Source organism: Castanea sativa, chromosome 10 (genome assembly GCF_040712315.1).
Source record: "Castanea sativa cultivar Marrone di Chiusa Pesio chromosome 10, ASM4071231v1".
In the NCBI taxonomy this organism is placed as follows: Eukaryota; Viridiplantae; Streptophyta; class Magnoliopsida; order Fagales; family Fagaceae; genus Castanea; species Castanea sativa.
This window is the reverse complement of record NC_134022.1, coordinates 29,836,259-29,908,347: the sequence shown is the minus strand read 5'-3', so window position 1 is coordinate 29,908,347 and position 72,089 is coordinate 29,836,259. Positions and strand designations below refer to the sequence as shown.

At 34.1% G+C, this 72,089-nt stretch overlaps 5 protein-coding genes and 1 non-coding gene across 6 annotated transcripts; 1 reads left to right on the top strand and 5 right to left on the bottom strand.

The window, feature by feature from the left end:
- Positions 1-7,396: 7,396 nt before the first annotated feature.
- On the bottom strand, positions 7,397-9,508 carry LOC142614005 (BTB/POZ domain-containing protein At5g41330). Its single transcript, XM_075786531.1, has one exon. The coding sequence runs from the start codon at positions 9,071-9,073 to the stop codon at positions 7,688-7,690; it is 1,386 nt and encodes a 461-aa protein (XP_075642646.1). The 5' UTR covers positions 9,074-9,508; the 3' UTR covers positions 7,397-7,687.
- A 4,114-nt stretch (positions 9,509-13,622) lies between these two features.
- Positions 13,623-17,615, bottom strand: LOC142613885 (uncharacterized). Its single transcript, XM_075786403.1, has 2 exons — positions 17,229-17,615; positions 13,623-15,281 (listed from the first exon to the last, which is right to left on the bottom strand). The coding sequence occupies exons 1-2, from the start codon at positions 17,337-17,339 to the stop codon at positions 14,016-14,018; spliced, it is 1,377 nt and encodes a 458-aa protein (XP_075642518.1). The 5' UTR covers positions 17,340-17,615; the 3' UTR covers positions 13,623-14,015.
- A 9,724-nt stretch (positions 17,616-27,339) lies between these two features.
- Positions 27,340-36,086, bottom strand: LOC142613832 (puromycin-sensitive aminopeptidase). Its single transcript, XM_075786343.1, has 32 exons — positions 35,813-36,086; positions 35,147-35,227; positions 34,905-34,949; positions 34,612-34,749; positions 34,443-34,518; positions 34,130-34,206; positions 33,678-33,791; positions 33,518-33,592; positions 33,270-33,377; positions 32,943-33,155; positions 32,777-32,838; positions 32,604-32,631; positions 32,425-32,511; positions 32,302-32,327; positions 31,988-32,051; positions 31,812-31,892; positions 31,541-31,588; positions 31,396-31,414; positions 31,226-31,230; positions 31,115-31,126; positions 30,927-30,983; positions 30,697-30,806; positions 30,539-30,619; positions 30,254-30,437; positions 29,824-29,972; positions 29,585-29,723; positions 29,347-29,493; positions 29,154-29,235; positions 28,889-29,064; positions 28,062-28,289; positions 27,893-27,964; positions 27,340-27,693 (listed from the first exon to the last, which is right to left on the bottom strand). The coding sequence occupies exons 1-32, from the start codon at positions 35,888-35,890 to the stop codon at positions 27,613-27,615; spliced, it is 2,943 nt and encodes a 980-aa protein (XP_075642458.1). The 5' UTR covers positions 35,891-36,086; the 3' UTR covers positions 27,340-27,612.
- Positions 36,087-42,906: 6,820 nt separating this feature from the next.
- Positions 42,907-47,600, top strand: LOC142612647 (uncharacterized). The gene is made up of 3 exons (XM_075784768.1): positions 42,907-43,116; positions 43,432-43,595; positions 44,416-47,600. Exon 3 carries the CDS (start codon positions 44,464-44,466, stop codon positions 47,482-47,484), a length of 3,021 nt encoding a protein of 1,006 aa, XP_075640883.1. The 5' UTR covers positions 42,907-43,116; positions 43,432-43,595; positions 44,416-44,463; the 3' UTR covers positions 47,485-47,600.
- A 5,449-nt stretch (positions 47,601-53,049) lies between these two features.
- TRNAT-UGU (transfer RNA threonine (anticodon UGU)) lies at positions 53,050-53,121 on the bottom strand. The gene has a single exon. It is a non-coding gene; the product is annotated as a tRNA-Thr (tRNA).
- A 5,141-nt stretch (positions 53,122-58,262) lies between these two features.
- Positions 58,263-62,009, bottom strand: LOC142613740 (ubiquitin-conjugating enzyme E2-23 kDa-like). Its single transcript, XM_075786221.1, has 6 exons — positions 61,841-62,009; positions 61,661-61,740; positions 60,945-61,059; positions 60,783-60,835; positions 60,498-60,626; positions 58,263-58,724 (listed from the first exon to the last, which is right to left on the bottom strand). Exons 1-6 carry the CDS (start codon positions 61,882-61,884, stop codon positions 58,594-58,596), a joined length of 552 nt encoding a protein of 183 aa, XP_075642336.1. The 5' UTR covers positions 61,885-62,009; the 3' UTR covers positions 58,263-58,593.
- Between the last annotated feature and the right edge of the window lie 10,080 nt (positions 62,010-72,089).

Below are 72,089 nucleotides of genomic sequence, written 5' to 3'. Positions count from 1 at the left end.
AATAAAATATAGGCTGGTTATCAGTGCTTTTGGTCAATTGATTATTTAAAGAAAATTTTAATACCAAGTTTATGAGAAATATAAAAAATTATTAAAAAAATTAATTATTTTTTTATTATAAATTTTTTTAAAAAATATTTTCTAAACTAATATCTTTAAGTTATCCGTTAACTTTTTCCCTTAATAACATATTGAGTTAAGGAGAAGAAGTCATGTTGGGCAAGGGCGGACCCAAGGGGGGGCCTAAGGAGCCCAAGCCCCCCTGCCTAAAGTTAAAAAGATAAAAAAAATTTATTGTTTATATTTTTTATTTTATTTCTAGAGCCGCATTTTCTTCTTCCAAAAACTTAGATTCCCTCCCGTTTAATTAGTCTAGTCTAACTAGCAACTATCAAACTCAAAAACTTAACATAAATAAAACTTTAAAATAAAAAATAAAAAATCTTAGTTAGCCCAATATTAGAATACTAGTATTAGATGTTCTAAATGATAAATATTTAGTATTTTTTAGAAAACCAAATACTAAAAAAACTACTATACAAGAGATTTCAAATGCTATTTCTTTTTTTACAATATATAGCTGATACTTAATAAACAATATTATTTTGTCTTTGTTGATAAATGATTATATCTTAATGTATTAAAAAATAATAATTTTGTGTATTTATCTTGGTTAATGTTTTGTTAATACTATATGAATACCTATTAAAATTTTTTTTTCTTTATGCTTGGGCCCCTAGCTTGAAATTCTAGGTCTAATTCTAGGTCCACTCTTGTGATGGGCCAAAACAAAAGTCAACACATCACATGCATTGAATTGAAATTCTACGTAGTCGACCCAATTTCTCTAAACTTTTCGTATACCTATATACAGCTATTAATTAATCTGGTAGAAAGACCTTAAAATAATTAGATTTTAATACCCACTTCACTCTACAATACTACAACATTTTTAAGGCAGGATTACATGTATTAATGATGCGTTTAATGACCCTTCACCGACATTTTTAGCAAGCGATTGAGTTGGTGCATGCAATATTGATATTAGTAATTGGACGACTCTATGGACAGAATCAAAGCTTTGAGTTAAGGAGGGCGGCTTTACAGTTGGCTGTGTGCAGCGGTTTTAAGTTTTACTATTGGTAATTGTTGTTGTTGAGTTATTTTTTGGGCTTGTATATTTTGTTTTAGATTTTAGATCTATAAATTTTTTTATAGTCACTAATATGAGGAAATTACTAGCGCTACAAACTTTTTATTATTATAAATTATTGATGTAATAAGTGGTTACAAGTAAGTAAAAAAATGATGTGAATGGTAGGTCTATGTGGGAATCCATATGAATTTGCTACCAAAACAGTTGGTAAAAATATTGTAAAGAAGTTTGTGAGTATAACATTACTCTTAAAAGAATCAATGATATTGTTTTAAGGAAAAAATGTAATTTTATAGAACAAAATTACTAAAATTAGTACACACATATATATAATAATATTTTTTTTTAAATTTAGGGGGAGCCATTTCCCCCCTAGTCCAAAGCTAGCTAATGGCTCAAATTGTTTTATTAATCTTCCATGCTTAATTTTACCTCAAAAAGAAAAAAAAAAAAAGTCTTCGCTATTAATTATTCGGTGCATTCTTCTCAAAAAAATTTAAAAAAAATTCGGTGCATTTGTGGAGCCACCTTTATCTAGTTAAGCTTAAGGATGTTACATCAATCTAACTCTTACCTTGTTTTATTTGAGTTGATTTTTTTATGTGGACATTTTCTCATGAAAAATTTACATTAAAAATCATTAATGCGTGGGAAGAAAAAAAGAGCTGCCAAGTAATATGTTTGTTATATATTCCACCAAATTTGGAGGCAATAAAACAAATTGATATTGGTGTCATGTTGTGAGAGGAATTTCCCATATATTTGTCGCTGAAAAATTTATGACTCATCAATACCAAGCTCAATTTTTTTGACCTTTTAGTGCGATGGTTTTAATGCCATGATGTTCCCATCTCAATTAATAGTTGGAGTCTAAATCTTTTATCCTATTTTTCATACTCCACTATATACTCCACAAATAAAAATATGTCACACGTCATTCTATTTTATTAAATGTTAAATTTATGTCTTCTATTATTTTGGTTGGGGGTCTAGTAGATGGAGTCAAATAGGTTTACATACTTGGGTCATGTTAATGGATACCTTTAGAGCAATTGTTAATAAATTATTAGGTCTAGTTAACAGATGTTCAATTGGGCATTTGTTATAGACTATTTTAAGAAAGTTTTGATACCATATTAATGGAAAATATAAAAAATTATTAAAAAAGTAATTACTTTTTTCTTTTTTCATAAAAATTTTCTAGAAATATTTTCTAAACGAATATCCTTAGGCATTTGTTAACTCTTTGCACTGTCAAACTGGAATTGAACAATGTTTACCTAAGCTGTTGCATTTTACCAGAAGAAACTCAAGAAACTAAAACACTTTCGTTAAAAATAGTAATAATAAAAAGCCTGAATTCAAGCCAGCGATAAATTTGACTACGAAATTAGCAATGACAAAAATATGGATGGGACTTTGAGACACCATGGTATACAGGGTAGACTCAAATAAGTTGCCAACTGTTTTGAAAGACAGTTTGCCATTGAATTGGTACAATGTAATAAAAACGTAGTGTGTAGATTATGAAATGGAAGGGGAATGGAATGAGTTTTTGTTTTAAATAGAAGGGTAAAATACAGAAATTTCATTTGAGATTGGACTAGTGCCAAGAACTACCAAGACTCTTAAAGAAAATCTAATTTGTTCTCTAAATACAAACGACACTTTACACCGATTAGAAGCTACCCTTCCCCTCCAACTCCCCTGCTTTATTCTCCATCTTTGGTTGCCATCCATCTACCATTTGCTGTACAATATTCCTTAAAGCATATAATTGTCATAATACAGTCACCGGTAGACAGTGGCGGAGCCAGAATTTTAGTCTAGAGGGAGCATAATTAAAAGAAGATATTAAAAGTGAAATTAATCTAAAAAATATTAATCAACAATAATAACAAAATAAATAAACAATTGTAAGCAAATATGAATATATTTCATATTATTAAAATAAATAAACAAAAATAACCAATTCATAACTACTAAAAACTTTACAAACTGATGGAGTAAAAATGTGATTAGTATTACTTAAAAAATATAATGAATAAATGTTTGAAATTATTTTTTGTAATCGGTAACATGCTAATTTGTGAGATATTAGTAGTAAAATTTGTAGCATCTCTAGCATCATTCGAGGATAAAATGCTGTAAAAAGTATCATAAATAGTGAAAATAGTGTAAATAATAATAAAAAATAAAAAATAGTGATATAGGTGCAAGTTTCACATAGGACAATACAAAAGCATGGTTTGGTGTCTAAGAATTTTTTTTTCCTTTCTTTTTCCTGTATCAGAGTCACTTTCAACCAAGTAGCAGTCATTTTTTTCTTTTTCTTTTTTTCCTCCATGTCAGTTTGTAATTGCTTTACACTACTGATGTTAGAAAATTTTGGGAGGAGTCAGGGGGCAGGTGCCCCCCCTCGCCCCCCTTTGGCTCCGCCAGTGCTGGTAGACCTCTATCTATATTGTCAAGACTAACTATTGAACATATGTAAAGGAGCCAATTTTATCTGATGAGATTCAATTATAACACACTGTTGAGACCAATTTATAACACATTTGATGTCAATTTTGCTATTTATCCTGCTAGATGGAGAGGTTGGAGGTCATTATTCAAAGAGCTACACGATTAGTAACTTGACCACCCTTTTGGGGGGGGGGGGGGGGGGGGAACATAAATAATGTTAAGTTCCATTTGTGATTAAAGAGCAAAATTGATATCTTTTGAAAAGTGGGTTCCAGTTAATTTAGCTGGTAAAGTCTCTGATAGTTGTATAAGAGATCTAGGGTTCAATCCTCATCTACAACAAAAATTGATTGATGTTTTGATCTGATAATAAAGAGCTATTAGCGGACACATAAGTTGAAACTCTCTCTAAAAAAAAAAAAAAAAAAGATAACTTCTGAAAAATTTAGGAAGCACCTGTCAAGAATGGTTTTTGTATTTTACTCTAATTAGAATTATTCTACATAAAAAGTTTAAAAAACTTCTGGCAGGTATATAAAGTAATGCAAACTTTATAAATTACTTTACTTTATATACCTAAGATTATCATACATCAAAGCTAGTAATACAAACACCATCAAATATAGTTTTTCAATCTACAAATTTATAAATTTGTTGCATTAACATGCGTGTGGTGTTTGTATGTATGGGTCACGTGATATGTGATACATGCACGTGTGACATATGTGATCAAAATCTGACAATGATTTATATTTTATTAAAATAAGATAAAATATATTGGATCATAATAAGTGGAAGTTATTTTTTTAAAACAAAAAGAAGTAAAACTTTATACTTGCTATTTGCAGTTGATCGATGATTTTGTTGTAAGGTGAATAAGATGTAACTTGGAAGCAAAATCTTTCAAGTGGGGTCAATTATCACTTCAAAAAACATGTTTTATACACACCATGAAGTTGCACTAGTATATGATCATAATTTCCTCAACATAGTGTTCAAAGGGAAACAACGATGGGCTCAAAGAAACTTGCCTCAGATTCTAGTTAACATCAATGTTTTCGGTTTACCTACCATATGGTTGCTTATCATTTTCATTTGTGTAATTGGCACGGTTGCAGGTATATATTGGCGATTCAATTGGTCAATGCTATGTCATATGCGGCATTGCATTCATCCACAAGTGAGTAATTAAGTGGAAAATATTTTATGGACAGCAATCAACGAAAGCGAGGTCTTCGTTTATAGATGCAGAAGAATTGCTCAAGACCAACCAAAAGTAGTTGGGATTTAAGAGATTGTCGGCTAGGATTTTCTTTCTTATTTAAATCCATCTCATACACAAACACAGTAGTACGATGTTTGTGCTTCAAGAACTGTTGCTCAATACGATAAACTTTTTCATCAAACCAATTTAAAAAAATCTCCTCCAACTCACTATAGTTTATTTGAGATTCACTTATTTTGTTAAAATTGAAAATTTTATATTGAAAATATTGTAGATAAAAGTAAAAATGAACTGAAACAGTATGGTGAAACTCATAAATAGTACACCATCCGTCTCAGTTTGTTTGTCCTCTATTCTATTTTGGGATGTCCCAAAATATTGTTCTGTTTCTAAAAATAAAATTAATTAATTTACTAATATTCATATTATACCTCTATATTTTTTTCAAAACTATTTGAAAAGAAAACTAACAAATATTTAAAAAATCAATCTAATTAGGGCACATTTTTAGTTGTTTCATTAAAAATAACTTTTTTTGTTTAAAAGCTGATAAATTTATTTAAGGACAGTTTTGTAAATTTATACATTTTTATAAGGCAGACAAGATAATAAAATAATGTTTCCTTAAAAAGTTAGACTTTTCAAACAGGACAAATAAAGTGGAATAGAGAAAGTATCAAAAAGTGCAATAAAACCCATGAATAGTAACAAAAATAAACTGAATAATAAAATAAGTTGACTTTTTAATTTGGAACCAACACACATGATAATTTATAAACTAAAATTACAACCTTGTAATAAAAATAAAATACACATTTGTTATTTGATGGATAATCAAATAGTTTGAGCTTTTGTTTATTTATTTATGTATTATTTTATATATTTTTATAGTAGTTGGGCTCTTTGAAATGATGATGACCTTGATTTGAACACCAAGATTGACCCATGAACTAGTCGCGCTCCGAGATTAATATTTTTATAGTAGTTTTTTTTTACTATTTTTTTGTTTAATTACATACAAAATTTCTACCTGGATCTCAATTTTTACCAATTCTTAAAGCAAGAGTAAGTGGTATTTAAGTTGAAGCCAGTTGGGAAATTCACACATCAGAATTGTTGATTGCTGTCTTGCTGATGAAGCACCATTGGCAAATGTTTTAATTTTGTGAAAGTTAGTACCAAGCAAAATTATCAATAATAATAATAAGTAACAATAATTCTCTAGTTGTAATGAATTTAGTGCAGATAAAGCAGTATAAAAATTATAACTGGAATATGCAAGGCCTTGAAAACATTGAAACTAGTATAGGACTGGATCCCTAGGCAACCATTCTCTTTCATACATAGAATGGCTCAAACTTTTAACCTGTCTGGTACTTCCTAGTATCCTAAAAAGTTGCACTGCAGGTTGCAACTTCAGTCTATATTTACCACTGGTGTATAGCATAATCCAAAAGCCAAATAATTTGTTGTCAGAAACTCTATGAATCGTTGATGCTGGCTGGGACCCCAGTGCAGCTTTCCAACTTTAGACTTATGTTTTCCTCTCAAAAAAAAAAAAAAAAAAAACTTTAGACTTGTGTTTGGACTTTGGATCTACAAAAAAAGGTGTTCAATATGTGTCAGGGACTCAGGCATGGTGACACAATCTTCCATTTAAACACTTAGATGCACGGAATATGATGCTTCAGTGTGTGTCCATCTGCAAAGACCAGAAATATCTCCAATAAGGAAGGAACTTGTAGAAGTGGGTGAGGCCATAGAGAAACGGTTGGAGTAATCAATGTGTTGTGTGGATTGGATACTCTGAAATAAAACATGCTTCTCAATAAAATAAAAAAGAGGTTAAAAATGGTAAGGATGTGTGGTATGTACATTCTATCAATGGATTATTTAGCAAGATAGAATCAGTTGCTGTAGACATTATCAGCAAATTAAAAGACAAAACTACGATTCTTTTCAATCACAAGCAATTATATTTGGTGCTGTGTTCAATATTGTTCTCTAGACATTGGAGGGGTATCCTTCAAAGTAGCTGTGCCCACTCCTTTAAAGACTCCCAGTTGATCCTTCAAACAAGTATTAAAGTTTATGATCATAAATTCTGTAGATACACTATTTTAATCTAGTATTGAAACTAATAGTCTCTAAAACTTGACCAGCAAAGAAACAAATCAATGGGAAATTCCTATGTATTTGAACATATACTAAGGAGTGGCAACAGCATGTTAAGGAGTATGTATTTTTGTACATATTGAGAACTATTAAGCAAGGAAACATCTGAGAAGAACAAAGATTGCATATCTAATAAATAGAAGAGATGTGTGTCCATAACTAGGGAATTACTTCATCCGGCTTTTAGTAGCATCAGAAGCTCAATCACTTCAGCTTTCAGTAGCATCAGACGCCCAAATACATACAGCAACATGAGATCGGTTCAGAAAATGCAGCCATCACAACAAATAACAATGAGGAAAAGAGCCCATATCAGCAAAGCTTTGCAGAACATAATATATCAGGTTCATCTCCATTAATTAAAAACCATACACTAGCCAGGAAAGAGTGGACAACTGACCCCATCTATCAGAACCAGTTGCTGAATACCCTTTTAATTTCATTGATCATAACAAAAAAGTATACTCCAAATTATGAAGGTAAAACAAAACATGAAGACAATGAATAGCTTATCTCATATCAATATCAAAGAACTAACCCTTTATAAACAATTTTTAGTCCCTACACTCAACAGAGCACTCAATCACTTACATATAAATCAAACTAGGAACTAATTTACAAAAAAGAATAATGATTTTAACAATCTCCAATCCACCAATTTGAGATCAAAATTCCCTGGCTGAACTCTGCCAAACCTCAACATATTGCTGATCCTTCCTAGTCACAAACATCTTATTCCCTCCAAAACCCATATTTGTTATCTTGGAACCTCCCGTATCCTTCATTCTCCCCATCAAGTTCTTCCTAAACACCCTATCATCCAACCCATCTTTACTCTTCTTTGAAGACTCCATTGCTACCTCACTCCACAGCTCCAAATCCCCTCCCTTACTACAAAACACTTGATTCCCATGACTCTCAATCTTGCACCCAACACCTTCCTTCCTCCCATTCACCGCTTTCCTCTTATCCCCAAGACAGAGCCATGGATCGTCAGCACCCATTTTCCGCAAATCCGCAAAGGAAACCTCGCTGGAATTCACACCAACCTTGAAAATCCCTGACAAGTTATCGGAAACCGTTACATCCGAAAAGCAATCAACTTTCTCCTTCAGCTCCCAAACCACACTCCCAGACCTTATATCCCAAAACTTGACATTACCCAATACACCTTGAATCCCACTGTGAGACCCAGATGCCATTAACAAGCTATAACTCGAAACCCAGCTCAATTTCGATGCCGGTATCGCCGAATCAATCTGGGCACCGTATATTTCATTATGACCAATCTCCATCACCGAATTCAATGTCTGCAAATCATAAACCAATATCGAATTCGAGTTTCGCCGACCCGATTCGAAGCTGGCGAATAAGAACTCCGGCGAGGACCCGATTGCTTGGACAGTGGAGCTAGACTTCGTCACGTTCTCCCAATTCAAGCTCTCTTTCACTGACCCATTTTCGAGGTCGAGAATCTGGAGCCCCGAGAAATCGGTGGCACCGGCGGCAGCCACCGACGGCGAAATCGATAGCAAAAAGTCCACCGCCGGGAATTGAGTCAAAATCGTTGACTTTCTCCTCAGGGACCAATCAAAGGAGGTGATCTTGCTTCCGTGCGCCACGTGTACGGACCCGAACGGCGTGGTGGAGATCGCCGACGGTGAATCGCGGCCGTTGAGGGGCAGAATCAGCGATTTCTCGAGGTTATAGGCGTCGAATTGTGAAGGGTTGGAGAGAGAATTGAGGATTAGGGTTTCGACGCCGTAGAATTGGGATTCGGAGATTAGGTCTTGGAGGTCGAAAGCTTTGGCCTTTGATGGAAGATTACCGGTTCTGAGGAGAGAGAGGATGATGGAGAACAACTCGGGGTCGCGATCGATGAAAGGCACCGAGTCAGACTCGGAAACCCTAGAGAACAAGGATTTGGAACCAGCTAGGGTTAGGGTTTGTTTTGTGGTTTGGAAGATTTGGCCACCCACATTAACGGTCACGATGTTTGAATCGCCGCCTTTGGCTTGCCGAAACCCGTTTGGTACAGCCAAAGGTGGCATCTTTCTCTCTTTTTTTTTTTCTTTTTTTTTTTTTTGTCTACAAATATTCCCAAACTGCCCTTGGGAAATGGAATTCCTGGATTTCTGAGAAAGACTATGGAAACTGGAATAGTTGCTGGGATGTTTGAAGAAGTATGTGGGGATTTTAATAAGTATTAAGAGGAGAAAGAAGGGTTTGGTTCTATAAGGTGAAAAAGAGAATTTGGGGAAGAAGGAACTTGTAAATTGGTCAACAATAGGAAATATAAATAGATTATTGAGAGTGTGTTGAAGTTAATTTTGATTTTTGAGAAAATATAGCCATCCAAGTTGGACCCTATATTTAGCACGTTGCGGAAGCACAGCCTGAACTGATGTAGTTGGCAGGCAGCTGAGGCTGAGGCTGAGGCTGAGGCTGAGCGTGTTGGTCATCATTTTTTATTTTTCTGGTAACTTTGTTCACAATTCTCACAACTTGAATGTGTTGATATGTTTGACTACACAATAACTTTTTTACCACTATTTTCAAAACTCTTGATAGGTTATAATTGATTTATAATTAATAACTCGTCTCTAAAAAGCGCTTGCACATGTGCTCAAAAGTTTTTTTATTTTTTTTTAAGTAAAAGTTGATAATTTATATCTATTATAATTTAAAAATTTTTTAAAAAATTTTCAAACAAATAAAAAGTATAAACTTTAAAGATGTTACTGATTCTAAGAGATAAATGAACACAAATCCTAAATTTTAAGATTTTTTTTAATTTGAAATGAAATTTGTTATTTGATATTTATGATCTTATTTTTAAATTTTTAAATAAAGTTACATTTTATTAATGAAGATATTTTTAAACTATATAAAAGTTCAGTTGAAAAATTGGAATTCTCTTAATAATAATAATAATAATGTGATTAGTGGTTAAAGAGTAATGTTATTTTAATCACAATTTAACAACTTGACAAGTCGTGTCTTAACATTCTTAGAAATTTATTGTTTACCTTTACAGCACTAGGAACATAATTGTGAAATGAAAATTGTAACGTTCATAATATTTTTACAACAAATTTTAGGTATCAGATTGTTAATAGTACTAATTTGAACTCATTATTTAAATTACTTTTTTGTCTATTAATAACAGCCAATAATAACCTATCATCTAGAATTTGTCGTGAAAAATGTCGTAAACATATATTTCACGTGTGAAATTGTGTTAGTAAGGTGACCCAAATATCATGGAATTATAGCGACAAATATAGTTGGCTACAAGACAATTTTTCAATTGTTTCTATTTTGCCCACGTGAAAGAGCAAGATACTATTTTTTTTATGAGAATTTTCCCATCATAAATCAAAAACAAAACCAAAAAAAATTTAAATGAAACCCATCACAACTAAAAACAAAGGTCTTATAAAAAAAAAGTGTTGAGATTTTGTTGTGCCCATAGAAAAAATATTTTATTCTACATCAAGGCATCTAGCAACTTGGCTTTGCAACAAATCTAAAGACATAAATATATATATATATATATATATATATATATATATATATATATGTATATATATATATATATATATATATATTTTACAACTGCAATCAAAGAGGTATTGTGGGTGGGTGGGGGGCAGGAGGGGGTAAGGGCCGGCTCAAGGTATTGTGGGGTCTAAGGCTACAACTTTAAGTGAGGTCTATTCTTATACTTCGAATATTAATATAATATTTATTTAACTTTTAGTTTTTTTTTAAATCTATTTTTTTAGAAAAAAAAAAAATCACAAACTCATCGTATTACTCAATGACTATACAACTAAAATAAACACTATTTATTGAATGAAGTAACCAAATACTAAAAAATTATGATTGAAAAGTTTAATAAAGTTATAAATAGAATTTGAGTATAAATTTATTTACTCGTGTAAGATTAATGAGTTTTTTTAATATATATGTGTGAAAGCTTAAATGATTGATCCATCTAATGAAAATATTTTTCTTTAACTGGTTTTTCTTTGATAAAAAACTATTTTTTATTTATTGGTGAATATTTAGGACTTAATTAATACTTCTATTGGTACAAGAATATCTTTATTGGTAAAAATTTAGGGGCATTTTTTCATTGGAGGCCTTAAACAGTTACCTATTTGGCTCACCCATTGAGCCAGCACTAAGAATTGTGTCAAGTGGACCCGACCTGAGGAAAGGGAGGGTCCAACCTCTCATCAGTTCTAGCTCAATATGTTGATAAGAGCCCAGGTATTGAAATTGAAGAAATCAACCACCCGAGGAGCCTGAAGAGTGAACTCCTTGGAAGGCTTTAGATAAGCTACCTGGACTAGAAGAAAAAATACCAAAGAAGGAGGTAGATACATACAAGTAAAGAAGAAGAGAAATATCCAAGTAAAGCACCCATTACCTCCGCATTCAATACAATGTTCCAACTCAGTTGGTCGCATTAATGATAGAATAACCCCTGAACAGTACCCTACAGCTTGCAGCACATTCTACCACCTCCAACAAAACTCGAATGGGACAAGCATCAAAATGAAGATCAGCGACTGTACAAGTAGAGGGCTAAGATGCACTTCAAATAGCTATATAAGGAAAAAAGATTCCTCCAAAAAAGAGAACGAAGAATTAGAGGAAAAGCATATATTGTGTGATGATAAGCTTTGTAACTGAGACTTGAATACTATATGAACTAGTGATCCTCGAACTAACTTGAAGCAGAGTTAATACAAAAAACTTCTTCTTTATTATTGGTGATCAGTTGCATTCCTACTAATTAAAATGAAACCAATAAGGCTTATAAAGGGTGACTTAGGAAACTCATTCTCTACAAATTATTTGTACTAGATCATATAATATTAACTCTTCATCCAGCTTGAGTTGGTAATTGATTTTTGCCCACTTATGGGTATGTCATGAAATTTGATTGGTGTTAATAAAGTAGAGTGATGTTACTCAATTACAAGTTATCTCATCAATAGTTGTAAAAAAAAAAAAAAATTGTGGCTTAACATTTTTGCTCTATTTTGTTCACTCTAAAGTAATTAAAGGCAATTTATTTTGTGATTCAAAGGGTTTCATTTATCTTTACTTATCTCACTTTATATTCATAATTTTTTTTGAAGAATTGTAATTCATGCATGTGAATGAATCATAATCCTCTAAGATTTTAAGATATGAATTGTATTTATAAAATAAAAAAACTAAAAACTCAATAACAATTTTATTACAATTTGAATGTTTTAAAATCATGATCAAAAAATAAAAAAACAATTGTACTCAAGTATATAAAGTGTAATTTTTAAACTATAAGTTGACAAAAAAAAAATATATATATATATATATATATATATATATGTGTGTGTGTGTGTGTGTGTGTGTATTAAAAGCCAAAGTTTAAAGAAAATCCAATTAGATTTTAATTGTATTCTCAATTTTGCGCCACATGTTCCATTTAATTTTTTATTTTTATGCAAAGTGAATTATTGAGTATAAAAATTAAAGAGTCCAAATCCAATTCAATTTTAAATTGGAGTCCAATTTTGTGCCACGTGTCCATCTAATTTTTTAATTTTTGTGGCAAGTAGATTATTGGGTGCAAAAACTGAAGAATCTAAATCCAATTAAATTCTAAATCATATATATAAAATGAGAAATCATCACATATTTTAGAAATGTATGAATTTAAAAAATGTGTAAGTTAATACCATATATAATTTGAACCTCTTTAAAAAAATATATAATTTGAACCGTGTAATTGTAATTATTTTTAATGTATCTAGGCATATGCACAGGGTTATACACTAGTTTAAATTAAATCCAAACCACAAATAGCTGAAGTGTAGTTTCCTCTTATTATCTTTACCTAAGATTTTTTGGTTAGTTGTGTAGAAATTAAATTGGTTAGGGTTCAAGATCTAAGTGATCATTCGAATTAGCTCTTTGTTGATTTAGTCAAAAAAAAGAAGAAAAAGTATAGCTGTTTCTAGAAAAAAATATATATATACCTCCAAAAAGCTATATATAAGCATACAAATTAATAGGCTCCTCCAAAGAAGCCTAACCAAACACAGTGAGCTGGGTCGGCCTGATTTGTCAAATGAGCCATGAGCCATGAGCCCATGAGACATGGCTGAACGTAGATAAATAGCACCCACAGGATTTCGGTGTGTGTCTAAACATAGATGAATGGCACGGCACGGCATCTACAGGATCCCATTCTTTGTTCACAAGCTTAGTTCTGACTTCTGAGAAGGAAAACCATCAAGATGTGCGTGTGGAAGGTAAAGCATCTGGGATCAAAGAATATGAAACATTTTCTAGAAGAAAACCATCAAGATATATGCGTTTGTGGGAAAGTACAGCATCTGGGATCAAAGAACCTGAACCTTTCCTTGAGACCCTATATGGTATATTTACATGGAAATCTGAACCTCATTCACAGAAGTCTTCTATCACCGCATGAATGAATTTCTGCTTAATGCCATGTTCAGCCTCTATGAAACTGTGCCAATAACCATAAGCTTTGCAATAGATTTTGCACATACTGTGATATTCTTAGATGCCAAATTCTATCATTAATAGTGCTGTTTATTTGTTATTATTATTATAACTGTTCTATTGTCATCAATATATTACATCTATAAAGGGCTGACGACAAAAACATCTAAAGGCAGCTGTTAATTTTAACCTCAAGTAAGGGAAAAACAAATATACATTATCCATAGTCCATACATGTCATGACAAAGTCTGCCTATTTTCAGGCCAGGGACTACAAAAACAGCCTTCATACCTGGGTCAGCAATGCAGTAGACCTTTCAATTAAATCTAAAACTTTTCTTCAATTGGATTCAGCAGTTATGGTGCTGGGTTGCTTCAAACGGGTCTGTAATCCAAAGCCATCCTGCAAAGTCCTGCAATTTTCTGTAAACATGGAGGTATTGAGTGAGATGTGTATACTAGTTAGCTGACACCTGGCTGCATCATAGGGAAGAAAGACCAATCCTTGGTTGGAACACCCTCCTTCCCAACAACCTTCTCATTTGCCCACCAGTCTGAGACAACATTAGGCTTACAAGAGTCTCCTCCATCTCTATTGTCAAAATTGAATTCTTTAGCAGAACCAAGAGTGATGGACCGATGTTTCTGATGTCTCTCTACTTCCTCCCCATCAGCAGGAGCTTTCTCCAGAGCATCATTGGAAGTTTCACCAACACGGCACTCATTACATTCCACAATCTCATCAGTAGCATTGCTTCCTTCAGCAGTTGCAGCATCTTTTAGAGACGCTGATACAGCTTCTGCCAAAGGCAATGAGTTCTTTCCAACACATTTTACAACATCTTCCGTACTTAGCTCAAACGACACCCTATGATTAACAGCAATCCCATTATCCCACCTTCCCTTGTCTGGACGCGAGTGTAATATAACTTCAGACATCTGACGGTTGAGAAGAAAACTATCACGAGATGTGGGCCTTACAGCATCTGGTGTCAGCGAACCCGAACCTCGACGTGATCCCCACTCATGGTTGGATAGCTTTTCAAAGTTCAAGAGCTTGGGAGGGTCACCTGTTCGGAACTCTACGATGAGGGGACCACCGCCAGCAAACTCATGATCAGGGAAAGGAGATGAGGTACCTGAACCTGAGATGCCAGAGCTTGGGGATATTAGTTGACCAACAGGGCTACCAGGGTGAAGTTGATAAGAGTGGAACTCATAATGGGATAACGGGAATCTCTGACCAGCCTCACCATTACGGAGGTTGGGATCAAGCAGCTGAGCAAATGGCACCTCAGGTGAGGATGGTGTAGTCAAGTGGACAGACTCAGGAGGTGGAGTGAAAGGAGCAGTTGATGGTTCAGTAGTAAAAGCTGAGAAAACGGGTGGTGAGACTAACTGAGTTTCATGGGCATAAGGGCCTATGGCAAAAATTGAGGCAGGCCCACCTGGGGAGTACATATTGGCAGAAATAGAAGTGAGTGACAATATACCCACTGGAGATTGTGCAGCAGAAGGAGGTTCTGATTGAAGGAATGATGCGGGAGAAGAGGGAGGTGCAACAAAGGGAAGTACTAGTGCTGGTGCTTGGATTGGATTTTCAGCAGCTGAAACATCAGCTCTAGGGGCTGTTGTTTCAGGAACAAGGACAGCATGCCCAATTCGCTTTCTGTGTTTAGTATATCCAAAACACCAATATAAGCTCAAGCAGCTTCCCCATCTTCTCTTCTGCAAGCAACCAAAGATTATGAAAAAACATGATTAAGTACAAGAAAAATACCAGCTTCCCTCTGTACCAACAAATTGACATCAAATTCAAAGTAAATTTCAGCCCTTAGAATAAATAAATAATGACATCCAACAGGAATATTTCAATAAGATCCTGCATTTATCTTTAAAGTTTAAACTAAGCAAATTGAGGGATGTTAAAACATGACATCTTATGTCTCTAATATTTTGCAAACCATAGGTGAATTGAGGAGTATATACAGAATGTTCTAATTGCAAACATATCATGAAAAACCACACCATCATTTAGCACCATCTGGAGCTAAAAAGAGAAATCACCACTTTGAAGTTTGAAAAATGCCCCTGTATATTTTGAAGCCAAATAGGCCACAAAAGAAAACAGGAAAAACTCAATGTTATCAGACATCTAAATGCCTGCTTGTCAGATACAATCAAATTCAAGTTAAGAAGACTCTAACCATTTAGGACTCCCTTTATTTTCTTCCTGTGAGTGCAAACATTTTTCACTAAGAGAAGATGCATATACAGCAAAATTCAACATCTCCAAAATTGATCACTCAGAAACACAGCCGTGATGACACTCGTACAGATGTGCTGACTTGGTAGATGACCATTAGTTTCAAAATACAAAAACATCTCAAGCAAACACGAAAGTGCACTTCTTATCATCAAACATACTGCAGGAAGTTTGTCCAATAAATAACTAAAGCAGCACCCCCCACAATCCCCCCCGCCCCCCTTTTTTTTTTCTTAATTTCTTTTTGCTTGTTTGAAAAAGCAACATTTCTTGTACACTCATGGATCAGTAAACTTTCAATTGCAAATGTATTCAAATCCATATATACTGCACAATGACCTTCCTTATTAAGGGAGCCACCCATAATACCCAGATATATAAAACGTTGAGAAAAATTAGCCCAGCAGCTCAAGCCCATCAGTAAAAAATTCAATCTACAACCCCCAGGAAAGAAAAAAAGAAAGGAAAATGAGAGAGACAGAGAGAATTATACTAAGAGCCACAGCTCTGAGCCTAATTCTAATTGTTTTGTTCTGAAGCAAAGATATCCAAGGCATGGTTTCTCCTATTCAGACATTCAAGGCCAAGATCTTGAATATATAGATTATTCTTTATTTTCCGATTGCCTGAAGATTCTACACCACCACTTCTCCCAAGAAAAACATACCCTCTAGCATGATGTGCAATTCACACCATTCTTCCCATATATAATTCAAAAGTCTTCTCTGTATTACAACGTCCATCACAGTGACACTGCCTCTACAGAGACACATTTCATGCCTTTTAGCAAACTTTTTCTTCTACTTACCAACAGTACAGTAAAAAGGCACAATTCCAATACTTTCACAAACTTCAACAGCAATTCTAACAAACCCAGAATGTCAGGAACATAATCTAACCTAAAAAAGCAAACCAAAAGCTACTTCTTAAATTGTGCAAATTCATTTACCACAAACCAAAGCATCATACTTCCTCATCAGAAAGTCAACCTTCTATTAAGACTGCACAAAAGAATTCCAAAACACCGTTCACTTAGCTCTTTGGAAAACACCTTCAAAAATTTCCAAAGCAGAATTTGCACAGCTTTTTCTCAAAAAACAAAACAAAAATTAAACTTTTTTCAAAACCAAACAGTGCTTGATTCATTACCATGAAAACTGAATAAATGGAAAAAAAAAGGAAAAAAGAAAAGAAAAAAAAAAAACCAATCATTACTATACGATTAAATAAAAAGGTCAAAAGAATAAACCAAGAACCAAACTCAAACAGATCTTAAATCTTATATTTAAAACTACACCAAACAAAACAAAACAAAAAAAAAAAAAAAACTTTTAAATCAAACAAACTGACCCAATTCCAATTCAAAAGCTAAAGATAAACAAGATTGGATTTTTAAAAAGATTTTATACCTGAACTGTGTCTTGAGGAACACGATTCTCAGTTGTAGCGATCACAGTAGCAGCAGCGCTTATAGTCTCCAAAGCGTTGTTTAGAGCTCTTGAATCTCCATTCCTTCTCATCTCCACTTTTCTCGATCAAAAAACACTTACTTTTTCATTCACAAATATGAAAATTCTTCTTTCTTTTTATTTTTTCCTTTTTCTCAGCCAAGAAAATGCAAATTTTCTCAGGAAAACTTGGAAGAAGATTGGAGAGCTTAACAAAAGTTGAACCCAGAAATTAAAATGTAATGAAAAACCAAATCTTTATATATAGAAAGTATTTAATTTTGAGTAAGTAACGCTCTTGAGGTCAAACACGGCAATGACTTGGTTTCCATGTGATTATTCAAGACCAAGGCTTATTCTCTATAAGGGCCTACTAATATATATATTTTTAATGTATTAAGCACTATTCAATTTTACATAATTATCCCTCTAGTTTTAATTTTGAGGAGCCTATGTTTGTGGTACATGACAAAATAATTGAGTGACAAAAGTTTGCATTATGCATGAATCTATATTAATTCTTAGTGTGCATGGCCTTGTTGTGCCTAAAGTTAAATCATAATCATTAAAATTTATGGGCCATAGAACAATGCTTTTTTAAATCAAATGAAGCTTGTAATTACCAAGTATTCCTTAATTATTCAAAAACATAATTGTGTTTTATTTTTAAATTGAACTTAATTAAATAGTAGATTGGACATTAAGGTAAACCAAATGTGGCCTTGTTAATTCAACCTTAACATGGGGTCAAAGGACTAAAAATAGGTTTTTTTCTAAGAAAAAAAAAACTTATTTTTAATAATGAATTAAAAATCACATATGGGTGCACCTTTTAAAAAATATATGAAAGCTGTTGATTGTAATAGCACCTTGTTGTTTAGGGTAGTTTGGTCTTAGTGACTGGATAACTAGTACTGTTTTTTAAAGAAATGATAGGGTGATAATATTTTCATCATATTTTTATAATATATTTTAAATGGTAGATTGTTATTGTTGTGAACGTAACATTTTTTTATATTTTATAATCAAAGCAAAAGAAAAATAGGAGTAGTTTTTATAGTTGCGTATTGATTATTATTATTGTTTTACCGAGAAAGCATTTGTTTTTTTTGTTTTGGGGTTTTGTCAAAATGTGTGCACGTGTGCACATCCACTTCTCGATGGCTTTTGCTTTCGTGCGCAACATCTCACACACCCTCAAAGATTGGGTCCCACGCTCTAAAAAAATTCTCCCCCTTTACCAGCCACCACTTTAAAACTAAAACTTGCACGGTTGGTCTATCTATGACTCTCTCTCTCTCTCTCTCTCTGAACAAAGCCTTTTTTTAATCTCCCTGAAATTGATGCCCCAAAGGGTCTTTCTTCACTCTTTTCTAATCTCCTTTTTTTTTTTTAATTACATTTTTTGTTTTCACACTTTAGGAGAGTGAAATATCAATATCATTGTGGAAAAAGAGCCTTTAGGTCCAACTCTTTTCACACATTGACCCTTTTTTATTTAGTATATTTTTACATATTTATGATTCACTAAATTTTACGCGCTATACTTTATGGAGCTTTCTTTCTCTCTTTACTTTTTAATCCCAAAAGATGTGATTTTCTTTTGTTCAATTCCATGTGAAAAAGCCTAATCAATTCTCTAGCTGTTTGGGTCCACCCAACACATATGTGCCACAACTAGATATTTAACACAGCACGCATAAGCCCTAGGCTTTTGGGGTAGGTTAATGTGGTCATGGCCCTACCAAGAATAACATTAAATTTTTGGAAAGGAATATGATTGGGGTATGTAGCAATGAGGAAGCACATTAAGCTCTATAGTATGCTTTGTGATGTGCCATTGGTATATCATATAGGGCCATATTTGAGTTTTAAACATTTTTTTAGGGGAAACAAATTGTCGTATATTTTAAAATTGAATTGGAGTTAAAGAAATGCGATTAGTGAATAATTTGATGAAGTTTGATTGATAGGCCTTGGATTGAGGCCCCAGATAAAGTTTTGAATTAGAATCACTGAGCTACTTTTGACCTAGAGTAGTTCATAATCTGTACAACTTGTGATTAAGGCCTCCTAACCGCATTTGTCATTTTCCAATTATTGCATCCATTTGTTTATAAGTCAAAATGAAGTAAGAAAATTGTTCAAGTTCATGCTTTCCTATAATTTTTACCTTAGATTGCTGGAAAGGGTGAACAAGAAAGTGTGATTTCATTAACCAAACACCTAGCCAACAAGTCAGGTCAGGTGGGTTAGATTTAACCTAACCGGGTACCGGTCGAGATGAGCCTAACTAAAATGGATTGTTATTTTGATAACACTTATCCAGTTGTTAATGAATCGGCACAACCAAAATCACTCATATTCTTTTTTTGTATTTCTTTCAATATAACCCCCCCCCCCCCAAAAAAATGGAAAATGTTCAAAGTAAGATTTACATTATACACAAATCATTAAGTTTATAGTCGGATAATTAATTCTAATATTCTACCAGTCCAAAAATTACATTAATAAGGAAAAGAAAATGTAGGCAACTCTTATATTAGTTATATATATATGAAGTATGAAATAAAGTTAAATCACCTATCAAGATAACTAAATATATAAAGCTTTCAAAATAAGATATAACATGCTTTGTAAAGAAATAAAAAAAAATAAAAAGAAAGTCTTTAATGAACTTACAAAAAAAGTTACTCAATCTTAGTAGTGACTCAAATATTGAATATAATATATATATATATATATATATATATATATATGTGTGTGTGTGTGTATGTATGTGTGCGCGCGCGTGCATGCGTGTATTAAAGTTATACTTTGATATACGTATGCACACGCGCGCACACATGTCAATTTATTTATTGACAAGACTTGACAGAATAGGGCAAGGCCATGTGGAAAAGAAACTTAAACATAATTGCAAGGCTGGAAATGATCATATAATTAAGGCCAAATGAATGACAAGTTACATGAATTTAGTGGAGTTCCCAAGTAGTTATTAGGAAAGTGGGTATATTTTGAAGAATTAGTAAACAAATGCCTCTAGCGGTTACCTAAGGCATCAGACATGAAGACACGTACTAAGTAACCAAGAGCAACAAGGTGGTAGTTGCCTAGAATTGATTAAGAAAGGTTATTAAGCCTTGTTAATAACGAGACAACTGTTTAAGTCTCGAGTATAAATAGGGTTTGATTCTACAAGGAAAAAACACCACACACAAGTACACAACCAATGTCACACCAAAGCACTTTTGTGATCAATTGCACTTAGATTCTTAGGAGATATATAATAGTTCTTAGGCAAATTAAGTCTTAAGCTTTGTAGTAGACTTTATGCTTGTAGGTTCATTCCCTTTATACTCATGATCTTATTAAATAAAGTATTTATCAAGTTTGATACAATATCTAGTTGTCCATTTAATTTTTATTTGAATTGCCGCTTGCTTCAAATCAATTTAGCATTAGGATATTCGTTTAGGCTTTAATATGTTATATTTCCTGCAATTTACTTTACTTCGAGATGACTTGCTTAGGACTAGTTTAATTCGAGCATTTCTTAAAAAATCTTCTTAAGTGAGGTGTTTCCAAACCCCTACCACAGTCTATGAAGTCAAATTATCACTTCGAGTTAGTCTTTCACCCTAAAATCCACTTCGAGCAACCTGAAAATAGTATTAAGTGACTAAGGTTAATTAAAAATTGGTTTATACTCATACATATATGCATTAAAAATGGATCAATAGAAATTTAAATTTTTAATTTTTAATGTACACTGGACCAATGGATCGGATCAGTATGAATTCAACTCTTTCCTTATGCCCAAACCAAATTGAAAATATTGCTTAACTATATGTGAATGATGTCTGGGGAATTCAATTGGAGGTTGAAAGTTTGAGACTTCTAACAAAACGTAAGCGTTAATCTAGGCGTGTTGCTTATCTGATGCATGGCTTGAAGGGTAAGGTGTATACAGGGGTCAAGGTCCCATCAATGGTTTGTGAAATTAAAAACCATAAATGAGAGAAGCTGCTTTTTAATTTTTAGGAACATTTTTTCGGAATTGAAAAAGCTGTCAATACTTTTTTAATTTTCAAGAAAATATTTTTAAAAATGATTAATTATTGTGTACCTTTACCACACACATTAGCAAAATCCTTTAATTTATATGCTTTTGAGTTTTGACAAATTAATGAAACTTGTTTCCTTTGAACGTTTCAATTCACTTCATGTGAATTTTTTTTTCCCTTTCTTTTATTGTTTGCCAAATCAAGCTATAGAAGGAAAGGAAATGAGTACAAAAGATAGCTTCGAATCAGAGTTGGTTGTCTTTCTTTTTGCTTGACTTCTCGACACTCAAAAAATTAGATAGAAGACTTTTGAAGCCATAGTAAAACTTTAAACTTTAAAGTAGGGTCAAATGATAATTACCTAATTAATCAAACCTCAAATCTAATCGAGATAGCCTTTCATCATTGCAAACATGGTAACCAATCAACATAGCTAAAATTGCTAAACAATATTATATATTCTTTTTCCCTTTTGCTTGACTTTTCCACAGCCAAAAAGGTTTTAAAAAAATCATTAGAAAGAAGGAAAGATGATTCCTTTTCGCCCCAATAAAACATTAAAGCCAATAAATCCTTTTCTCTAAGTGGTAAACTTTAACATAATTAAGATGTATTCATATACAAGTAGTTTAAACAAAGTTTGGGTTATTCTATTGTCATTTCTCATAATTATTGTTTGAACCTCCCTCTCTCACAAAGATAATTTCACATGCAAAATAGGGTGTACTTACTACTGAAGTTAGCATTTAGCTGGACCACTCCTGCACTCCACAAGAGAGGGCCTTTTCTTTTTCCCTTTTTTTTTTGTAGTCAAAATATATAATAAAAACAGGAGAATCTGACAAATAATTATCATTTGTAGTGAGATTATCTTAAATTTAAACAACTTAAAGGCCTTGAGGCCATATGGGTTTTGTTCTTAACCTCATAATTAAAGGCTAGATGCCGTTAAACTAAGAGAAATGATATGTCTACAATATTTTCACAATATATTTACAACAAATTTTAAGTGGTAAGTTGTTATTATTGGGACAAAAAAGTAATATTGGTGTTAGATTTAAATTTGAACCAATAACAACTAACCACCTATGATTTGTTGTGAAAATATTGTAAAAATGTTGTGAATGTAGCACTTCTTATCAAGCCAGATAGTCATTAGGTAATTGATATCAATAAATTTAAAAGGCAATAAATCCCAAATTATTAGATCAAGTTAATTGAAGCATTGATGACCTCCAAAGTCCAAAGTTCTAGATCATCCATTGTTTTTTTTTTTTTTTTTTTTTGATAATCCATCCATTGGTATTTATCCATTTCTTAATCAAGGAAAAGCACTTAGGCCTAATTTAGGCCAGAGGTGATGACTTTTTATTGTAATATACCATAGTTCAACTCCATAGCACTCTAGTAGAGAGAGAGAGAGCAGCAAGTGTCGTAATAAAAGTTCATACTTTTGTTACTTGCCAAGTTGTGGCGGCACATACACATACAGCTGTTACTTTTCCTTTACCACTTACAAGCTATAATTTATTATGCAGTGAGTTACGGTAAAAATTGTAAAAATTGTTATGTTTTAAGTATTTTTAGCGAAAGAGAAATATCAGTCACAAATTATTAATGATCAATTGTAATAAAAGCTATTATATGATCAATTGTAATAAAAGTTATAAATTTTGTTGTGTTCTTAACATTTTTAGAGAAAAAAACACCATTTACAACTCATCACATAGCGAGTTGTGACGACAAAAGTTGTAAATGTTTTTGTTTACTAACACGTTGAGAGAGAGATCTAAATTTAATTCTAAAGAGTGTAGTGCTGTTTTGTAGTTGTACAGTACCATATGGGTTGGCTACCTACAACAAAATCCTGTCTGTTTTCAACCAAACCAAACTTAATACGAGGGAGTACACGTGGCACGTGTACAAAAACGAGGTGGTAACTGGTACTGGTAGGGGGAGTAGTTTCTAAAGTGGAAGACTTCAAGGGAAGGAAAGTGGGTCCCAAAATTCCCTATATCTGTATCTGACAGAGGAGATGATGTAATCTGTTGGTATTTATTTAATCAAATAATAAGGTGGTTTTTGAGAGTTTGACCCATGGTTTTGTGAACTTAATTAAGGGTATCATCGTACGGCTGTCTGTTGCTGCACGTGGTGTTCAATCACAACTGTTCAGAGATGCTAAAATTGCTAGCACAGAGAGACAGAGACAGTTACTTGAGAGAGTCTAAAAAAGTAGTTGTTGTAGGACTAGAATCCCGTTCTGATTATACAAGGTTGTCTTCAGGAAAGGATGGGCACCGATTTTTAAAGCAAGAAAGAATAAAAAAGGACACGCTCCTTGGCAAACGTAAACATTAGTATAATATATAGGTTTTTTTTATTAATTTTTAAGAATTTTACTAACGCCTGTTGTTAGAACACATAATAGTATACTATTTTTTAAAAAAGTTTTATCGAAAATTTAAAAAGTTTTATAATTTTTTAATTTTTTATAAAATATTTTTAAAAATAAATAGTTTAATGTGTGCCTTAACCGAATTAGGGATGTCAATTCGTGTTCACGTGTCAGGTTCGTGTCATGTCAATTCATACGTATCCGACTATATAGGTTAACACTAACCCAACATGTTTATTAAACAGGTCAAGATTTCTCAACCCTAACATGACCCATTTATTAAACGGGTCAGTCGTGTCGACCTGTTTATCTAATTTTATCAAAATGAAGAAAAACATTTATGGAAAAACAAGCAAATAAATATTTTAAATATAAAATTCAAAACTAATGAGTAATTATATCACAAATAATCATTCAAAACTAAATCATATCTCAACATCATAAATAATCAATCACAATACGTCAACGAAAATAAACTACAACAACTAATAAGTTTATATACCTATAGTTTGAATGGTATATTGGTAAAATTTCATTTAATTAAACGGGTTAGCCGGGTCAAACGAGTTCTATAGGTTGAACCCTAACCCAGTCCGTTTATCAAACGGGTTCATCATGTCAACCCGAATATGACATGAACCCATTAAGTCTCAACTTATAACCTGCTAATTTCGTGTCGTGTCGTGTCGTGTCGGGTTCATATGTCGTGTCCAATTTTGCCACCCCTAAACTGATCAATCGAACCCAATTTTTAAATAGGTTTCAATTAAAGGATTTAGTAACGTGTATATATTAATAAATTATATTAATAAAGATTTATGAAAAAGCAAAAAAGTAATTAGTTATGTTGACACCTTTATTAACTTTTATAAAAAAATTTAAAAAATATATGGTTAATGTATGCCTTTGGGCATACATTAACTAGACTCTTCAATTAATTATCTATTTTGTTTCATATTAAAAATCATTGCAATACATTAGATTCATTACAATAGTTGATGCAAAGTATTGTAATAAAATTTGAGGTAATAAGTTTATGCTACAAAAAATTGAGGTAATAGGTTTATGCTAAAAAATATTTTCGTTGCAATAAACCTTAAATATTTTAATGAAAATTTTGATGTAATAATATATTTTTTATTGCAATAAACAATTTATTACTTTTGTAGCAATATGCTATTATTTCTCAAATTTTATTACAATAGATTGCAAAGAATTAACAAAAGTAATTCGGGTCAAATTATTGCAACGGTATTTTGCATCTCCTAATTGCATATATAATAAAATAATTCAGTTAATGTATACTCTAAGGTCATATACTATTAATCTATTTTAAAAAACTTTTTATGCGAAACTTAAAAAATTGTAAGAAAAAGTTAATCTTTGTGATGCGAGACGTAATTGGGAGGTGGTGGTTGGCCTAATAAGTTTTGGGTAAAGCTATTAACATCAATTTTAGTCATTCCAAATATCCACAAATTTAAAGAAAAAAAAAAAAAAAGTCAATTTCATCAAAGCAAATGACCATTAGGTTTCCATCAAATTTAACTAACAAGTCTTAAATTTCTATCAGGCATCTTTTTTTTTTTTTAATTATTGAAAAGGTTGACTTCTTGTTTAATTTATTACATTTTCTAATGTTAGGGAGTAGAGTGTTTATTAATAAGAAAAATGCTAATGGATGCTCTTAGGAAAATGATTAATAATCCATTTAAATGAATTTTTTATGGAAAAAAAAAAATAAACAATTAATTTATTGACAGCTTTTTCTGTTTCCCATAAAAAAAATGCTTAACTATTATACAATTAAGAAGAAATTCTAATTAACCATAACAATTAATTATTTATATTACTTTTAAAAAAATATTAGTATATCTTTTTATTAAAATGTTTTTATATTTTTTTAAATGACACATTCAGAACTACATTGCATAATTGCTCTTATAATTTGTACGTAACACACACGCGAAGGACCACAATGTGTCCCAATCCTATTTGTTTAGAATTTAGTTTAAATTAAATGTTGGGCTCACGTGTCTCTACGTTTTTATTACAAATAACATTTATCTTTCCTAATTGTTAACTTTAATAATGGTTTAGGTACAAAATTCGTGTTATATCTTATCATTAGAAAAAATAAAGATTAGATTTAGATGTTTCTAAAATTTCAAAGACTATATAACTGAACTTATCAAATAAAAAAAGAAAGACTATAACTGAAACAAAAACAATAATTTATATATACAAAATTGAAATAAGTTACATACTATAATACTAGTACATAATATAAACTATAAAGATAAAAATAAAAAATGCAAAAATTTAATTATGACTGAACGTAGACTATACTAAAATCTGACATAAGCACGTTAGTCCAATCCTTTAGGCCATGTGATGCTCTTGGCAAAAGGATAATACTTTAGATTCGAATCTATCACATACGATATGATTAATACAAGAATTGTTAATAATGGATTTCCACAAAGCATAATTTCATTTTAATATAGGACAACTCGTTAAAGGTTTTTATGACTTTTTCAAACATCACCAGCATCCCGAGTGCTTATTATATTTCTGTACTTTTGACTCTTTTTTTTTTTTTATCCTTTTTTTTAAGGAAAAAGTTGAGGGTTAGGGTAAATTACCTTTGGAAAAAAAAATTGACAATAATTTTAGTTGTAACTTAAGGCTATAATTTCACTTTATATTTTTTTATTAAATGTGAATTATGATAAATCTATCGTTGAATTATATTTTTTTCTTAAATTTTCTATGTTTAAATTTCATGTTTTTATACTCTAAAATTATGCAGAAAAAATAAATTTATAAATTTAATAGTAAATAAATAAGTTTATAGATTAACACGAAATTTTACATGTGTTAAGAAGATAAAGCACATACAATTTAATGGTTAGATTTTCAAAATATATAATCATATAATCATTTTCAATGATAGGTTCCACCTAGGGTGTTCATCAAACTGCAAAAACCGCACCAAAATCACCCACAAAATGACATAAGTGCGATTTGCAATTTTATAATAAGAAAACCGCATCCTCTTTATATATTAATATATTTAATTATTTTTAATATTAAATATATTATTAATATTTTAATAACCATAGTTTTCAAAATAAAATAAGATAGTGTGATAATCCTATCAAGTGTTAATTAGGAAAGCCAGCTCAAAATAAAGAAAAACTAGCTCAATAATTTAAAACTTGGGCTAAAATAAAAGAAAATATTAGTTTTGCGCTAGGTAGGATCCAAAATTTGAAAATATACTAACTTCAAACCGCATCTTATACACTGCACCGCACATTTGACCGCAAAAATGAGGTGCGATGCTATTATGATTTTGAACCAGTAATAACGAGGAAACTTTATCATATTTGTTGGTTACATAAATCATATTAACTTGTCACATTTCGATAGTAACTAAAATCATCATGCTTAAGCCAAAAAAACCTAAAATCACTATGCATAAGAGAGATGGTAATGAGAGCAGGCTAGAGCAGTGCTTCATGATGGGGTTTTTGAGTTTTGGATCTGTTTGGGACTCTTTTCAAGATTTCATCCAAGAATTGAGTGGGTACAAACACAACACTGCACACGAAGAACGTTTTACATAAAAGAAACACACTTCCATAATGTATCATAGGTTCCAGCACAGTGCTAAAACAGGCCCTATCACCCCAAAATGGAGTACAGTGACTTTGGAAGTAAAAACAGTTTTAATTAATGGAAAGTTTCCTCTAAATAAAAAAACATAGTTTATGGAGACAAAGCAAAACATGACACAACATATTTATTATCCTCTAAAGCTGGTGATGGCAATGTGTTCTTTGCAATTTTTTTCACCTTAAATAAATCAACACATTTAAGCAGCCAAGCTTTTTGAGGCAATCTCAAATACATTCTCTGACAGTCCATTGGTAGACATTATCCTCTCCAGCTGTGCCTGCAAAACACAAATCGAATTTTGTACTTAGACAAAGACAACATTGTCCTCTTTCAGTAGAACAATTTTTTGAGACGTAGTGTAAGAATGATTTGATTACAAGTAGGACATTATAAGTTTACAATATGAAACGAGGGGATTTAGATTAAAAAGACAACAACAACGTTAACCAGAAATATTTACAGCAATGATGTCCTACCTTCGCATGGTTTTGCCTGGTTTCATCATAACGCCTCCATCTAGAAAAGGCTGAGACCATGCGGGATGCCACCTACAATTCATGACAAGGATAAAGAATACCAAAAATAAATTAGTATTTAATATGATGTAAATCATATAAAAGCCCGAAAAGAAATTTTTGAATGGACCTGAGGGTTGAGTTTGTCTAGTTTCAGTACAATTTCTCCCAAGAACTTGTAGCCTGACCCGTCTTTTGCATGGAAATTCACAGGAGACCCACAGAAACCTCCAATGAGGGAGTACACCTTGTTTGGATTACGCAGGTCAAATGCAGGGTGGTTTAAGAGGGTCTTAACATTCTCAACGTTACCAGGAACGTCAGACATGGCTTGAAGGGCAAACCATTTATTCACAACCTGAAGCAAAAGAGGAATATGAGATTGGGGAGGATAAGATTGTCACAATGATGAGAAGAAACTTTCCCTGCATAAATTGGTGAAGGCAACGATTCTCAAAATCCAGTACCACATTCAACATCAGGAAAAAAAAAAATAATAGTATCATACACACTAATAAAGAAAAAAGAAAAACTGAAAAGCTCCAATAGCAACTTGTAAACATTAAGCATGTTTTCATCCACTGATAATTAGGGAATATTAAGAATGCATCATCAGTTCAGTCTTGCCTCATAATTAGCTTTGTTAACAAAGTTACCTAAACGTCTTTCTTCCACAGAGATGCTTCCAAACACAACTTGATCAAGTTCTAATGATGCCCATTTATTTTCCTAACAAGTATCATTTCCTGTGTATACAAGCTGAATTCTGAACTATGCTGTACAACTACTCATATATCAGGAAGATCCTCATTGTGTACTTGGGAAAATCCTATGCAAAATACCTACCATACATTCCCTCCCTAGGAGAAAGAGAGAGATGAAATGCACCACACAGAACTCAGAGAGACCCAAAAATATCATTCTAGCAAATTAAGAGCAATTGAGCAGAAGTAATACCAAAAAGTCATGCTGCCACTTGCTATAGAAGTCAGCCAGAACATCATCACGAGTTTTACCAGGGTTTTGGGCTATGGCCGCCAAAGCTGCAAATTGATCAGTCATATTTGTGGCAGTTCTATACTCCTGCAACGCAAGCTCGGTATACTCTGGAGCTTCAAGTGATGCAAGATACGCTATAGAAAATACAAAACACACAATTAATCAATTTATAAAAGTTTATCAGAGGCCAATCTTGCAAACATACAATTGAAGCAAAACATACCTAGTGCAATATTCTTCAAAGCACGCCTTGCCATATTAGGGTGGTCAAACACATACTCTTTTGAGCTCCTATATTTTTCAACCTATGAAGCATTAACACAAACATTTATTGCTCAACAAAAAAAATTAAAAAAAATAGCACAAAATAGTAATTAATATATCATATTTATGCAACTCCTAGGAAGAATGCGTACTGTGCTGAGTAACTCTGCTTTCAGTTCCTGGGCAAGCTGCTTCCTGATGAAAGTGCGAACAGAATGAACAGCATCAGGATCTGCAACTACCATCATGTCCATTATTTCCCCTTCTCCAGGTAGAGTCATTGTCTTTGCAACAAATTCCTGGAAAAACAGAGGTCATTGAATTGAAGTTACATTAGTACATTTGCCCTTCCCCCAATATTTTTTTTTTTCAAAAAGAAGTCAGTCATACTTGATCCAAGCTTGAGTCACTGAGTATGTTTCTGAGCCCATGCACAAAATTTGGATTCAGAACCAATGGCTTGTTTTGTTGGAAATCAGCCACCAAGCTGAGCATCAGCTTGCGTGCCAGCAGCTGTCCAGCCTCCCAACTGAACAGAAAAATAATCAAGTAAATTTCAGTCTATCAGTTGCTCAATTACAAAAAAGAAAAAGAAAAAAAGGGGTATTGCAGCATTTAGAAAGACAAACCGGTTGAACTCATCAGAATCATGAGCAAGAAGGAAGAACAGGTCGCTGTCAGTCAGATCAGATTCAAGACGAATAGGAGAACTATAGCCCCGCAATAGAGATGGAACTGGCCGCTCAGATATATCAGAAAACACAAACTCTTCTTCTTTCTGCTTAGTCCAATCACAATCATACAAATGTTAATATGTATATAAACAATTAAAAAGTAATAAAAGGCGCCTAATGCTTAGCAATGCAGTATTGGGTCAATACAAACATAAGATAAAATTGTTCATGCTTTGCATAGAATATGAAATGGATTATCTCAAGATGTCTACAAGATTTTGTATTTATCTTCTCTTAGTGACTCACTGTTGGTCCATTATGCAAAAAGGGAAAATGCACGCAAAAAGAAAAAGAAAAAAGGCAAACGTAAAAGTTCTGAACTGACCTTGGTCACTCGAAGAACTGTAGTATATACTGGCTGATCATTGCTTGAGACAGACTGCAATGTTCCATCGTGATACACAGAGGAAAGAGGGATGTCCTTGCCAGTTTTGTCGAGCAAACCTAGTGCAACAGGAATGAACATGGGTTCTTTTACAGGTTGCCCTGGGGTTGGTGGTATCTCTTGACTGTGAAAAGCCCACAATCAAACACAACTTGTTAGCCATATTACCAACCAATGAGAAAGACCATAATTCTTTGCTGAGAGAGAGATCACAAGCATGTATACCAGAATTTTAGAGAAAATGTACGAGCTTTGGGATCATATGATGATGTCACTTTGACAAGAGGGGTCCCAGCTTGGGAGTACCTGTATTTTAGTTATATTTTAAAGAGTAAGCATCAAAATCTTCAGAAGCTCAAAAGAAACAAAAGGCAGATACAGACCATTGTAAGAAATTAGCAAAATCAGCATCATTTGCATCTCGCATGGCAGCAAAAAAATCTTCACAGGTTACAGCTTGCCCATCATGTCTCTTGAAATAAAGATCCATGCCCTGAAAGTAGAGAAATCGTATACATGGACACCCACAGATCAGCAGCTATATAATGAACTAGACATTTATAATTTTAAATCACATAATCAGATTTAAACTCCAACAAATTCTAAATCTTACTTTTCGGAACCCTTGACTCCCCAGCAAGGTTTTGTACATCCTGACAACTTCAGCTCCCTGAAATTGGATCATAAGAACAAAAAATCAATAAATTAAAAGTCATTGTCCTGAGACACAGACAGAGAGAGAGAGAGAGAGAGAGTTTGTCGTTAAAGAGAGAGATTTGTTGTTGAACAAAAAAGGAAAACCTTTTCATACACCTGTAAAAGAAATTGAAACAAAGAACAATTAGATAATTTCTCAAGTGCGTACATGGGATATGAGGATTATAAGATGCAAAGACAATTGCTAAACCCTACCGTTACTGCATGTTGAAGTTGGTGAAGGCCCCAAATCAGCATCATATCCAACACAATGCACAAGAGAGCCAAATATCCAAAAGTTAAAAGCACATGACAATTTCCAATTCAACAAAATAAATGTGAATATAACTATTAACTCTAGTTAAATTATGTAAAGAACAACTTGCCTGTGTAGAAGTTGTCCATCTGTTGTAGGATGGAAGAGGAAGGAACACAAGTTAAAAGCGTTATAGTCAAAGAAAGCCGTAGATTATGTTGATAACTTGACAGAAACTTTAGAAGAGATAAAAGAAACAGAAAATGATTTCTGACCTTAATGTAAGAATGTGGCCGTACAGGATGAGCCATGGGACCAGCATCCTGAAAATTAAGGAAACATATATACACTTAAATGCAGCATATCATACCAAAAACTCCACAAAACATCACTGACACCTATTTTAGATAGGCAAACATGCCTATTCACAAATGCTCTAAATGGTTTAGAATGATAATTAGACAATTATGATAACATAATAAGAACAAAGGCATCAATCTAGAGGTTGCACGCATTTTATATATTCTAGAGAGAAAGAAGGAAGACCTGTGGAAACTGATAATTTCGAAGCTTGGAAACATCAGCAATCCGCTTTACAGTACGACTTCCCAAATCAGATGAAAACTCCTACCAATTATTAAAGATTCTTATATTTGTAAGCTCCAAAAAAGAATATATAGTGTGTTCGAGACTAATTTGTAGGCGGGACAAAAAGCCTATACCTGATCACGGAAAACGGTAAGACCTTCCTTTAGGCTGAGCTGGAACCAGTCACGACATGTCACTCTGCAATTATTATATTGAATCATGACTGAGGTGTGAACACATTGAATATTAAAAGATAAGGTAGTAATTAACATCAAAGTTCCAAATTATCATGAATAGAAGAAAATTAGTTTCAAACCAAAGTAACAAGTATAAACGTGACAAATGTAAGAAAGCAAACTATAAGATGAGGAGCTAAACACAGCACATTTTTTACTCTCATTTTTTTTTTTTTGAAGGAATAATGAGCTATGATGGGATATGAATTAACCTGTTGCCAGTCCAGTTGTGGAAGTACTGCAAATTATTAAAAACATGAAACCAATGTCATTAAAAATTAAATTCATAGGACTTGAGTAAAGAACCCATTTCATTATAGACATTAATAACAAACCTCATGGCCAATAACTCCTAAAATTGCAGCATAATCTGCATCCGTAGCTGTTTCTGGAGATGCCAGGACAAGCTTGGAATTGAAAATCTAGAAAAAGGCAATTTAAGTTCAACTATGGTTTTGAAAAGATCTAAGGAGAGACATCAATGTGTGAACTGAAATAAGTTCAGAAAGCATACATTCAAACTCTTGTTTTCCATGGCTCCCCTGATCATTGATTAAGAAACAATAAATATGATTGAGTAAAACATTAAAAGTACTATAGCACGAGATATTTGTCACCAAAAAGTATCAAATGGGTACCAAATATATTATCACATCATAGAACATTATTTTTAAAAAATTAACTTACATGTTAAAATCTGGAACAGCCACAATATTAAAGAGATCCAGGTCATATTCAAGACCAAACACCTGTTTGCAGAGGTATATAAAAGCAAAGTATGCTTTAGAATAAGATCAATAAGGTAATATTTAGTATCAAATTAAAAATTCAGGTTTTATATGAAGAAACTAACATCCTCATCCCATTTCATAGCCGCCTTAAGCGAATACATGGCATGAGCAGTCTTGGGCACGTCTTGTGCTGGGGTCCAGATCCTTAGTGAGACCTTCCTACCAGAACGGGTGATAAATGTGTCATCTCTGCTCTCCAACTGTCCAGCAACTAAGGCAAACAAGTAGCAAGGTTTCTTAAAGGGATCCTCCCACAGGGCATAATGTCTACCACCCTGCAGCAAAGAAAAATAACAATAAAGAACAGCACATAAGATTCTACATAAATGGCCCCCTTTTTTTTGGTTGGAACACAAATGCCTTTTCAATGCAGAAAAAGTGAAGCTTACCTCAAGGTCACCTTGTTCAATGAGATTTCCATTAGACAACAATACCGGATACAATGACTTATCAGCTTCAATGCGACATGTGTATTTTGCCATTATATCAGGGCGGTCCTGTTTGCAGATGGAACACATCAATAAACTGGAAAGTTAGAATCAACATTTTCCTTTACCAAAAAAGAAAAAAAGAAAAAAAAGAATCAACATTTCGAATTACAGGCCACTAGAATAAATAGGTGCTGCAAGATACCCACCTGATAAAATGTAATGTTCCGAAAACCCTCAGCTTCACATTGTGTACAGAAATTCCCAGATGACTTATACAGTCCCTGCAGTGAATTTGATTTTTTATATGGACAAGAGAGATCCACAGACTTCAAAATCAACTTGTGGATACCAGAAGGCATGTTTTACCTCTAAAGATGTGTTCTTCTCAGGATGTATCTCATTAACGATTTCCAAAGTAAATGAACCACTAGGTGGTGATAGGAGTGTCAAATGGCGCAAGTCCAACAGGTATTCTCCCTCCTATGAAGAAAAAAAGGGGTCATAGTAAGAAAACCTTAAGGGGTAATACTCTAGCCCACCTGCACCACTAGAAAACACACAGACATGCACCAATTCATGGCACTAGAAATTATTAAGTTAGAAAAAAAAAATAATAATTATATGGCATGTCAATGACACTGCAACTCAGGTATCTTAAGATTTAAGTAGAACCAAAAACATAAATTGGCTATTGAACTAAAACTCCCTATCTTAAGAAGTTAAACCACAAAGCATATAATTATAAAATTCAGGCAACAAGAAAGGCTTTCTATTTGTTTGTATTGAAGGACCTTAGGAAAAGTAGGAAAATTACAAACCTTGAGTTCCTTGCCATTAACACAAATTGAGACCAACTTTACGTCGTGTCCATCCAAAACCAGAGGAGGAGAAGAACCTATTTTACAAGAATTATTTATTAAAAAAGAATTAAATTTACATAGAAGTATTCTTCCAAAATTTCTCATAGGCATTAACTTGCGTAGAAGAATGAACAAGATCTAATACTTAGTCTACTGCTATAGGAAAATGTGAGGAAAACATTGCTGCTTGAACAGCTAATTACTTATCTGTCAGAGATATAAATACTACCAGTGAACAAAGTACTAAAAAGGAAGAATGGTCACAACCTACCTTCAATTCTGGGGAACACAGTTATTTTTGAAGAAACAATTGTTTTCTCTTCACCCAATGAAAATCTCAAATCCACCTGTAGTCATAATTACATCAGTATGCATACAAAAACAAACGCCACAAAGTTTCTAGTCCTAACGTAGAAAAATTAATTTAGGTATATTTGTACCGTATCAAAATAGTAATCAGGCATCTTGTAATCCTTCAAAAAGATTTCTTTAGGCGTATCCATCTTGGATTCTTCAACGGGGTTTTTTAAGGATTCTGTGGCAACCGAACAAATCAGCCTGTTGGCTTGTTTAGCCCTCTACAATAAGGTTGAGGAATGCAAATGATTAAAAAAAATGAAAATTAGAAACTACAAAGTACCCAAAATGAGCATCAAACATGATATGTATATCATGTGTGTGCTTGTGTGTAGACATACAAGAAAGCACATTAATTCAATCTATAGCAACTTACAGATAATGAAGGATATGAAAAGCGACAATTCCTTCGGCACAAAGCCTGAAATCAACAATCAATCAATGAATCCATAAACCTTCATTGTTTTTTCCTTTTTTTTTTTTTTTTTTTAATAGCAAAAACTCCTATTCGAACAGCAGAGATTCAAAATCATTCAGAAGCCACTAAACACAATGCCACTAAAAAAATCCTAGTAGACCATATAGTGAGAGCGAGAGAGAGAGAGAGAGTGCACCAACCTCCGAAGTAAGAAAGCGTCTATATCTATAAATAATTTTTGCTGAGTTCTCCAAAAAACTAACACGGCTTGTAACCTGAAGCTGCAGATAGACAAATCAAACCATTTTTACAGGTGAATTAGCTATCATGAAGTACAAATCATAAAACTAATTCACGACTGGCAATCAACAGCAGATAAATTCAACTTCACATAATTGAACACAAGGCACCCAAACTTCCATATGCTATGAACTAAACCCTCACCAGGCAGAAGACTCATTAAGAGCATGACCTAAAACCCCACTTCAAAATTAATTGTATTTTCTCCATTTAATTCCTCAAAATTAATAGTCTATACACTATACCTCAGTACCTCACTCTCCACTATAAAAGTACAAAAGCATATCACCAACCAAAGGAATATGTGTGCGTGTCTAGTAAGAGAACATTAATAAAAATGAGAACAATTGGCAAAAGAATCTCATCATTCCCATGGAACCAATATGAACAAAAAATAGGTCTAAAAAAAATGAAGTAATATAATGTACAAAAGAAAAAAAAGTTTGTAACCATAAAGCAGCAATTAAAGTTGATTCCAAGTTTTTTTTTTTTTTTTTTTTTTTTTTTTTACGCACACACATACAAACACAAAACCATGACTGAGGAAATGAGAAATAGGTATTCACAGGAGCAGAGGAGACCAAACCCAATAGACCCGTCCTTGCTAAACCCGCACCTTTGCATGGCAGAACCAACCGAGCCATTCAAAATCAAAAGCCTAAACAAGCTACTAGTATTACAGCAACCACTATCAGTTCAAAGATCAATCTCCTACAAAGTCCCCACAAAAGGATTCAACTTTCAACGAAAATAAGTGAGACCCAGATGGTCAAAACCCAAAAAGATAGCCAAAGGGTCCCCAAAACCCTAGATCAGAGACACCCACAAGAGAAAAAAAACAGAGTAAAACAGAGTCACTCCTTATAGCTATATATATATGGATAATTCAAATTATGGACAAGAAAATTCAAATAAATAATAAATAAAATAGAACAACATCAGCCTTGTTTCACTTAAATATGCACACAAAATATTAACTTTGCATAAAATTTGGGAGATATTGATCTCTGGGCTTCACCTTCTTTGATGATCAAATGCAGAGAAAACAGAGAATTCCTCGGAAAGCAAAGTGTGAAGAATGGATAGGGGCTCCCAACAAACAAGATATATATTTATTTCTATTAAAAAAATATAATTGCTACTATGATGAGTGATGAGAATTCTAGAGAATTCTAAAGTCAATTATTTTTTTAATCTTATTGGACCAATACCAGGGTGGTTTAGTCATTTTGCTATTTTTGATATCTTTTTGCAAACATTCTTATTCTTATTTTAATTAATATATTATCTATCAACTTGTTATTATATATTTAGCGATTGTTTGGGATAGACTTATTTTGTTAAAATTGAAATTTTTTTGCTGAAAGTATTATAAATAAAGGTAAAAATTAGATAAAATAATATAGTGAGACTCATAAATAATACAAAAAATTGCAGTAAATAAACTGAATAGTAAAATAAGCTAATTTTTAATTTGACACCAAACCCACAAACAAAAAAAATCTCTCCATAAAAAAAAAAAAAAAACAAACAGAAAATCTCCTACTTCTCAATGGGCTGAAAAGGACTGCAATTATTCGGCCCAAAATTTGTGGGCCAACCATCTTCTATGTGTGGTTTTGATTGTATGGGCTAGATTGAGCTACATGAGCAGGCCCTAATGATGCTGTAGAGGGCTTAAAGAGTGAAGTGGGCCGGCCATATAGGTTGGCACTCTGACAATGGGTAGAGGATGGCCCAAAGGACAATGCACGACGCGAGCGCGACATAAACTGTTAGATATAAGAAATAAAATAGGCAAATGTTAACATAAGTGCTTGTCCCTATCCAAAAGAAAGAAAAAAAAAAACATAAGTGCTTGTTAAGATTGTACAAAAGTTGGTCATTTTCAATAAAAAAATTAAAAAAAAAAGACATGCCCTTTTGGTTATTTTAATATTTTTTTCTTTCTACAAAATTAGCCCTACTCTAAAAAACATAACATAAAATTGCAGAAAATGACAAAAAAATTGTACAAACAAAAAGTCAAAAGTTGTTGATAATGGATACCTTACGATGCCCATTAACACAACCTAATAAAATATTAATCATGAAATATACTCTAGCATTCTAATTTGGGTTAAAACACGTTGATACCAACATTAAAAGGAAAAATGAGTGCGCAGAAATGTGATGAATGTTGCTATTTACCGTATGTAGTGAAAAATAGCTTCCCAAAATCATGGGATTCTAAAGATTTAAAATTTTCCCCATCATCAATATTTAAACACACGCTTAATTTATGTATATAAATTATTGACGATGACAAAGTCTAATTTACTAATTTCAAAATAGATGGATAATATTTTAGGAGTAGTTCCTCTCAAAACTCTTGAAGATCCTAAGTCATATTCTTCAAAATCATGTAACTTATTTAAAATAATATATATATATATATGTGTGTGTGTGTGCGCGCGCGCGCGTGTAGAAGTAATAAAAAAGATCATTTCAATTAAGGAAGTAACATGGAATATGACTTCAAATAAAATATAATTAAGAAAAATAATAAAATTGACTAACCATAACTAATATGTTGAAGATTTATAACCGACTCCAAAAATTTGGAACTAAGGATTTGTTGTTACCATTAAAATGAACTTTAAACCTCTAGAAACCCACTCCTAACATTCTCTAGTTTAAATTGTAGGCCAAAATGCAAAAACAACCCCCAGGGTTTAAGTTAGTTACAAAAACACCATATGCGGTTTCAATTTTTCGTTATAACTCTTTTAAGGTTTTCATATTGACCAAATTGACATTTGGAACTAAATTTTGTTAGTTCTTATGAACCAAAAAACTCAAATGATCATAAAATGACCACATTAGGAAGACTCACAAGTCAAAAACTGAGTTAGTGTTAAGAATAATTTGGCAGATATAAAAACATCGGTCCTTGTTAAAGGAAGAATTAAAACTCCATGTGCTATTTTGCCACTAACCGGAACGCAGAGGGCGTTTTATAGTTTGGCCATAATTGCACATATATATATATATAGACACATATGTATTTATCATTCGGCTACACTAGTTTTCCTTGTTTGAATCCAGAAGTTCTACAATGGTCTGAATCGTCTGATATGGAAAAATTTCCTTTCCTTTTTTCGTTCTACTAAATAAATCTTATAGTTTAATGGTCCTTTTGACAGCTCATCTGAAAAATATGAATTAACTAAAAATATGCTGTAATTTGGATTGGAGTGGAGCCATTTGCTCGAAAACCCAGCCAATATGTGCTACATGTTTGGCTCTTAATGTGTTTATTATTATTATTATTTAGTCAACTCTTTAGGCCAGGGATTCGGCAATAGTAATTTAAGTTTTAAATTTAAAAACCAACACATTGAGTTTAAATCATAAATAGTATTAGCTCTTGAAAAGCCCAAGTTTAAACATAGCAATGTTTGTACAGTTGGTGTCTATCTCATATTGAAGTTGGCTCATTGAATGGATTTAAATGTCCATAAATCAAGACACTGCTCGTTGCTTATATATAAAATATAATAATTTGATGTGCATTCAATGTAACAAACTGAAATTTAATGACATACAATTCTTTACAATGTTGAAGAACTTGCCCAATGAGGACTTGCCAAATCAATTAAAAAGACAACCCCGTTTCATAATTAAACTAGAAGGTTATTTGATTTGGACCATTTGGTAAGTTCTTATTATGACTACTAGACAAAATCATAAGAATTGTAAGCTGATGTTCTCTCCTTGGATTGATTTGTTTTCATTAGTTTATTTTGTTTTTTAAACTATTATTTTTCGTGTTTTAAACGAAAATGTTGAGTTGAAATCTTCTCTCGATCAATTGTTAAATTATAAATAATACTAATAATAAATACCATGTAGAAATACAATTGTATCTAAAAAGAAAAGTGATACTTAGAAAACTAATAGATTTTTCATAAATATAATTAAAGGAGTTTTAATTTAAATTTTTTTTTTTTGGTCTTGGAAAAAGGAGTCTTTAGAATTAAATATTGTCTAAAGAGATAAGACCATTACTTTAGCCAATTTAATACAATATTCAAAGCACTGTCATGTTCAACTTCATAATTAAAAAAAATGAAGTCCACATGTCAAAAGTCCAACTAAAATACAAGCACAATTGAAGAAAAAAAATATTGTCTTGGTAACTGTATTCTTTACATGAAGCGGCCATTTTTAATTGAGTGTTCATCAAGGTCTTTTTCTATTCTTTTTGGCTATAATATATGGCTTTCATGAAAAATATGCTTAAAAAGGAACTGCTAGTGCTAGGCAATGTTTAAACATTAGTATTTAAAAAAAAAATATTTAAAATCAAAACCAATAAGGTGAAGATGGAAATAGATTTATATGCCTAAATAAATGAATTAGTTTAATAAGCTAGCCAACTAGAATATGTTAAATTTAAAATCTAAAAGGAACCTGATTATGGGCCTCATTATGAGTAATGAAGACTGTGCATCAGTGTGACCTTTGAACAAACACTTTCCAGGTGGTTCCCAGTGCACGCTTGGAGACTTGGGTTGCCTTATTACTTATTAGCAAAATATATAGAATTGAAAATTCTAATAAAATGTGATCCGCCTGATCATAGTGTTGTTCTTGATTTTACATCAGGAACACTAACATCTTTTTTCTTGTTTCTTTGAAGCCCGACATGGAATACAAATATTGGTTAATTTTGACATCATTATTTTCTTATTAGAGTCAAAATAAGTTGTCTATGTTTCCTAAAGTGGACAAGTGTCTATGGATTGGAGATTTTTTTTTGATTGGACAAGTTTTGTATGATGATAGGTGACACTTGAATTCCCCTATGGTCCACTTGAGTTGCAATTTGTTTTTGTATCATCATTTGCAATTTGCATAATTTTGCAAACTAAGCTCATATTGAGCACTGTTTTCTGCTTCTAGTAATGAGAGAATAAGCAAAAATTTGACAGTAATGTAAAGCTTTTTTGTCCTTTTTGAGCAGCTAGCAACATTAGAAAAGTTAATATTTGTTTATGCTTCACAATGTTGTGTCTATAAATTGTGGGGGCAATGTAATAGGGGGTAGTTGCTGGTTTTGTAGTTTTGTATTCAACTCAATTTCAAACTCAAAGATATCTCTCTCTCTCTCCTAGGGAGACAAGTGTCACAATCTAGGCCATGGATCTCAAGCAGAAATATGAACGTAAAATAGATCAGGACCTTTATTTTTGTGTGTGGTCTCACATGGAAGCATGTGCTCACTAGTCGTACCAAAAGAGTGTTTTGGACTGATGTTGAAAGAGCCAAAATCCAAAATGATTTAAGTCAACCGAACAGTCCTTTTGTAGAAAGAGATGTTATCTCATTACTTCAATGATTTTTATGGAGTGGAGGGCAAAAACTTATGTGTAAGATTCACTCATTCACACACTAGAGTCAAGAGTAAAGACCAACGGCTTGTACTTTTATCAGTGATGCTTTTCTGATCACCTTGAAACTTGTATTTGCCTAGGCCTGCCTGCCATAAGAAAGTAGTTGTGCATAGGGGATATATCCAAGTCATATTCCAAATATTTGATTATTTTTTAGCCCAAAAAAAAAAAAAAAAAAAAACATTGGTTTTGGATTTTTTATTGTATTTAGGAGATTAAGGGTGTTCGTTATTGTTGTTTAAACAAAGATTTTTAGTGTTTAAATTACATTATACATATTTTTATACACTTTTTATCTATATGTATTTCTAAAAAATTCAAACAACATTACTAGAACAATATTATCAAACGAGCCTTAAGTAAAAAGTCACATTATTCATTGTTCCTTAATGAATTTTAGGAATATCATACTTAAGCTCTAGGAATCAACATTTGATGTTTGGATTTAAGTTGCACTTTATTGGTTCCTAAAAAAAAAAAAATTTGTAAGACTTTATTGAGTGTATTTAATCCACCAAGCAATATATTATTTGTTATTCTAGGAAAAAGTTGTGGAAAATTTAAACAAGGAGCCTCTGAACCAATCTATCAATAATTGTCATCAAAACAGTAGGATATTCTTTGTATCCTCCTTGAAGTTCTAAGTCATGAGTGCCTAATTAAGCCAAGCACTTAGGGCTAAGCACATAACATTGAAGGATATGCTTTTGAACAATTTGCAGTATCTGATGATGGTAACTTTGATTCTATTAAATCTATACCTAGAACTGCCCTCATTATTGCATCAAGAATACTCTCATATAAATTTAAAAAGCATGTACCATTTGTCACTCTCATATTGCCCACTTTTCCATTAGCCTAGATTGCATTTTAATAACTCTTTGACATCATATATCACATATAATGTATATAATGTCAAATTTTAATAATTCTTCCAATCAACGCCACTTTCCTATTAAATTTGGCATTATTTAACATTATTATCCCCATTAATTCCACCTATGCATACTAGTAAAACAAACTATTGTAAAATCATAGTTTTCCGGGATTTGTATTAATGAGACTCAACGGCGGTGTTTAGTACCAGAACAAAACACACAACATCCACAATTTAAATGTTTTGATGAAAATGATGACAAAAGAAAAGAAATATTTCTCCATCTGTTATTCTCTACAAGTTAAAAAAAAAAAAAAAAAAAAGTCTATCACTTGCAATGAGCTCTTGGCCACTTTATATAGACAACCAGAGAATATGAAGTCAAGATATGCAACTCTTTGGCAATAGGATGGATTGAGCCCACTATTGGGCATACTTTATTTACCAAGTTACAAACAATGGAAGAAGGTCGAAACAAAATAATTAAAAAAAAAATTTAGGACAAAATAATAAATGCAATTAAGATAAATGATAGAATTTATTAAAACCTAATAAAATCATTGAATCACTCATGAGCTTATGGTTTAGTATTAAACAGTGACTAATAATAGCCTAGTCTCCCTTATGATGAGGAAAACTAAGGCTTGTATCTAAGAAGAACTTCCAAATGAATAGGTTGAATCCTCCTCCCTTACTTGTAATAATTATATTTATTAAAAATAATTATAAAAGAAAATTACCATATAGTCATATTCCGATGCCAATGCAAACCACTTTCTTGGTAAAATATGTTGTAAAAAAAAAGAGTAATTTAGGATTTTTTTTTTCCATTATTTTTTTCAAAGCGGATGAGGATGTGTTATGTCATGTGGATTGGAGCTAAATTAATTTTCACTTTACTTCTTTTATATATATATCGTTTTTTATTAACACCGATCACATTTTACTACATTGACAATTATGAAAAAGATTATATATATATGTGCGCGCCGCACAAACATGTTTTGATGGTTACGTAGTACTTATTTATTGAAAGTATTGTTAAAAAGAAGTGGGAAAATTTTGAGAGCGTCCAAAAAAAAATTCCTAGCTTTTTTCTCAATTTGCAAGGCTTTTTACTAAAAGAAAAGGACAAGCTTTTCAAGTAAAACCACCCATAGATACAACAGTGACTAAAAAAATCAAAAGGGGATTCAAAAATGTGAATCCAAATGCCGCAAACACAGTGGATTTTCTGCACTTTCACAGTTGTACAGTGCTATAAATGGTTGTGGACCCAACTGAGCCTAACCATACTGATACCATACCATACTTCCCCCAACAAAGAAGCACTGCACAACACAACACAACACAACACAAACACTCCTCACTTCCCTCCCCAACTGGCAACAGTGATCTCCTCACAGCAATGTCCTTGAAATCCCTTCCTCCTCAGCCAGCAACAGAGTTGAAGACACAGAAAGAGTTCATAGATCTTGAATGGAGGAGCAAGAAGTGATACTCCATAGACTAGACTAAGTCTAGTTGTCTAGTGGCTAGTGAATAGTGAGCGGTGGTGAGCCAATTTTGCTATATATTTTTTTTTTCAACCAAATATTTCGTTTTCTATCATTTTCTCAATATGGTCTCTCTCAAATCTATCTGAACATGGTAAAAACCTGATTTTATTATTATTATTATTATTATTATTAGTTTTTGCATCCCTTTTCACATCAATGTCTCTCTCATTGTCAAAACTTTCTGTCTGATTGAAAAGTTACGACCTTTGGCTTAAAGCAATACTCTAATATACTAATATCCCCCCTTTATGTGTTTTCTTTTTTTTGGTGGTAATTATGTGTTGTGATAAAGCTAGTTCCTGTCTTTGCAGGTTGGTTAAGTTCATTCTATTGATTGCAGAGAGCGTTCAGAGATTTGGGTTACTTGAAAAAAGAACCCTTTTAGGATTCTCATTCAATTTAAAGAACTGGGTTATTTGATTTTTGAAGCCCAAGGATGGAATCTACTGAGACTCTGTTTGTGATTTGAAGCCTAGTAAGTATTTAGATCTGAATTATTATGGAAGTGTTATTCTATTCTGTAATGGTGTTATCATATTCTGTTCAATCTAGAAGTGGGTCTTTTTGTTTAAAGCTATTTGTACATTTAAGAGTTCCATTAGATCTACAATGCCCTAAAGATCATGACTTAATGCCCTACTGATGGCCTTACAGTTTTTTTCTTCAATTCTAGGAAGTGAGTCTATTTTATTTACAGATGTATAGTTAGTTTAAATTAGGTATATGGATCATAGAAGCATGAATATGTTAAAGGTATTTTCTTACCCTCATTTTGTCCTCTTGTACCTGTGGAGAATTGTCCATTGAGAAACTATTCATAGAGTTGACCATATTAGTACGTTCAGAGGCTGCCTACTTTCCCTCTTACTTGTTTAGTTGTTTATAGCATGTGGGATTTAAATTTTCATGTTTTTCCTTGCTGAGAGATGTACACTGTTTGGCACCATTGTTATTATCCAAGTAATTACTAGGGTCTGAAAAGATTCCTTACTTTGAAGATAACCATATTAGTAAACGTTGTGGCTGCCTACTTCTGCTCATACTTGTTTGTAGCATTGGTGTTTAAATTTTTTTCACTTTTTTCCATGTTGAGAGATATCAAAACGCTGTTTTCTTCCATTGTTGTTATGCAATTACTTGCTAGGATGGCAATGTCAGCTTCGAAGCCATTTAAAATAATAATCATGGAAAGAGTATTCCACTTTACTTGCATTTTTTAGTTCTTTGTACCATATTGGGAAGATCCCTGACGGACTAAAGCCATACACTTTTTTTTTTTTTTTTTAAAATTTCAGAGAGGCTCCTCATAACTGCAGCGCATGCACAGGATTTGATATCTTCGGATGGCAAAAAAGTTTGTAAATATGGAACTCGGAGAAGATAGCTCCAGGTTTGGGTCTTTACCAGTCACGACTTCAAGGAATCTGTCATCATCATCTTCGGTATTCTTTTCAGCGAATCAGTCACCCTTCTTCTCTCCTAGATCACCAACATGTCATTTATCAGAATCCAAACAGTCCAACAGTCAATGTGATGGCATTCGTTCAAGTATTGATCCTCCTAGTTGCAGTTCAGGAAATCCAGAACCTGAATCTCATGCATATGTCAGAAATACCTTGTCAGACATGTCAGTGATCCAAGATGCCTGTAATTCGGGTAATTTCCAAAAGTTTGAACATATATCTTCCTTAACTGGCATCTCCAACAGCACTCCATCTAGTTACAACCAGGACCATGCTAATGGTTATTCAAGGCACAGAGAGAAGCAGAGAATGCATGAGAGAAGCTACCAATCCTCATATACTCCCGGTTCCATTTCGCTTTCCTCTAACAGAATGAGGAGCTGTGATGTCTTCATAGGTTTGCATGGACATAAACCTACTCTGCTGAGGTTTGCTAATTGGCTACGTGCAGAGCTGGAGGTCCAAGGGATGAGTTGCTTTGTATCTGACAGAGCTCGATGTAGGAACTCTCGCAAACATGGAATTGTTGAGAGGGCCATGGATGTCTCTTCTTTTGGGGTGGTAATTCTGACAAGAAAATCTTTCAGGAATCCATATACCATTGAGGAGCTGCGGTTTTTCTCGGGCAAAAAAATTTTGGTCCCAATATTCTTTGACTTGAGTCCGGGCGATTGCCTTGTCCGGGATATAATTGAGAAGAGAGGAGAGCTGTGGGAAAAACATGGGGGAGAGTTATGGGTTTTGTATGGAGGTTTGGAGAAAGAGTGGAAAGAAGCTGTTCATAGCCTTACTCGGGTTGATGAATGGAAACTAGAAGCTCAGGATGGTAACTGGCGAGATTGCATTTTGAGGACAGTCACACTACTAGCGACAAGATTAGGAAGGAGAAGTGTTGTAGAGCGATTGACTAAGTGGAGAGAAAAGGTAGAAAAAGAGGAATTTCCTTTACCTCGAAATGAGAATTTTGTTGGTCGGAAAAAAGAACTTTCTGAGCTGGAATTTATACTTTTTGGTGATGTTACGGGAGATTCAGAAAGAGATTATTTTGAGCTTAAAGCTAGACCCAGGCGAAAGAATTTGACAATTGGGTGGAATAAGAGCAATTCATTGGAAGAAAGACGGAGGGAACGACAATTTGAGAGTGGCAGCAGAAAGGGAAAAGAACCAGTTGTGTGGAAGGAGTCAGAAAAAGAGATTGAGATGCAAGGTACTGGTTTTCCTCAAAGGCAACACCAACAGAGGTCAAAAGGTGGTGGAAGGTATGCAAGGAGAAAAAGATCAATGAAGATTTTGTATGGGAAGGGAATTGCTTGCATATCAGGGGACTCAGGAATTGGCAAGACAGAACTTCTTCTGGAATTTGCTTACAGATATCAACAGAGGTACAAAATGGTTTTATGGATAGGTGGAGAAAGCAGGTATATTAGACAGAATTATCTGAACCTCTGGTCATTTTTAGAAGTTGATGTGGGGATTGAAAATTGCTTAGATAAAAACAGAATAAAAAGCTTTGAAGAGCAGGAAGAGGCAGCCATTTTTAGAGTCCGCAAAGAGCTTATGCGAAGCATACCATTTTTGGTGGTGATTGATAACTTAGAGAGTGAAAAGGATTGGTGGGATCACAAACTTGTGATGGATCTTCTTCCCCGTTTTGGCGGAGAGTCCCACATATTAATATCCACGCGTCTTCCTCGCGTGATGAACTTGGAACCTTTGAAACTCTCATACTTATCTGGCATTGAGGCCATGAGTTTAATGCAGGGAAGTGTCACAGACTTCTCAATTGCAGAACTTGATGCCCTTAGGGCTATAGAGGAGAAAGTTGGAAGGTTAACTTTGGGGCTTGCAGTTACAGGTGCAATACTGTCTGAGCTACCTATAACTCCAAGTAGGCTGTTGGATACCACTAATAGAATGCCCTTGAAGGACTTGTCATGGAGTGGTAGGGAAGCTCAATTGTTGAGAAGAAACACCTTCCTTCTTCAACTATTTGAGGTATGCTTCTCAATATTTGATCATGCTGATGGGCCAAGGAGCTTGACAACCAGAATGGTACAGGCAAGTGGTTGGTTTGCACCGGCTGCAATTCCAGTTTCCCTATTAGCCCTAGCTGCTCACAAGATACCGGAAAAGCATCAAAGAACCCGTTTATGGAGAAAATTATTGCAGTCCTTAACTTGTGGTTGTACTTCATCATACAACAAGAGATCAGAAGCAGAGGCATCTTCCATGTTGTTAAGGTTTAATATTGCAAGAAACAGTACAAAGCCAGGCTATGTCCATATTAACGAGCTCGTCAAGCTTTATGCCCGCAAAAGAGGAGTGAATGGAGCTGCACAAGCCATGGTTCAAGCTGTAATCAGTCGTGGGTCAATATCTCAGCACTCTGAACATATCTGGGCTGCGTTTTTCTTGCTATTTGGATTTGGTCATGACTCAGTAGTTGTTGAGCTCAAAGTTTCAGATTTGCTATACCTTGTCAAAGAAGTGGTTTTGCCTCTTGCCATCCAGACATTCATTACCTTCTCTCGGTGCAGTGCTGCTCTAGAACTTCTGCGGTTATGTACCAATGCTTTGGAAGCTGCGGACCAAGCATTTGTTATCCCAGTTGAGAAGTGGTTGGACAAATCCCTTTGTTGGAGGCCCATCCAGACTAATGCCCAGTTGAATCCTTACCTTTGGCAGGAACTGGCTCTATGCAGAGCCACTGTGCTAGAAACTAGGGCTAAACTAATGCTAAGAGGGGGACAATTTGACATAGGAGATGATCTAATTAGGAAGGCAGTTTTTATTAGAACTTCAATTTGTGGTGAAGATCATCCAGATACAATCTCTGCTCGTGAAACTCTGAGCAAACTCACCAGGCTTCTTGCAAATGTTCAGATTCATACTTCACCATAGATTTCTATATTTCTTGTAAGCAAAAAGTTTACTCTAGAATTATACAAAGGTCGCCAAAAAAACTGCTGTATACTTTTAAGAGGAATTTTTTTATACCATTTTAACTCTCAATTAGATGCCCTTAAATTTCTAAAAAAATTCTCTTTTTGTTACATTAATGTGAATTACATTTATTGGCCTAATCTTTACTGTCATTTTCAGACGCTTACTATATACGGACACTTCGGTTATGATCTTATAGCTGCTACCTGTTGTTGGTTGGGTATTTAATTTCACGATTATGGTTCTAATGGTAGATGGAGACCAACTTGGTTGTTTAGCATGTGGCATACCCTGAGACCATCTATTTGATCTCTAATTGCAAGAGTTATCTGGTTGAAAACTGTGGTAGCTAAATGGTTGCATCTATCTAATATCAAAGCTTTCATTTTTGTTGCAACTTTTAATAGGCTATTATACATTTATACTGATGCTGAAATCTTGACCTTGTCATAACAGTGTAGTCTCTTCATTATCTAATACTCATTTTATTTAATGTAGTTCCTATCAACAACGTCGTAAGTTCTTTTCTACACAAGAACTGTTAACTGGTGGTGTTCAATTAAATCATATATTTGATAAGAATTTCTAGCCATCAATAACACCCATGTTGGCTTCTGTACTTTACCTTTAGGAATTTATGTTTTAGTTTGCAATTGATTGCGTATGCTGATTTTCTTGTTCAAGTAAGATATGAAACTTCATTTCTTATTCCAGGAGTTTTGGGAAAAAAAGAAGATATATTTGTTTAATAACAGTTATTTTTTTGACAATGTGAAAGCAATCACAACCTCAAGAAAATCAATACTAGTCAGTTGGACAAAGAATGGGGAAACTGTTGTTTTTCTAGGGAAAATTTTGTATATGTTCTGCTTGGTCCATATTTAATGGTGTAGAAATTTAACCACAGGAACCATTGCATTCATCCTTATTAGATTCTCTCAGATGGGAATGATGAATGAAATTACTTTCATGCCAGTTAATTTTTTACAGATTATATTATTCTGATAAAATTTTGGCTAGTGATTGACCCAGATCCGTATCGGAAATCATAAGTTTGCTGAAAGAGCCAAATTAGAAAGATTGGCAATGTTAACTAACCAGGTTCAGTTCTGGAAATCTTTCTACTCTTTTTTTTTTGGTGTAAATCCTCAATTTTCTTGATTTTTCTTTTGATACCTTCTTCTTTGCCATATATTGTACCTGAAGTGCCCAATGCAATGCAAGTGACATATCTAGGTGTGCTTAACTTTATTTGGAGACTTGCTCTAAGCTTGCTTAGCAAGCTTATTTTGTAAACTTTCAACCGTCTTTTAGTAATGTGAACTTAAACATATTTTCATAAGGCCATCATATTTGTTAAATAGCTGGTTCATCCAACAGCCTTTTCCAATACTCACCTGATATGGAAGTACTAAGTTTTGAGGGGTAGAATATTTTATTAGAGACTAGGAGCATGGTATGTCACTAGGAAACTGTGAATAGTTATGGTAAGAGAGAAGCAATCTTTGCTAAGTGGTTCTTTCCACCTTTAGGTTAAATGATAGAAGATTGCAACCCTACCCCTTCCAAAGAGCTTCTATGGAGTGCCTGCCTCGTCCTTGCAAGTACTGCCCTGATGAGTACTGTAACTCTTGACCTCTCCACAGGGTACCACTTCCTATATCACCAAATCAATAGCTGGCTCACTAGGCTTTAGGTAGTATTTCCTTATGACGTGCCCCTTTGTTAAAGCTTATATTTCAGTCTTTTGAAAATGAGATTGTCTGTACAAGCTATACCTAGAAAAAAATTGAATTTTAAAAAAACTGTACATTTGAAAAGGTACGGTCTGAAAATGTGTTAGCAAATGGGCATGTCTATCTCTTTTTACATTGTTAACTTCTTGTGTAACTGGGACCTAATGTTTTTCGAGTTACATTCCCTGTGACCTGTCATGAGACTTTCAGATTCTTCTAGATGCTTGGGCAGTTCTACATAGATAATTTTTTTGTGATTAATATCCTCTTTAGGTGCTAATAAGGAAATAAAAATTCCTTAAAGTGGCAAAAACTGAGGTGGTCTTCAATTTGGTATTTAAATAATTATGTAAATCTAGTGGCTTGCTAAAGAATCTGTGGATAGTTCTTGTCTGAATCCCCTACGTCCCCAAAATTGATACTTCAGTTAATATTGTCCTTGTAGTGCAATATAGCTTAAAGATGGTAATTGTTGGAGGCCTTTCTTCATTTTTTGTCTTTGTTTTTGGTTTTTGCCATTGCTATTCATCTAAACATGCAAGAAAGCGTTCTCTGTAATCTACATGATTTTGTGATTGCTTGACATGTGGATTTGGTTTGAGAAGTAAATTTTATAACTGAAGTTGGTCTGCAGTTTTAAAAGGAAATTATAATTGGTGATCTAAATTATTCTAATTAAATATGTGCTGTTAGGCTACTGAAGAAGACATTGGAGAATTTCTACTCCTGTTTTGTTAATCTTAGTTTGAATTTACCTTGAAAAGTACTCAGTTATAGCTCCATGCTCTCGTACCCAAATATCTTGTTCAATTCAACATCTTCTCTACTATAGCCTGACCATTGATGTCATGCTGAAATCACTATCAATCACGTGTAATACAAGCATGCATATAACTTACATTGATAATACTCATGTTCAAGGTAGTTAGCATATTAACATATGCTAGAGATATGTATTGGTGCCTAAATTTGGTATCTGAAATTTTGATTGCAGAACCATCATTTCTAGTGTTTTTGAATGATGGATTATGCCAAAAGCAGGATTGGTGTTGTTTCATTTTTGGGAATATTTATAAATCATGGTTGAGGTCCAGAACCTTTGTGGGAAGGGGTAATGCCTTACCTCTGTATAGATGACAACCAGCAGGTATTGTCGAGTGCAGGAAAGTTGATCTGAATTCAAATCTTCAGGTTATTCGAACAATATGGCTCTTCCCAGATTGTGCCAAAAAAAAAGAGTCTTGCATACATGAAGGTTTTATTGAGTTGGCTGCAGTGCAACCAAGGCTTTTTTATTTTATTTATTATTCTTATTTTTTAAGTTACACACACCCAATGGATCTTGAATCCAGGAACTCACCCTCCATCCCAATATTGTGGGAAGAGGAAGTGCCAGTTAAGCTATATCTCATTCGCGTGCGAGCAAGCAGTCTTGCTAACACCTATTGCATCTGTATGGTATGTGAGACTTATTGATAATAGTAACAATTTTATATGCAACCAAACAATATTGTTAACACTTATTGCATCTGCACAATAGTTTAGTCGTTTTTCTTAAATCTGCAAAGTTCCGCTTTTTTCAATGATATTCCTGCTATTGGCAAATTTCTTTCATGTGGGAATGCTCTCTCTTTTTTCTTCTTTGTTTGTTTCTTTGGCAAGTGTAGGAATGATCTCATTTACAGGCGATTTCTAAACATGGCGTAATAGGGTACAATAGAAGGAACAAGTATACAGCAGGGGGAATTAGTGTCAGAATTTCTGTTCTCCTTGGGCTCAATGGTAAAATTTTGCAGTTATAAAATTAACCAGACACATCTGAAGGCCATTTTGGTTTATTGGAAATGTTGTTTGCTCCTGTCCCTAAAAAAGTGGACATGTACTTTTGTCATTTTTACTTCGACTTCTGGGTCCTTTTACTATCCTACCAATTTTTATATAATAAGTGATACATTAGTAATACTTTTACAACAAATTCTATGTGGTAAATCATTATTGGTTCTAATTTAAATTTACTAATAAAATTACTATTTTGCTTACCAATAACATCTAGTAACGACCTGCCACTTAAAATTTGTTGTAAAAATGTTGTTAACATGACATTTCTCCCTATTATATTCATACTGACCATTTTATCTTCATTTTTCAACAATATGATTGCATGCATTTCGCGAACTTTTTCATTCATTTCTTACCTAAAAACCTGTAGGCATGATTATTATTGCAGTCTAAAAGCAAAACATAACTGTAATCAACCATTAAACACACAACAGACCTTCACCAGCAACATTTATGCATAAACAAAACACTGTACCAGCCTTTAAAAACCAATGCCAGTTTTAAAAGGAGCTTTTGGACAGCCTCATCAGTTATCATATCCTCTCCATTGGTACTGCAGTAATCTACAATCACTGAACAATTGGTCACTAGTCAGTTCACATGCATGGCTCGTGAAATCTGCAGAAAGTGTCATGTTGCACAGCTGCAGTATCCTATTCAGGATAATTAGTGTAATTAACAGTTGTTTAATGGAGTACTATTATAGTTTAGTAGTGTAGACTAGAGGTGGGTTTAATTAGTATTTAAATGATTCCCAAGGACATAGAATAAATAAATAAGAGTAATAAAGCCTAGAAGTGGGTTAATTTGAATTTGAGTGACACGCATGACAAAAAAAAAAAAATGACAATATTTAGCTATAAAATTGGTTGTAGCTTAAGGTAACTATATATTTTGAAAATCTAATCGTTGAATTGCTGCGTGTTTTTTACGCTCTTAATACACATTAAATTTTGGGTTAATCAAATATTATTTACTATATGATCTATAAACTTATATTTATGCATAATTTTAAACTATAAAAACTTGTAATTTAAACAATTTATTAATAACATAGTTATTGATAACATAGTTATTGATCTTTAATCTTCTAGAAATTTTGCAAACATGGAGAATATAAGTAGAAAATGTAATCTAATAGTAGATTTGTTAAAATTCACCTTCAATAAAAAAAATATTAAATAAGGTTGTAACCTAAGACTATAAGAAATTTTGTAGATAAACTGTCAAAAAAAAAAAAATCAAATATAATGAGTTGTGGTTAGCCTAACATCATTTATTAATATGGTCTGAAAAATTAGAACCCTTTTGGTAATATTATTCTAAGAACATTGTTTAAGTATTGTAAAAATATACGTAAGTAAAAAATATTATTTAAATAATAAAAATGGTTATTTAAATACCCCCTACCAACCCCTCCCTATCTCTTAAAAACAACAGCAACAAAAAAGTGGGGTCCACGTGCAAATGTTGGTTGGTCCCATCTGAAAAACGATGCATTTCCATTCTTGTAACTAAAAAGTACTTTTTGATTTGTGAACCTCAACCAGTCTGATTCTCAGGACTGGTCTTTTCTCACCAATAGAAACATGCCACGTAAATCAAAACGAAACTGGTGGTGGGATCCGCTTTTGTTAACGTGGCCGAAAGGCGTTTACTTTTCTTTCTCTGATGGCTTGATGTTGATGTGAGAGGTGTCGGTCAGTTGACAATTCTACCTTCTTTTGTGATGATTTCCCAAAATGTGGGTCCCTCTCTCTCTCTCTGTTGTAGTAATAATTGTACCTTTACAGTGTTTAACCGTGTGATGTGACTAGGTGAAAATCATTTTGTTTGTACGGTGATAATGTCAATCAAAATGTCCTTTTTTCTTACTTGCACTTACAGTGGATGCACGAGTAAAAACAGTACAAAAAAGATCCTTATATTCCACGTGTAAGAAATTAATTGCCCCCACGCAGGATCGAACTACGGACCTTCAGTTTACAAGACTGACGCTCTACCACTGAGCTATAGGGGCTTGCTTGTCAGAACTAGGCTTGTACTTTTATATAATAGAATTGAATTGTGGAGGCCATTTTGTTTAAACTTCAAATTAACCTCTTTCTTTTTTTTTTTCTTTTTTTTTTAATTAAGTCCACAACATTTTTATAATAAATTATAAATTGTTAATTATTATTAGTTCATAATTGAACTTAATATACTAAAATTACTTTTTTACCCTAACAATAACAACTAATAACAACCTGTCACTAAAGATTTGTTGTAAAAATATAGTGAAAATATTGTGAACATATATATATTTTTTTTTCTGTTCGTTTAGTTATCTATGTACAATTTTATAAATTCTTTTTTTAATATAAATGTATTTTATTACTTTCAACAAATAAGTTTGTTTACAAAAATTAATAAAAATTTAATACAAACACTGACACAAGTTTGAAACTTCAAACAATTAGACATGCCAAACGAGCGGATTGAGTCGGGTTGGGTCGGGTCAATCAGGTTAGATTGACTCGTATTTTCATAAAAGAAAACAAGATGTATTTACTATTTGGAAAGTCATGCAACATATTCTTGATGTAAAATTCATTACTTTGATTTCACCACTCATATTAAGAGTGAGCTTAGCTAAACAAATTAATACTTGTTCAATTATTTTAAAATTATACAAATCCCAAAATTACTAACCAAAACAAAATAGCACAAAGGATAAGTAAAACAAATGCACAAGTTTCATTTCTACACTATATCAACATCTCAAAATATAAAATAAAATTACAAATGCCTTATTGGATAACTAATTTGACAAAAAATAAAAACATATAAGAAATTTAAAATCTTGAAAACTAATTTTGTAATCTATTATCAATTGTGGTTGACATTCTATTATAATTTGAGAATATACATTAAAGTTTGATTGTTTACTTATTTATACATGATCTCTTTTATAAATATTGTCATTGTTAAGCAATACACACTCCAAGAAATATATAATTTATTTAGAAAAGTTGTTTATTTAGGACATGAATTGTTAAAAAAAAAAGAGAGGCCTAAGTATTCATAATTTATATTAATCTCATTGATATACTTTGGCTTTAATTTTTCAGACTTATTAATGTTTCTCATATACATCTATAATTTTAAATGTGTTTTTAATTTTATTGTAATAAGATTATCTTATTATGTACTTTGTTATTTGATATCTAAATTTTTTTACTCATTAGAGAATGCATGACTTTATCCAAAAAATGTTAAAATTTGATTTTTTTTTTTATATTAATAATAATGCCCATTATATATTGCCAATTGAATTTGACCTATGCATTGTAAAGCTCTCAACAAACAATTGAACCAACATTGTCTTATTTTTATTATTTTTTTACCAAAAAAGACGTTAAAAAAAATAGCTTGGGTCATAGGTCAAGTCAGGTTAATCAACTAAAAAAGGGGTTGGATCACAGCTCAACCCGTTTTTGCTTTGGGTAAAAAAATATAAGTTCAAGTCGCATATTTTCAAGTCAGGTTGGATTATGTCAACAAAATTTGATCTATTTTGCCTGATCTATTTTGCCATGTCTACACGTAATATGCAACAAGATGCCCATTCGTAGTAGCATTTAGGATTTGAAAGGAGCCAAAGAATACTAATTCAAAAGCAAAGTTTAAACGAATATTAATGCTAAAGCCTAGGTTCAAAGTTCAAAGTTCAAAGTTCAAAGTATTACACAATGGTTAGGTCCAAATACTCCAACCATTCCTTCATTATTTCTTTATGTCAGTGTCACTTGAAGTTGAAGGTTTGCCAATTTAATATGATAAATTCATTGAAATTGCCAGCTGCATGAAAAGTAGTACCAATTGTTAGAGCATTCACAGCAGTGGTGGCATATTGCTATATTGCTATATTTTAGCTTCTCAACCATAAAAAGTGTGCTCCAGCAGTGGAGCTATAGCAAAATTTTTTTTGCTTCCAGCTACAGTACACATCTAAAGATAGATGTGTATTGTAGCTCAAAGGTAAAAATAAATATATTATTTTATTAAATTTCTCTCTCTTCTATCCTTTAAAAAATATTTTTTCTTCTTTCTTTTTCGTTCTCTGGCTTCTCTTCTTTCATCGTTTTTTCTTCTCTTTTTTTTTTTTTTTTTTTTTTTTTCTCTCCCTCATCTACTCTCTGCTTCGCCGCCGATTCTTGCTGAATCGTCGAGCTTCGCCGCCGATTCTTGCTGAATCGTCGAGCTTCGCCGCCGATAAGGTCTGGATCGTCGAGCCTCGCCGCCGATAAGGTCTGGATCGTCGAGCCTCGCCGCCAATAAGTTCTGGATCGTCGAGCCTCGCCGCCGATAAGTTCTGGATCGTTAAGCCTCGCCGCCGATAAGTTCTGGATCGTCGACCTTCATCGCCGACCCATCTCGCCCCGTCCTCCATTTCGCCGTCGATCCTCATTCTCATCGCCCACGTCACTGTCCCACGCCGCCGACCCATCTCGCCCAGTCCGTCTCACCGCCGACCTGTTCGTGGGTTTCTCTGTGGCTGTGTTGGTGTGGTGGTTTTTCTCTGTGATTTGTGTGGGTTTGTTGGTGTGGGTTTCTTTGTAATTTGTGTAGTGATTTTTGGCTAATTTGGATTTTTGGCAGTGGTTGTGGGTGGTTGTTAGCTTGTTAGTTTTTGTTGGACGGTTGTGTGCGGTTGATCTTGGTTGGTTGGCAGTGGTGGTGGATCGGTTGTGGTGTTTTTTTTGTTTGGGGAGATGTATTATTTTATTGTAGTAGAAATATTATTTTATTGTGATGTTTATGTTATTTTATTGTGTTGAAAGCTAAAATAGATCCACTGCTGTAGCATGTTTTGTAAAGTGAATAGGTAAAATAAATAAAGTAACTTTTTGTGGAGCTAAATTGCTAAAATTTTAGCTCCACTGCTGTGGATGCTCTTAGTTTGTTATTCCGGTTTTGGCGAATCCAAGCAGGTGAATGTTTTTTTTTCCCCATGTCCTAAGGCTTTCTTTTCAACATTGTAGCCAAAATATAACTATTGCAGCATTGCTTAATACTTAAAATTTTAAAGAGTGAATTCTTTGAACATGGACTTTGAAAGGCTTTAGTTACTCAAATCTTTAATAATAAAATTGATATAACCTCAAGTTAAGCTTTTAACTGTCATGATTCATGAGTCTTGTAAATTAATTAACACTTCTTGATATTTTCAACAAACACATTTAAAATTCAAATATTCTCACCTCCAACCATCTATTTATCCACCCCCAAAAAAAAAAAAAAATCGTTTTTAATTCAATTTGGCACATCTCTATCAAGCCCTCTATACAATCTTAGATTCAAGTCTATTTGGAAATTTGGCTTAAGGGTGACAAAAATGTACTGTTCTACTTGACCTATCTTGCCCCATGAGAGTTTTCCCTGCCCAGAAAGGGATGGGATATGGATGAGATTTGCTTATCCGCCTGACCTCAAATGTGTGTGTGTGCGTGTGCATATTCCATTGCCATCACCCAAAAACACTTGTCTCCCTCATAAGACTCTTACAATGTGGGCTGTCCTAAAACCTGATTAACTCAACTTACTTAACTAGCTTGATTCGAAACCAAAAGCATTCAAATGGGTTTGTCTAGTGGATATCATTAAGGAGATTTAATATTTTTTTTTGGGGATTTAGTGTGTGTTTGGCAAAAATTAAATAGCCAGATTATTTTATTATCCAACTTATTTTTGTTACTATTCATAGGCTCTACTACACTTTTTGGTACTATTAATTGTCCCATTGTACTATTTCAATTAACTTTTAGCTTTATTTACAGTATTTTTAGCAAAATAAGTGAATTTTGAACAGACCCTTAAATCAAATATCAAGGGGATGAAACCATCACCCAATTAATGACTTGCATGATAATACTCATACATCCATTCCCTTCCTCCCATTTCCTATTTAAGTCATCATAGTTCTCTTTCTTTCTCTTGGAATAGAATGAATCAAATCGAGCATGATACAGCACCATCAAACCCATATCTACCCTCTACCCAACGTCGATGAGCCCATAAGACTTTAGATATTTTGCCATCAACAGTGACACAGTGTGACAATGTCACCAACTGCAAACCCTATCGTCCCACAACACCACCAAGCTCAATTCTCTTCCTTCATAGTGTCATACTCACTCTTCCTCCTCAACTATGATAATGCAAGTATGTGACATTACATGGTGAGATTAGGTTTATGTTTTTTTTTTTTTTTTTTTTTTTAAATTTTTATTTTTATTGGCAACCATCCTTCCAACACTTGACCACTAAGCTCAAGATGAGTGTCAGATAACTTTGAGGAAGTTGCCAATCAATAACAAGTGCAAAATAAACACCAAACATAGTGGAGTAGAGTGACAGGTTGACACCATTCCTAATCCGACTCGACTTGTGGATAGCCCTACTTACAATTGTACCTCACCTTTCTCTCCCATATTTTGCCTCATCAATGACAAAACAGGTTTATTAGACACACACACACACACACACACACACACACACACACACAAAACCCTCCAACCCACCATGCTCCTCACCAATCCCACAATCGAACATCAATGACAAAACAAGTTTATTAGAGAGAGAGAGAGAGAGAGAGAGAGAGAGACACACACACACACACACACACACACACACAAAACCCTCCAAGCCACCATGCTTCTAGAGAAATTATAAGGTCCTCATGGTGAACAAGTGACGCGATCTACCATTTCATTGAAAGATTTCCACCTATTTAAAATTGCTGAGTTATAAATTTTTTTTAAAATAGAAACGGATTATTGACTCAACAATTTTAAACAAATGAAAGTCTTTTAGTAAAATAGTAGACAAGTAACGTGGTCCACCATGAGGACCTTATAATTTCTCATGCTCCTGACCTATCTCACAATCGAAAACTCACGAGGCACCCATAATCCAATCCCATCCCATCCTGCCCTATTGGATCTTTAGTTTGGCACTTAATCATTCAGCTCAAAATTAGCATGAGTTTATTTTCTCCACTTTTAAAAATGTTTTGGTTAAAGATTTTGGGTTGTGAATCTGTTGCCCATGCTGCACTTTTTTATGCAAGCAAATTCATTTTCATGGTCACTGTCGTTCCGTATCAGACAAGAAGCAAAAGAAGAGAAAAGTTCACAACAATAACTTTATTATCCAATAACTTTCTCAGGCATTCATTGTGAAACTTTATTAACCAATAACTTTCTCAGGCATTCATGGTAACATCTAAGCATGCATGTGCAGAGAAAAAAAAAGCGCCTACCATATAGTTCCAACAGTAAATGAACTTTTGAAACATTAAATCATAGTTGAATAATTTACATAACCACCATGGAAAATAAAGGCAGAAGAGGCATGGATTTTCCATATGCCATTAGTTTTTTGTTGGTTTCATTTTCCAGGAGTTGAATATCATGTACAGACTGACCATTATGGGCAAGCATTTGTGCCCCTAAAGATCAGCTTGGCCAGCAACTGCCTCATCACTGGAGGCATAATCATCTTCACTCAGCTCCTCATCACTAGATTTCTCCTCTGGGACAGCCCCTACATCTTCTGGCTTGGCATATTTCTCACAAAACTCTGTAATATAAGAAAATTATTAGCAACAGTTATGCACCTTCAACAAAACTAACCAAAATTAATTACCAAAAACATAGAAGTAAAACAGTCTTAAGACCAATAAATACAGAATTTCCTGTCTTGTGTAACCTGCACCTCACATTTTTTACCAAAATAAATAAAACCAAAAACATTCTTAAACCAATAGAGACAGAATCTTAAGATTTAATAGAATTTAGTAGTTCCAGACCAGAATTAGTAGCCACTAGCCAATGCAATATCCAATGATCTAATATAACCAGCATCCTGCATCCATGCGATTGCCTCTGAAGCTCACAAATGCTTCCACTTGGTTAAATGATATAGTTCCATTGAGTAGAAAAAGTAATATTCTCAACATTTGCAGAATTATCCAATGGACATAGGATAGCCATCTTTAAGGTCTTTCCGTGGGCCAACCAATTATAAATCTGCATCCCCTCTTGTGCAATATAAATTACAATATCATCTTTATCTCATCATTTCTTACAACATAGATTCAAAAGCAACCATAGAATTGATATTCGGTGCTTTATAGGTTCTAAGATTTACTCTCTCCATTCATTTGCAATTTTCCCAAGGTAGGTATAGCCAACAGTGTCAACTATTAGCAAATCCTAACCTTAACCTTGGAACTGACAATAATAGCTCACTCCCAAAGAAAGATCTTTTACTGCATTCTGAATTCTTAACTTTTTAAAAAGTTCGGAATAGGTACCCAATCAAATTAATGCATACCATTTTTTGCAAACCGTGTTGGAACACTTGAAAGTCAAATTTCAAAGATAAGTAGATAACCCAGTCATGAAATTCATCTACCAACAGAAATGAATCGCCCATGGGAGGAAGACAAGATGCATTGCAACATCTCAGATGGATTCCATAGATTGAAGTTCTTTTACTTGATTTCAAATGTGCACAAATGACTGTTCTTGAGTGAAATTTTGCACCCATTTAAACTAATATATACCACTATTTGCAAATGGTGTTGCTTGATCTAGAATTCAAAGCTACAGATACCATTTTCAATTTACATTTTCGAACCCTTGAAGGTCAGATTTCAAAGATAACCCCATCTTGAAACTCATTTCCCCACACAAATGCATCACATGAGAGGAAGACACGATACATTGCAACATGTCAGAAGGATTCATTAGATTGAAATTCGTTTACTTGATATCAAATGTGCATAAATGACAGTTCTTGAGTGAAATGCATAGCACCCTATCAGTTTCATGGGTGATACTATCAGAATATATAAAGTCAAAGATCTTGTAAGAATACAGAAGGGACCAAAAGAGAGAGAAAGAAGCCAACTTTTGCAGCCATGTAGTTCATCATGAAGTTTGTAAACCCAATTAAAGTGACAAGTGACTCAAACTGTACAGAATGAATAGATGTTAGCGGGACTTTACAGCATTAGAGCCTGGATTCCTAAGTTCAACCACTAGTGAAGTACAGGATTTTTCAAATTCCAAACTATATAATATGGAGTAAATGCCATATATGTCCTCAAAAAAATGGACATATAAGCATGGATGAAGCAGGGAACTTTTTTTTGCTTGAATTACAGCACAAATTACTTGTCCTAACCTTTCAGATTCATGACCTTGAAGATTTTCATATATATAACTATGAAGTCAATATATTAAAATTTTACAACTGCAACTGAACCGTGCAAAAGGCTGTCTATAAAGGGAAAAAAGAGAGGATATGTATGTAAATAGGTCACCAAAGCTTGATAAGGATTACTACCTTTCACTCTTTGCTCATAGGCTGTGCGATCGCGCATCATTAGAGCAGCAGCTTCTCCATTTAATGGATCTGATGGATTGGGATACAAAAGAAGTTGCGGAAGAAACACTTCAAAGACATTTACCAGATCTGAAAACAAATTTAAAAAGGAAAAGAAATAATTGTCAGCTGCTGAAGGTAGCAGTACTACTTATAAATCACCAGAAGGGGCTTAAGTATGATAAGAATAGAAGATAGGAGCTCTGCATAAACAATATATAGAAGAAAGATAATACGGTCACTTACCAAACATGGGGCTCCAGGTCTGGTTAATAACATCTAAACAAACTGAGCCAGACCTGAAACAAAAAAGTACCATAGACTTATATTAGTTAGCATATTCCACAAAAGAGTATAATACTACTCAGTAAAGCCAAACTGTTGATTTTTCAACATCCGCAAACTCACATCTCATCAACATTTGGGTGGTAGATTTTGTTGATGAAGCCAATAGATGGAGATTTATAAGGATAAGCATCTGGTAGTTCCACCCTTATCCTCCACACACCACCCTGATAAGGACCTGCCATAGTCCACCAAAAACAGAAAAATCCCTCGTTTTGATCAAATTTCAAACTACTCAAAAGCAAAAATACCAATCAACTTCATCTTCATTGAGCAAAATCAGTGAACACAAACTTGCAGCCCATTTTATCAACACGCACTGGCCAGACATAAAGCTTAACTCACACATATTACATCCCAATCTGTATTAACATAAAACTATAGTTATGCAAATATATATCATGGCTAAAGTGACTGAATCAAAAACTAAAATTAATACCCAGAAAAATAATATATAATCAGAATTAAAGGGTTTCCATCCAAAACTATAATGAAGTTCAACAGCCCAGGAAAAACCTCAATTAATGGTCAGCAACTATTGTATTTCTAACCAAATCAAGGGTTTATCAAAAAACCCAGAAAAAATTTCATGTGGTCAACACAGTCGGAACACAGAATCAGCCTAATCAATAGAAAATACCCACAAAGAAAAAACAGAAAAGAACCCAACTTTTTTATTTTTATTTTTCTGAGATAGCTCAACTTTATGCAAATACACATATAAATCATTAGGAAAAAAATCAATTAAAAAAAAAAGATATGGGTAAGGAAGGATTTACTTTCTTTAGGTCCATGAAAATCCACATAGAATTCTTGCATGCCATCATTGATCATCTCCACCTTGTAATCACTCATCATCCTAGTTCATACCAATCAAACAAAGCATAAGAACAAAAAACCAACAAAAAAAAAAAAAAACCCAGAATTTCAAAAATAAAAATATAATTTGGAGAACTCACAGTTTCATCAAATCCATCTCCCTGCGTTTGCTTGGGGAAGACATTTTTTTTTTCTCTTTTTTTTTTTTTTTTGGGTATTGGGAAATTGTTGAGAGGCTGAGAAAGTTGTATAGGCTGGAAGAGATATCAGAGCGATTTCTTATCAAACCAAGCGGTTCGGAGTTCGGACATCAATGTGCAAGCAATGGAGTATATATATGTGTACGCAATGTAAATAAAAATGTCACAGTAAAGTTTATTTTATTTAGAAATTACGTATCTGTAAAGTTTATATTGTAACCCTTGACGTCAAAAAGTTTACAATTTTTTTTTTTTATAAAAAAAACTTAAAAAATTATATTATATACTAAAAGTAAAAATACTTTATTCTGGATTATATAATGTATAAATTTTTAAATGATTTTTGTGATTAATGTACAATGAAACGAAAAAATTATATTAACAATAAATTCACGTGAAAAATATTATTAATGATGAGTTTGCGTGGAAATGATATTATGATATCTTTTAAGTATAGCTGTCATTATTGTGCACTAATAAATGCAAATAAGCTAATACAAAAATTAACTTTTTTGTATTACTCTTCTTATTCTATGTTATATTTGTAATTTTTATATTAAATGACTTGAATTTGTTGGCGTGGATTGTGGAGTATAATGAATTCTAACCATTATTTTCTACTTTAACAAGTTATGAAAAATGTTGTGAAAAAAATTATTTTTCTAGGATTGATTATAAATACAGGCAATATATATATATATATATAAAATACTAAAGTGATAAGTTGTGATTGATGCAACACTAGTATATATGTATCTACTTTGACACTTTTTTTATTGTGCACTCACAACATGCCACCTTAATAATTGCAAGCATTACTATTGAATAAATATATTTTTATACACAGTTTTTTGACCTAGATCAAATGTAGAATATGTTCTTATCTAGCTAAACAAACAGATCAAATCAAATTTACACTTTATAACCACTTTTTATTAGTGCTACTATCGGATAGTCTTGCTAAGATTTTTAAATGGAGAGATGATTTGATTTGAAGATATAATATACTTTATTTTGAAAGTTGAAAAGCAAAATTGATATATTTAATTGTGTTTTTTTTATTTAATTTATTTATAGAATTTCAACTTATGGTATTCGCTTTTAATAATTGTTTTTTATTAACAAACCAAAATGTCAAGTGGTTTTAAGTGTGAGTGGAGATTAAATCTCAAATATCTTATTTGAAAACAATAAACATTATTAGTTTTTTTAAGGGTTAATAAACATTATCAATTGAGTTAATTAAAACTCACTAATATATTTACTAGATAAGAGTTCAAATATCTAATAGTTAGAGGACTATGCACACTTTATAACCACTTTAATTTACTAGCAATACTGTAACTATTAGATAATTCCATTAGGATGTTAATGGAGAGGTGATCCGAGTATGTAACCCATAAGGACCTTTAAGAAAAATGGGGTGATATGCATAGATGGGCATAGCGTTTGCTCAAATGGGATGATGGTTTTAACTTTTTTACAAATGGCAAAGACGAGTACGTTGATTGAAAAATGGAACATTAGAATTTAAACATTGTTCCACTTTTTTTCTTTTTTTTTTTTCCCAAGACAATGATTTGTACTTGAAATGTTCTTATAACATATGGTAATTTTAACTGTTTGTTTTGTACTGCAAATTTTGGTAAGATATGGTAAATTTCGTTAGCGTTTTCAAGGATAAAATGATTGGAACATTTGAAATAGTAGAAAATGATTGAGTGGATTCTTAAAAAAAAAAAAAAATGATGGAGTGGAGGAGATTTGGTGTTGGAATTTAATGGTAAGCTTTAAATTGAAGCAAAGGATCTAAATACGATTACATTTATTTTTTTGTCACAGGATATAGCCACTTTTAGAGGGTAATACATTTCTTGACATTATGATATAAGGACATTAAATTTTTTTTTTTAAATTGATAGATAGGATAAAAATTTTAATTTATAGCGTCTGTTTCATGATAATTGCTTTTTATTATTACAAATTTTATCATAGAATATAGCCACTTTGAGATGTTAGTACTTTTTTTTAAAAAGTTGAGATGATAATACTAAAACCATATGTAAGAGGGTAGTTAGGGTGAGTTGAGAGTGGCAACATTTCTTGACATTATGATATAAGGGAAATAAATAAAATTTATTTATTATTTAATAGATAGAACAATTTTTTTAATCTATGATGTTTGCTTCATGATAATTGTTTTTTATTATTAGATCCAAACACTAATTGGTTTTTGATGTAAGCATGATATGAACTTCGAATTTCTTATTTGACAACAAAAGTCTTTACTAATTGATTTAATTGAAATTCACTCTTAAAAAAAAAAAAACTAATTTGATATGTGTTTGTAATATGGTGTAATTTATAAATCAAATTTGCTAATTTTCTTAAATGTCAATTAAATTTCCTCAAGAAAATACAGAAACAATGGGGATAAAAGTATAATAACTGTAACATACCAAAACAAATGAGAGCACAAGCAGTACCCATAAAGGAAAAATAAAATTAATGAGATAATTTACTTGCCCCATCAAGATTCCTCATAGATTTACGTGTGTTACTGATCATCCCACATTCTTTATCTTGATTTCGTGCACATCTTGCTGCCACCTATTCCTTTCTTACTAAAATAATTGTTAGTATGTATAAACTGGTATATGATTCTGCCAAAATATGAATAAAATAAAGGTTTAAAGGTGCTCATCATTTACATCATGATCTTATCCACCACAAAACTCTATCTCTCTCTATTTTCCATATATGTGGTGGAAGTGGCACCGCCAAGGCATGCCATTTGTGTTCCCAAACTTTGATAAAGACAAGGAAATTGGGTATCAGGTTACAGTTTTTGAGGAGTTTTTGTTTGATGGTAAAGATTAAAGATAACCTGTCATCTTGGAGGCTTTCAGTGGGGCTTGTGATTTGTGAGGATAAACTATAGTTTCATCTATTTGTTACCAATCCAAATAATAATACACAATAGTTGAAAAAATTTGAGGGGCAAAACCTAGTTATAGAAAAGCAACTCTCTAAGCATAGGCAGCACCTTCAAACAAGTTGCTCCATCATCTTTTACTTCATCTGCCATTCCACACCAACCAACCATATTAAGATATGATGGATCATATCATTGAATTGTTGACACTTTCCATCTTTGTGTTTGTGTGAATGAAATTTTATTGTTTCTTAAATTTTCTCTTTTGTCAGTGAGTTCTCGATTTTCTATAAGCACATACAATTAGCTTAATGTTGGTGTTGAAATTATTAATAAATGATTAGAAGTTTAATACGAATACAAATTATTTGTCCCAATTTTTGTGTTCCACTCTATGTTTTATTAATTATAAGGATTTTACTAATATGTGCCCTAAGGGCACACCATAGTATACCATTTTAAAAAAAAAATTTATCAAGAATTGAAAAAGCTGTAAAACTTTTTCAAATTTTCAATTCCTGATAAATTTTTTTTCCAAAAATAGATGGCTTAATAAAGGCACATGTTAACCAGACGCTAATTATAATTGCCATTTGTTTTTTTCTTTTCTTTTTTACTTTCTTTATAAAACAACCAAATTCTAAAATAAACAAATTAAAATATATGACATACCATAATTGATGGAGTATAAACTATAAAGTGAAACACAAAAGCTTAGAGAGATGATTTGTGTTCGTTTAATACAACCCATTTTCTTCTCCTATTAGGCACATATTTAAGATGAGGTAGGTAAGGCTCTATAAGAGGATAGGATGGATCCTAATTCCTAATATTGCAAAAGTACCTTTATTGAGCCCCCCACAAACATGTTGGGTTTGAACGACATGGACAGACATCTTGTTATTGTTGAATGCACTCCTTTTTAGCACATGGCGTCAATGAAGCAGTATTTAGGAATTTTACCCCTACAGTAAGTTGTAGGCCTTATTTTTAATGTTAGAAGTTAGACCCTCAACAGTTTGTCAGGTGAAATTATATTGTATTTCAGCTTCATATAGAATGAAACTCACGTATTTTGAAAGGCTCGCTGCATAGAACCGAATACCATTGAGTCAAAAGACTCTTTGATGAACAACATAGGAGAATTAATACTTACTAATGATGCCGAAAACATCACCAGTAAGCTGTAGGTACTCCTCAAACCAAAGCAACACTTGCAAAAAGAAAATAGAGGACCTAAAAGAGAGCACCGGTGTGGTGCCGGCCAAAAACCCTCCGAAGGTCAAGTTAGAGTCTTATTTTTTTACAACCCTAAAGTGCCAGAGTCGAGATAATTATGCGTACCTTGATGCTAGGGTTTCTGGGGTATTTATATTGGTGTAGGGTTATTATTCCTGCCTTGGTCAAGAGTCATTTTCCTTTTAGGATAATACTTCTTTTTACTCTCTATTCCTTCTTGAGCTCTTTTCCATATAGGAGTCTTTTTATTATGGTCAAACGTGTAATGCAAGAACTCCAGGCGTGCACACTTGTGTGAAGATCAAGCAAAGCCACGTCAAACATATCGTGTAGCGTACAATTAAGAATTTATGACAACTAATCATACTGGACGGATACCAAATGTTAGATCCGTCCTATATGTATCCTTGCGGTATCAATCCGTCGACCTCACTAATTCGTTCTTCTTAAAGAAAGATCCGTCTCATACTTTTATCCTCTTCAGTTGCCCCCTCACTCCTTGAATCCGTCGCTGAATACCAGACGAATTCATGGAGTGGCAGTCGTCCTTATGGCATCCTATTGAGACATGACGGTCTAGGCTTATTTATGACGAAGGACACATGGCCCTTATTGATTTGCTGTTCTCCTGAAACAAGGTGACCCTTCGTATTCCGTGCCATTCTTTCTATAAAAGCCTGCCTTTTTTTCCTTAATTCTCGTCCTCCTATAAAAGAAGAAAAGAGGAAGGGCTCAAAGCACAATTAAGAACGGATTAGTGAGGTCGACGGATTGATACCGCAAGGATACATATAGGACGGATCTAACATTTGGTATCCGTCCAGTATGATTAGTTGTCATAAATTCTTAATTGTACGCTACACGATATGTTTGATGTGGCTTTGCTTAATCTCCACACAAGTGTGCATGCCTGGAGTTCTTGCGTTACACGTTTGACCATAATAAAAAGACTCCTATATGGAAAAGAGCTCAAGAAGGAATGGAGAGTAAAAAGAAGTATTATCCTAAAAGGAAAAAGGACTTTTGACCAAGGTAGGAATAATAACCCTACACCAATATAAATACCCCAGAAACCCTAGCATCAAGGTACGCATAATTATTTCGACTCTAGCACTCTAGGGTTGTAAAAAAATAAGACTCTAACTTGACCTTCGGAGGGTTTTTGGCCGGCACCACACCGGTGCTCTCTTTTAGGTCCTCTATTTTCTTTTTACAGGTGTTGCTTTGGTTTGAGGAGTACCTATAGCTTACTGGTGATTTTTTCGGTATCATCAGTTGGCGCCGTCTGTGGGAAGTTCGATTATTCAGCCATTGCTCTATTCTTGAGACAAAAAGTTGCATGGTACTCACTCGATCGATGGCAACAAATAACAATCAAGGCGACGAACCGCACGCCACAGCTCTAGAAAGGCAGGTCCAAACGCTTGCAGCTGCGGTTGAGCGCCTCACCAAGCAGAATCATGATTTAGAAGAACAATTGCGACAAAGGAATGCACACCCAAGTGCACCGGAGGAAGACCAGGAGGGTGCTAGTCTGGAAGGAAGGAACGCGGAAGGGCCCGAGGGTAGCAACGCTCCGACTAGATCGGAGCGGCAAGAGACCAACCGACCATCCGTCTCGGACACCTTACCGACTCACATAGCTGCTGAGATGCAGGAGATGAGGGAACGTATGGATGTGATGATGAACGCCCTTAGAGGACGAGTATCCAGCGACCTGGACGACCTAGTCCATAGAACGGATTCGCCTTTCACAACGCTCGTGAATTCATGCCCCCTTCCTCCAAAGTTTCGCATGCCTCACATGGAGAATTACGATGGATCCAAGGACCCATTGGATCACTTGGAATCTTTCAGAACCCTAATGCATCTTCAGGGCGTACCGGATGAAATCATGTGCATGGCTTTTCTCACCACTTTGAAAGGGCCTGCGAGGGACTGATACAGTAGGCTGACGCCTCATTCCATCAGCACTTTTAAGGAATTAGGCGCACAGTTCGTATCACACTTTATCGGAAGTCACCGGCATAAGAAGTCAACTGCGTGTATATTGAGTATTAAGCAACGAGAAGACGAGACATTAAGATCATACATAGCCCGCTTTAACAAGGAGGCCCTCTCGATAGATGAGGCAGATGACAAGATACTTGTGGCAGCATTCACAAACGGGCTACGAAAGGGTAAGTTCTTGTTCTCTCTATGCAAGAATGACCTAAAGACTATGTCCGATGTGTTTTACAGAGCGACGAAGTATATGAACGCAGAGGATGCCTTGCTAGCCCGAGAGGACAAGCCCAGAAAAAGAGAAAGATAGGAAGATGCGCAACCGGACAAAGGACGAAAAATGGCAAGTTGAAGGGAGATCCGAACAAGAGGCCAAGAGATAGATACTGCCGTTTTCATGGCGATCATGGCCACGATACAACGGACTGTTATGACTTGAAGCAACAAATTGAGGCCATTATCAGGCAAGGAAGGTTGCAGAGGTTCGTGAGGAAGGAGAGAACGGATAAACTCTAGGAGCAGAATCCCCGACGGGAAAACGAGCTTCCCAGGCCACCTGTAGGAGATATACGGATGATTGTAGGGGGCAATACTTCTGCAAGGTCATCTAAAAAGGCCCAAAAAACCTACTTGCGGACGGTTCAAAACGTCCAGTCGATAGAAACCTCACCAAAAGCGACACGGCAAGATAACCTCAGCATCGGGTTTTCGGAAGAAGATGTGCGACGCCTTCACCACCCACATGACGATGCGCTCGTGGTCAGCATACGGGTAGGGGACTACAACATGCATCGAGTTTTGGTGGACAACGGGAGCTCAGCAGATATCCTCTATTACCCTGCATTCCAGCAAATGGGGATTGCTAAAGAAAGACTGGTCTCAACGAATGCACCCCTTGTTGGCTTCGGGGGAACAAGGGTTTATCCTTTAGGCGTCGTTACGTTGTCTGTGACGGTTGGAGATTACCTACAATAGATAACCAAGGATGTTTCTTTTCTCGTGGTTGATTGCTCTTCAGCGTATAACGCCATCCTTGGACGGCCCACTCTCAATGCATGGAAGGCTGTAACCTCTACCTAGCATCTAATGATCAAATTTCCTACCGAATATGGAGTTGGAGAACTGCGGGGAAATTAGGTGGCTGCACGGGAATGTTACGTCGCCATGATGGAAATGGATGATCGCCTACAGGCAATGAACATCGAGGAACAGAGAGCAGCAGCGGAACCGATGGAAGAGTTGGAAGAAATATAGTTGGATGATTCTAGGCCCGGCCGAACAACCAGAATCGGCACCCTCGCTGACCAAACAGTCCGACAAGCACTCGTATTATTCCTCCAAGAAAATCAAGATGTTTTTGCATGGAGTCACGAGGACATGCCGGGAATAGATCTAACAGTCATAGTTCACAGGTTGAACGTATCACCCTCCTTCTCTCCAGTCCGACAGAAAAAGCGAGTGTTCGCCCCCGAACGAGATCGAGCCATAGCGGAAGAGGTGCAGAAGCTACAAGAAGCAGACTTCATACGCGAGGTGTACTACCCTGATTGGTTGGCGAATGTAGTAATGGTCAAGAAGTCTAATGGGAAGTGGAGGATGTACATTGACTTCACGGATTTGAATAGAGCTTGCCCCAAGGACAGTTACCCACTTCCACGCATTGACACCCTTGTAGACTCCACCGCAAGACATGAACTTTTGAGCTTCATGGATGCTTTCTCCGGTTACAATCAAATCAAATTGGATAAGACTGATCAGGAAAAAACCTCATTTGTAACAAGCCAGGGACTTTTTTGCTACAAGGTAATGCCTTTCGGTCTTAAGAACGCAGGAGCCACGTATCAGAGACTGATGAACAAAATGTTCGTGCACCAAATTGGGAGAAACGTGCAGGTTTACGTGGACGATATGTTGGTAAAAAGCGTAAAGGTGTCTGATCATCTAAAGGACCTCTAGGAGACTTTTAATACTCTTCGGACATACAAAATGAAGCTGAATCCGAACAAATGCACGTTCAGAGTAACCGCAGGAAAATTCTTGGGATTCATGGTGTCCTAGAGGGGCATTGAAGTCAACCCGGAGAAAGTAAAGGCGATTATGGAACTGTCTCCTCCAAGGATGGTAAAAGAAGTACAAAGTTTGACCGGGAAGATAATAGCCTTAAACAGGTTCGTATCTAAAGCAACGGACAAATGCCTCCCTTTCTTTCGAACGCTAAAAAGATCTTTTGAATGGACGGACGAGTGTCAAAAGGCATTCGAAGAATTGAAGACATATCTCTCCGCTCCGCCGTTGCTTAGCCCATCTAAGCCGGGGGAAGAATTGTTCCTGTACCTCGCCGTCTCCTCAGCTGCGATCAGTGCAGCTCTTATTAGAGAAGAAGGAAAGGTACAAAAGCCCGTGTACTTTATAAGCCGGGCACTAAGAGGAGCAGAAGAAAGATACCCACCGATGGAAAAACTCGTATTTGCTCTTGTGACTGCGGCCCGGAAGCTCAAGCTATATTTTCAAGCATACACTATAAATGTCCTGACAGACAGACCCCTACGGAAAGCAATGAGTAATCCCGAAACGGCTGGACGGATGGCTCTATGGGCAATTGAGCTAAGTGAGTTCGATATCCAATATCAGCCATGGACGGCAGTGAAAGGACAGATATTGGCAGACTTCGTTGCCGAATTCACTACCGCAGAGGAGCAGGAGGCAGAAGAGACGCCCACCTGGAGAATTCACACAGACGGATCTTCCAATAAGCACGCTGGGGGCGCTGGAGTCGTACTCCACACCCCGGAGGGAGACAAGATTGAATGCATGATCCGTCTGGACTTCACTACTACTAACAACGAAGCAGAATATGAGGCCCTGGTTGCGGGACTGGAACTCGCTATAGTAGCAGGAGCTAAGAAGGTAGTCGTCTACTCCGATTCACAAATCGTGGCCAGTCAGGTTAATGGGAGCTATGATTGCAAGAATGAGAGGATGAAAAGGTACCTTGGGGAGGTGAAGGGTCGAACGAGTGACCTCCAATTCACAATGATTCAAATCCTAAGAGAGGAGAACCAAGAAGCGGACCGACTCGCAAAGGCAGCTTCGGCCGAACCAATGATCGTTTCGGAACAGGTATTGTCCTTCGTCCAGCTTTCATCATTATTAGATGACATTAGCATGCAGGAGGTAAGCAATGAGAATTGTTGGACGGCTCCAATTATGACGTATCTCAAGGAAGGCAAGCTGCCCAATAACAAAGAAAACGCGAGGAAGTTGAAGGTTAAAGCTACCCGGTTCGTCTTGATCAAGAACGTTCTATACAAATGAGGATTCTCCCGACCATATCTAAGATGCCTCAGCCGCGGAGAAGTAGACTACGTGATGAGGGAGATCCATGAAGGGGTTTGTGGAAACCATTCTGGATTAAGGTCTCTAGTGCACAAGCTACTCTGAACAGGATACTACTGGCCAACAATGCAAAAGGATGCCCATACATACGTTAGACAAGTGTCAACGATTTGGCAATCTCATTAGGCAGCCGACGGAAGAACTTAATCTAATGACGGCTCCATGGCCGTTCGCACAATGGAGATTAGACATCATGGGTCCATTCCCAACAGCAGTAAGGCAACTGAAGTTCTTGGTGGTTGGTATTAACTACTTCATCAAATGGGTGGAAGCAGATGCTTTGGCTACTATCACGGAGAAAAACATCCATAGCTTTGTGTGGAGAAGTATTATTTGCAGATTTGGAATTCCGAGGGTGCTCGTTTCAGAAAACGGGAAACAATTCGACAACGACACCTTCAGAAACTTTTGTTCTGAACTTGGAATAAAAAATCACTACTCGTCGCCCGCCCACCCGCAGGCCAACAGACAGGTTGAAGTCACGAACCGGTCCTTGTTGAAGATTATCAAGACCCGGCTCAAGGGGGCAAAGGGTATCTGGCCGGACGAACTACCAAGTGTTTTATGGGCATACAGGACAACGACGAGGACACTGACAGGAGAGACACCGTTTAG

Bases quoted from the DNA above. Each gene is read 5' to 3' on its own strand.
- LOC142614005 (XM_075786531.1), bottom strand. From the start codon at position 9,073: ATGCCACCTTTGGCTGTACCAAACGGGTTTCGGCAAGCCAAAGGCGGC.
- LOC142613885 (XM_075786403.1), bottom strand. From the start codon at position 17,339: ATGAGAAGGAATGGAGATTCAAGAGCTCTAAACAACGCTTTGGAGACT. The intron at 15,282-17,228 runs GTATAAAATCTT...GGTTGCTTGCAG, and splicing joins TTCCTCAAGACACAGTTCAG to AAGAGAAGATGGGGAAGCTG.
- LOC142613832 (XM_075786343.1), bottom strand. From the start codon at position 35,890: ATGGCTCGGTTGGTTCTGCCATGCAAAGGTGCGGGTTTAGCAAGGACG. The intron at 34,519-34,611 runs GTACAAATATAC...TTATGACTACAG, and splicing joins CTGATTACTATTTTGATACG to GTGGATTTGAGATTTTCATT. The intron at 30,438-30,538 runs GTATACATGCTT...GGCTTTTCACAG, and splicing joins ACATTTTCTCTAAAATTCTG to TCAAGAGATACCACCAACCC.
- LOC142612647 (XM_075784768.1), top strand. From the start codon at position 44,464: ATGGCAAAAAAGTTTGTAAATATGGAACTCGGAGAAGATAGCTCCAGG.
- LOC142613740 (XM_075786221.1), bottom strand. From the start codon at position 61,884: ATGTCTTCCCCAAGCAAACGCAGGGAGATGGATTTGATGAAACT. The intron at 60,836-60,944 runs GTGAGTTTGCGG...TTTTTGTTTCAG, and splicing joins CACCCAAATGTTGATGAGAT to GTCTGGCTCAGTTTGTTTAG. The intron at 58,725-60,497 runs GTAGTAATCCTT...CTTATATTACAG, and splicing joins CTATGAGCAAAGAGTGAAAG to AGTTTTGTGAGAAATATGCC.